The sequence below is a fragment of the Stegodyphus dumicola genome, chromosome 12 (genome assembly GCF_044657685.1).
Source record: "Stegodyphus dumicola isolate Sdum_Otavi_A_Nest chromosome 12, ASM4465768v1".
Classification (NCBI taxonomy): Eukaryota; Metazoa; Arthropoda; class Arachnida; order Araneae; family Eresidae; genus Stegodyphus; species Stegodyphus dumicola.
The window spans coordinates 70,507,702-70,568,649 of record NC_140779.1 but is presented as its reverse complement, the minus strand read 5'-3'; the positions used below and the strand labels follow the sequence as shown (position 1 = coordinate 70,568,649).

At 34.5% G+C, this 60,948-nt stretch overlaps 1 protein-coding gene and 1 non-coding gene across 2 annotated transcripts; both read right to left on the bottom strand.

The window, feature by feature from the left end:
• Positions 1 to 3,615: 3,615 nt before the first annotated feature.
• LOC146993687 (uncharacterized) lies at positions 3,616 to 35,260 on the bottom strand. Its single transcript, XM_085827429.1, has 4 exons — positions 34,858 to 35,260; positions 13,386 to 13,556; positions 5,740 to 5,940; positions 3,616 to 5,368 (listed from the first exon to the last, which is right to left on the bottom strand). Exons 1-4 carry the CDS (start codon positions 34,992 to 34,994, stop codon positions 5,143 to 5,145), a joined length of 735 nt encoding a protein of 244 aa, XP_085683555.1. The 5' UTR covers positions 34,995 to 35,260; the 3' UTR covers positions 3,616 to 5,142.
• Positions 17,891 to 17,962, bottom strand: TRNAA-UGC (transfer RNA alanine (anticodon UGC)). The gene has a single exon. It is a non-coding gene; the product is annotated as a tRNA-Ala (tRNA).
• Positions 35,261 to 60,948: the final 25,688 nt, after the last annotated feature.

The following is a 60,948-nucleotide window of genomic DNA, read 5'->3' as shown; positions in this document are numbered from 1 at the left end:
CGAATAGATTATAGATCTTATTATTAAAATCTCATTCAGAAAGTTTGCTTTTAATTAATGGATAGAGCACTATTTCAATGAAAATCACAAGTGTACGAACACTTTGGGGAGCCACTGTATGTTTTTATTTTCTTTTCTGGGTGTAACAAAGGTAACAAATAAAAATGATTTTAAAGATTTTTTGTGTCCAAAAATACTTCGTGGCCTTTACTGCATAGTAAATTTCTTTAAAAAAACTGCTGTTTTTGTTTATAGGAACTCCTAATTATCATCAAAGACCCTTTTTTTTTTCAAAGAAAAATATATTTTTATGTAAACATAGGATTGAGATTAAAACATATATTTAAAAGTCAAATTGTGATTTTTCAATAACTGAATACTAATCATTAGTAATACGATAAATGATTATTGTTACATTTATTTTCACATCATTAGTATTTCTGTAGCATTTTCTGCTATATTAGAATTAAGGAAAATTCTTCTTGTAAAACAATTTCAAAAATTTAAAAGGTTCTCCTTCTCTGTGGACATATCGCTAGTTTTATAGAAATCAAAATTTTAAAACACCTGATGAATTTCTAATCTATCCGGTCAACTCTGCCAAAATATACAAATGTGTGATATTAGCAATTCAACCATTGGCATTGTGTCTATCATATTTCTCAAAATTGGATAAGTACGCTAGGCTTCGATGAGTTTTTGGTTTTCTGAATTTATAAATGTGCGTTATGAAATTGCGCATAAATTGGTTTGATTGGTGAACTAAATATAGCAAAATACATGGAGATTATCTTCCTAAGGTATCAGTGTCTTCGTGGAATACTTTTCTAAATAAAAGTTCACGTTTGACATGGGAAAAATCACGAAAACCATGCAGCCTTCTCGTTCGCTTGGGTTGGGTTCGCTTGTGTTCCGGGACAAATTATCAGCAGTCTTGAAACGCTTGGTCGCTAGACGGACTGCTTAAATTAAAAGCTAAGTTATTAAATTTGTAAAGTGTCTTAAATTAATTAGCCAGTTATAATTTAAGCCTTCACTATAATTTCTCCTTTCCGCATTCATCACCAGAATACAAATTAGCTTTGTGTGAATTTAAGCTGAGGATTTTGAATCTTTAGATAAGCGAGTTTCTGGCAATTGTAGCTTGCTGTTAATAATTTTAGACAGCTGTGTTTAAAAATTATATTCTGGCTTTAGTATTCTCGCTAGACAATGCTTTAAATACGCGCTGGTAAAATAGTATATGAGCCAGTTTATTCTTTTTAATATGCAATCTTAGTCAATGTTATCGATGCTTGAATTTAAAATATTTACAACGTTGTGAAAATTTCGTTTGTAGTACAAGTTATAACTTTATGTTCAAACTGTGAGTAAAATAAAAAGATTAAACTTTCTCTTGTATGAATTGTTCAAGACTTAGCGATAATTGGATATCTGTCTAGCAGGATTTGCAGGATTTTAGCTCTAGTTTCCAGTTATGATAATAACCTTACAGATTCTAATTTACTATTTGATTTGCAAATTTTCAAGTTATTATTATATTCTCAGGCACGAACAGCAGAGTTTTGTTAACGCTATAATGTTTAGTATGCTTGGCTATCATAATTTGAGCTCGGCGTAAGAAATTCTTTAATGAATAATCACTAGATGTTTAAAATACCTAAAAGGTGTAAAATAATCCTTTATTAACTCAAATAAGGTTCACAAACGGCACCAAGTTGTGCTTACAAAAGCCATCTCTTTTAGCTTGAATAAATAACTTAAAGGAAGTTAAGTTTAGCTTAATGGCTTCACAGGTTAACTATGGTACAAGCTTGCTCTGATTTAAAGATGTGTCCGCTCTAACTACGATGAGTTTCGAAGTGACCACGAAATCGTATGTGTCCGCTCTAACCACGTCCGCTGTAGCCACACCGCCGATTTAAAATAGCTGAGAATTAAGCAGACGATTTTTGATTTTAAGTTATTCATTCGCAAAACCGTTGTATTGCACGCTAATCCATCTTCCCCATAGGTCAATAACCACTTGGTAGAACCGCTCTGTCCGGAAAACAAGTATCTGTACTTGATCGTCCCGTGTGTTCTCTTGCGATTATTTTCACTTCAAGTGTCCTTTCTTAGGAATGTTTTTTCTGTCATCGAAGAGATAAAAAGAATGCGACGTTTAACGCTTAGAGCCATGCCAAAAACAAATCTCAGCAAGCCTTCTCTTTTGCAATAATTGAAAGGAAATTGCATCAATGTAAATTCAGCAACGTTTCTAATTTTTTATCCCGAAGAGACATTAGCCCAGAAGGGCTATTAGTCTCGAAACGACATTTTGTGTTGAATCACTAAAAGCATTGTATCACTTTTCAAGCTGTTGCCACGAAATATTATCGTCCTGTATTATATTTAAAGGAATTAAATAATGAAGAATCTGCATGAGTATATGCATCTTTCATGTACTGTGGAAAAAAAAAACGGTACCTAAAGGCATCTTTTTTTGAATATTCTAACCACTCAAATATGAGCAACTGGAAGCCGAATTCAGAATTTGTTCTATTATCTACTTCATATTTTACAAACCTGTAACGAATTTTTGATTAAGAACTCAACGATTCTAAAGTGATCAATGGCAACATTGTACGAAAAAAAAAAATTTATCTCCGGCGCGGAGACTGTCTATTCGAAATTCTAAAGCTATGCTGTTTTAAGATATTTTTAGTCTAAAGGGACATTAGCTCAAATGCTCTTTAAACTAGTCTATGTGTGTAAATGAAAAAAACACCCCTTTGAACGTAATATAAAATCTGAAAACTTTCAGATTTTTATTTATTTTACATTCTGCTTACTTAATTGCCATACTGTGAACATATACTAAAATTCCCATTTTGCAACTTCATACTAAATATCATATATAGAATTATAAATGGAGAATTCAAATATGTCTCAGCCGAATGTATTGAAGAATCATAAATTTATCCAAAAACGTATATGGATATCAGTTACAAATATTTTCAATGTTGATGAAACTAGACTGCTCTTTTATCGCAAGTCTTTAAAATGCTTAGCCTCTAAAGACATTCAGTATTATGGATAAAATCGCTTCAAAATTTTACTCTGAAGAACTGCTGATGAAACGGAAGGAGATACCTTTATTCATAAGAATGTCGCAGAAAGCGAGCTGTTTCAAAAGTGAGTATGATATATTAGCGAATAAAAAAGGGCGGATTGATTGCGAATATACCTGCAGAATACCTAGGGAAAAACATTAAGGCATAAAAGTTGTCTTGACGCAATAAGCCATTAAGAAGAAATATTTAAGGCATTATGAAAATAAAATATTTATTTATTTTTTCATTCATTATTTTTATTTATTTATTTATTTGCATAAAATTTAGTCTTTTTTATGTTATGCTTTTGATTTTTGCGATTTAAAAATAGAAAATTTGAACTTATTCTGATAATATTTTAACAAACTAAATATAGGATGATAAAATTGTGTAAAGAAATGTGAATAAAACCGTGGAATATTGTTTTTATGCATATCATTATGAATTAAAATGAAGATAAAACGACTTTGCAGAATGTAGTTTATAAAGGAATCGTGCCCAATACTAGGTGACAAAATATTCTTTCGAAAGAAATACTATTGAAACAAATAAAATTAAATTTTAAAAAAGCATTTATATGAATAAATATGCTTAAATTACATAATACGAATTAATAAAATAAATTTTTAAAATAACTATTTCAATAACTATAATTCAACCACGTAATTCAAATAATCAAAATAAAATTCTTAAAAAAAATTCTAATAGTAGCAACAGTGATTAAATACAGTATGAAGTAAAACTGTATGCAAGAAAGAAAAAACAACACTTTTTTTTTTTCCGTCGTACAGAATGAAAAGGAGAGCGAAATTTTTTGCCGTTAAACTGAGAAGTTTGGAAAGTGAATTCTACTCTTCGAAAAGAAAAAAAATCCTTAAGGTATATTTCTGAATTAGTGATTAAATTTCACACCAAATTTCATAAAATTTGGTTTTTAGGCATAATTTGGGTAGTAGAATCGAAATATGGAAAAACCTTATAATGTCATTTCAGAAAAAGTCCAATTTTATGTGAAAATACGTATGTTAGAGAGACATTAAATAAAAGTCGAATACATATCCTAAGTCGCACTTTCCAGATAGGAAAAACGTATATTGAATTTCGTTAATGGGCCGAGTAGAACGAGAAGTATAAAACTCCTCCCCACCCCCTATTTTTTTGGACTAAGTGTACCCTTTCATAGCTGCTGCCTCTTAAGACCATAATCCATGAAAATGATCAATATTTCTGTGAACATGATAAAATTAGCTGTATTGAAGATTCTCTAAGGCAAACATCTCCACACAAGGTAGCAATTTCTGCTAAGATTTCTCTGCATAGTTCTCCTATTTTTTCAGTTTGCAGCGTTTGGATTCAAAATTTAAAAGGTCTGTGCCTTCGTCTTTAACGTGCCATTCACGCTTTTAATTTTGAAATTCAAATGAAAATAAAATCATTTCCAGTGAAGACCAGTTTACTCTTTTGAAATTCAATGAAGACCAAATATTTCTGAAGTTTCCTGAGTTCTTTTTAAACTTATTGGACTAATGTTATTTAACCGGAAGTTTCATAACTAACAAGTTTTTAAAACTGTTAGTAGTTTATATAGACTTTAGGTAATTTGGAAGCAAGAGAGATTGAAAAACGAGCAATTGGCTTCGCCGGGAATCGAACCACGGACCTCTGAAATACCGAATCAGTGTGCTCACCACTACGCCACGAAGGCACGCTAGGAAGGCGGGAGAAATACCTTATAAGTTACAAAAAAATTCTTGGAACATCAGTAAGGAAGTTAAAACTAAAATCAATATTACAAAAATTTTAAATCATATTATAGCGATTATTGATATACATTACCAAGCACAAAATTATTTACAAAATTTACACAACACTGACGATTATCTTATTAATAAATACAATAAAAGTCATTATCAGGAATTAAAATTTGATATAAATCACATATAATAAAATTTCTACTTTTACGAGCAGGGAAAAGATGAATAGGCAATAAAACAATTTCTTTTGAGCTGATTGGAAGTACGTTGATGAAATATTTAAGGTCATTCAATCACCAATCTTTCTGCAAATCTAAATAATCTTTAAGATCTGGTGACACAGGAAGATGTTCTATTCCTTGTGGGAGCTGCCACACATCATAAAGACATTTTCGAATTCGATAGCGACATAAATGCTTCAGTTCTGGTAAACCGCAACATCTGGACATCAGCTTTTCCATTCGTTCTGATTTGGTCTCAAGCACACGAAAGCAGTCTTCCAGTTGTCTGCAAACAAACCTTAAACAACAAACATGTGGCTGAAGAAAATAGCTCTAAGATTAAAAAATATCATATGCACTAAACGTAAACAAAGAAGATTGCAAATACAGTAATATTCGGAAGTTACATAAAGAATTAGTTTTTAACAAAGTACAGAAGTCGAAAACAAGTGTTTTCGCAGACAAACTATTAAAATAAAAGCTATTTGTAGATAATTAATTTTTACCAATAAATAAATTAATTAATGAGTATTTAATATATGTAATAAATTTTTATTGTTAATAAAATTAGTATTAATGACAGTCACATGTGATACAAAGATTAATAATATTCACACATACATTTAATTTACATCATATTTATGAGAGGAAAAATTAGCTAATTCTCACCTGAAGTCTCTCAAGGCATCGAACTCTGGAGGCACACTTCGCAGCACAAGTCTAGCACATGAGAGTTTAGCAAGAAAGAAGGCAAATGAAGACTGGTTTGGACAAACGTCGCGTAAACGTACGTTTTCAGGCAATGAGAATATGGCAATATCTTGTACCATCCGGAAGAACAATTCTCCATATTCTACCAGTTTGGGTTTCCTGTTAGAATTAAAGGATAGTAATTGAGTTAACTATTAATTTTTCTATATTCTATAAATGTAGTTGGCAGTTATAAGTAGCTAGATTTTTTGCTGTTTATACAGTGTTTTTCCTTGCACACCTTCTAGCGGAAGATACAGAGAAGGAATAGGAAAAGGAAAAAATATGCTATAGGAAAGCTAGGAATATTCCGGCATTTTGGAATAAGTCAAAATATCTCTTCACCATAATACTCTCAAACAATCTACTGCATATGTGCCTAAAAGAATGGTAAGAGACATCGCAACATTTATAAGCAGTCTTTGATATCTAAAGGCATGCGAAAGAGACAATGTATAAACGTTCCTTCTAAGTCCTAAGAGACTATGTATCAATATACTTTCTAAGTCCTTTTGCTGAAAGAATCTGCTGAGCGGCTACAATTACTGGTCCATTGCACTCGAATCAGTTGTTGCACTAGCACTGCATTTGGAAAATGCAACACACCCGCATAGACACGCTCAAAAGAGCAATGCAGTTTTTTACTTTATACGTTTCCGTGTTGACTATCGTCCTTGAAGTCTGGTCTCATTCAGGATAGTGTACAGCTTTTGATCGCAGTAGACATACGCAAACTGTTTACGAGTTTGCAGAAACATTAGGGGAAACAAATCATATCTATAACATATTAAGTGCGTATTTATTCATCTTGGAAGGAACTTTTCAGTAACGTGATGAACTTCTCATATCAATCATCGTGAAGAAACATTTTCCTCTCTGAGGTTTTACTCCCGCCTCGATTGCATCGCCGCAGAGAATGAAGAATGATCTGTGTAAACGTGAAGCCCATGAGAATTCGGATGAAGAAGGACAAACTGCACAAATGTAAACAAGATATACGCATATGAAACTAGGATCTATCTGTGTAAAATCATGAGAGGATTTACGTGAGGTAATCCTAAATAGCGCGTTTCTGTGAGACATAACAGCTGGCTGACAAACTTAATGAAACATACCAGCGGCCTGGTACTTCCAGTTCTGATAAGATAGATTGCTCCGCATAAGTAACATTTCGTTTCGCCAAAACAGAGACCAAAAGCCGATCCACTGGGTCGTAAGCTTAGATGAAAGGATCCACTGTTGCAGCTATCTATGACACAGTGCTTAGAATGCACATGCCTGGAATAAGATCTTGGTCGAATACAAGTACATTACGAATGCAGCGACTAAATGAGGTTGTGACATATTACTAATAATGAATGGTTGAATAGGATAATTGTAAACAACAACAAAAAACAAAAGAAAAAAGGAAAAATTCACTTAATTACAACATTTTAAACCTCGCATATATTATACAGTAGAGACACTATATAAAAAATAAACATATATAAATAAATAGGAGCCTTATTGTTATTATGATAAACGTAAAATGGAGTGCTTTTAGGTATATACATAGCACAATTCGATTTCGAAAAATGACAATGCAAATTTACGGTAGTATGTAACTAACCGAAAATGCATAGTGAACCCACCGGCTCTGGCAGTGAATGAGATAATGTAAATAAGATGGCAAAGTACTGCACAAATAGACATACAGAACTTTGGAGAAATCTATGTTTTGAAAGAATTTCAACATGCCATCCCATCAGAAAAATCGAATGCGTCTTTAATATTCAGAGAAGCTATCACTGAATGCAGTTTCTCTTTATTCCGAGTCATGTTGCGCAAATGATTTCATGCAAGGAGAACGGATTTTTCTGCAATAAATTTGCATTGAAGGCTCTGTTCTTGTTACAGGGTACAGTAACTTCTGGGGTACAATTAATTCTTTCCAGCACTTTACCAAGGGCGAGTGGTAGACGGATCTGCCTGTACGATGATGCTTCGTTGAGATCCTGCTATTATTTTACAAATAATACTAAGTCTGTGAACTTTACGCTCGCAGAAAAATTACTTCCTTAAAGCATGCAGTGACATAAAGGAACGAAATAGCGGATGAGTACTGTATATTTGCTGGATAATATAATTACCCATACCATCTATAAATGGACATTCGTTGGTTCAGAACCTGTTACTACACTGCTAGCTTCGTGTGTGGCCGAAATGGTGACGAATCTAGTAATCTGAGCTGAAAATGGTGGGATAGCACTAAGCACTTATTTCTCTTTGTGCCAGGTTGTCATTTTCGTGGATATGTTTGGGGTAAAAACCGCAATTCTTCAGAAAATTTATCTCATCCATTTGACAGCTCAAGATCTTTCATTAAAGAGTGTAAATTTCCAGGTTTCTGAGCTGCGTCCTTGGGAATGAAGTTTTGTCAGTGTCCTTGGGAGGCAGAATGATCGAACGAATGATTCAAACGAACTCAGTTCTTTATGCAGATCATCTAAAATATGCCTTAAGATTTGAAAATATTCATCGATAAGAATGATGCCTAGTTTTCTTAATAAAATATGCGCTTCTTGAATTCTCCTAAGATGCCTATAATTCTCCAATCTAATATTTTGAAATGATTAAGGCTGTTCATTTGCTTCATTAATCTATAATTTTAAACTAAAAATTACCTCATTTTGTAATTGTCTCATTTCTTCGCATTAACAATTTCCTTAGTGCCTTGCCTTAGAGGTTTGTTTATTATCTGAGATTTAACCCTTTAATAACAGACTAATAATAATAATACTTTAATGAATTTTAACAATTTAATGAAGAACATGTATGCAGCGCAACTCCCATACAACTGGGGACGAAACTTTTAAATTATTTTAATGACGAGAAATATCAAAACATTCACTTTAAATTCGCATCATTCTGATACTTTTACTCTGCTACAACGACAAAAACTCTAGATAGCAGTATTCTTATATAAGGTTTAAATACAAAAACTCTAGATAGCAGTATTCTTATATAAGGTTTAAATACAAAAACTCTAGATAGCAGTATTCTTATATAAGGTTTAAATACAATTACTAAACCGGCATATATATAAGCTTATTAATGTTGAAAGAAAACAATTTGTTTTCAATTTACTGCAAAAAAGTACTGAGGATTATGTTTAATAAGATTTAATTATTTTTGTCCTAAATATAATACAGTCTCACATTAAAATAATTTGGTGCATATGATCACATGAATAAGGTTTCAGAATTTTGAAAATTGCAATGATTTTGGCCATATATTAAAAATCGTAAATTGCGGTCTGATTCCTTTTCCTTCCAGTAAGAACAGTAACTTGATTTCTTTGTTAATTTATTAAGCTTAAAATACATTTCTATCATAAGAACTGTAGCAGATCTTGTTTTTATATGTAATTAATAGGTATTGCGTATAAAATTTTCATGGAAATATAAAGTCTAGATAATATTGCATTGGAGGAACTGCATGTAAATGTAGAGAAAAAATTGTAAAAATTCATTAATAAATGACATGTCTGTAATGAACCAAGAGAGTGTGAAAAAGTAATAGAATTTGAATTTTGATCGATATACAGTGCATAACGTATATTTGTAAATGTAACATTTCAAGCTCAACTCTTCAAACAGATAATGTCTTTTCCATAAAATTGCAGTGATCTCTTCCATTAAAGAACTGTAAATTATTATTTGAATTTACAATTTTGAAAGTAAGTTTCTGGCACATTAGATGCAAGTATTACAAACACAAATATTTCACGTACTGTTGTCCCTCAGAGTCTGTACATATAGACGGCATTCAGAACGCTCTAGTTAGATGTAACTCAAAACGTTCTAGTTAAACGTTATTTAGAACGTTCTTGCATGTTATACAGAAGTGTTAACAGTACGTGACGTAATCTGTTTGACGTGCTATTGCTCGTTATAAATCTGTAATCTATAGACGACATTCAGAACGTCTGCCCAAACTTTAAGAGAGTACGTTATAGAAACTTACATAGAACTGCTAGTACGTTATAAAAACTTTCAAAGAACGTTCTAGGAATGTTATATAAAATCGTTACTAGTACCACATTTTGACGTTCTATTGGCCACTAATGAGCTATATCTTATAAAATATTTCTCCCACTTCCCTAACGTCCCTTCGTGGTGTAACGGTAGCACGCTGGGCCGGTATTCCAGAGGTCCGTGGTTCGATTCCCGGCGAAGGCAGTTGTTAATTTTTTATCTCTATGGCCTTCCAATTAACCTAATGACTCTACAAGCGGCGCTCGAACTAAAAGGGTTGTGGATGATAATTCTCCGCACCCAGGATTTGGCGACTAGGTCCCCTAAAACCCTAGTCGCACTTTAAGAAGGGGAATATATAAGGTATTTCTCCCACTTCCCTAGCTTGCCTTCGTGGTGTAACGGTAGCACGCTGGGCCGGTATTCCAGAGGTCCGTGGTTCGATTCCCAGCGAAGGCAGTTGTTAATTTTTCATCTCTCCGGCCACCTAAAAATTATCCTAAATGGCTCTACAATCTTACAGACGTAATTCACAACGTGTTGCCTAAACATTAAAGAAATGTTCTACTAGAACGTTGCAGGAACGTTCTGCTAGAAGGTTACTAGAACTTCCATAGAACGTTTAAGGAACATTTTACAAAATCGTTAGTAGTATCATTTTTTGACGTTCTACTTCCCGTTACTAAACTGTAACATAGTGGCGTGATTCATCACGTTCTGCCAGAACGTTAAAGGAACGTTCTGTTAGAACGTTAGAAAAATATTCATAGAACGTTATAGAAAAGTGATAGTAGTACCACTTTTGACGTACTACAGTCCGTTATTGAACTGCAATACGTAGATGTGGTTCAGAAAGTTCAAGTAAAAGCGTGCCAAAAACGTTGTACTAGAACGTTAATGACACGTTGCATGAAAGTGTTACAAACTCAAGTATTTGACGTTTTATTGTTCATTTTAGAACTGTAGCATATAGACTTGATTTTAAACGTTCTGCTTGAACGTCCCCGATACGTTTGTGAACGTTCAGTGCAAGTGCTTCTGTTCAGAGAACACTGAACGTTCCTGTGTTAGTTGGTTTGTTGTCACTTAACTCCCCTGGCGAGTTCATGATGTCATCGCTTCCTTTAAAAAGACGATACAGCACTTCTTTCTTTTTCTTTTTTTAAATTCTCTGAGAACTCCACAATCTGTTTTAAGAACATTTGACATCGAGAAAAGTGAAATACTAACTTTGAGGTAAAGCGTTGAGAGAAACAGAAAATAACTGTATGGTTCAGTTGACATATACAGCCTATCAAAAGATCTCTAGATACAGTGTGGGAATGTTTTAAAAAACTACGTTATTTACTATCTTGTGATAATGAAAGTCATGTTCTTTGTAAGGTTTAGTTTCTTTCTCTTTTTGATTTAGTATTTTTTATTTTTATTTAGTCTTTTTTATTTTCTCTTTTTTATTTATTAGACCAAATTTAGCTGCCTCTAGCTATTTATCTTCCAAACAGAAATTTAAGAAGGTTAAATCGAAAACTAAAACTTTTAAATGTAGATTCTCGCAACTCTGCTGACGATGATGAAAGGCTAATAACAAAACGCGAGCTTTTTTTTTCTCTACATAGAACGGATCTCGCCATTTTTAAGGAAATAAAAAAACCGTTTTAAATGCAAAATGTTTTACGACTTCGCTCGCTGTCTTATAATTACTTTGTTATCTTAAGCGACATTAAGGCCTTCTGAAGGTCGCGAATACAGTTTAAAACAGGTTGCTTACTGCGCAATGTTAGCCTTTATTTTTTTTTTTTTTTATCAGCATTATTCGATGGAAATATTACGCTCGCCGCATATGATCTGTAAATCCAAACAAAAGCACAATTGAAGTTCAAAATTCTATAATTAAATAGACTGTGAATTTACAAGGTACAAAGCAAAGGTTTGCTTCTTTAATCCAACCGCATTATTATTATTTAAATCAATTAAAATATTTATTAGATCTCTTACCCAAATTAAGAGCATTCGAAGGACACACGATACATCGAGTTCAACTTCAAACCAGATACATTTTGACCAAATGTTAAAACTTCAAATAGAATAGAATCGCATCAAGAAGAGCACGAACAAGTTCTGTATAAAGTCAAACACATGTCAATCGATACTCGTTCAAATGACGCAAGAAAATAATATTTCGATTATAAATTAAAAAATTTATATATAACTTGTACCTTTTTTAATTTACAAAGAAAACATAGAATAAAATATGCTAATTCGTAATATATCACTGACTAAATTTATACGAAACAAAATCAGCGTAAAAACCAAAACTCGATTAAAAAAAAAAAAAAAAAAAATTCTATCTATACGTACCTATTTCTTGGTGTGTTTTTGAATGATTCAAAGACCGCTCATGCTTTAGAGAGAAAAAAATGCATCGATACTATGTGGCTGAAACACAGGTATCCTCATGGGTAACACAGGTAACATGGGGTGGTTAATATAATAGCCATTGTGCTGATAACTTAAAAAGATGACCTTGTCCAGGATATTAGTTACGTGCCGCCCAACCGGTATAGTAATTAGCGTCACTGACGGCCTTGCCGAAGGACCCGTGTTCGAATCCCGGAGAAGGTATGGATGTTTGTAAATGTATAGTGTCCGTGCGGCATGGAGACACTCTAAATATGCGGCAAGCTGAAAGTCCTCTCGAGAGGTTGTTAGTAGGTGAAGAGGGGGACACTCTCGTACCCGGCCCCGGGGTGTTCTCTATCAAAATTGGGGGAGGAACTGAGCTAAATTTCACTGTCACCTGTAAGGTGCTCAAGGCTATTGGCAAGGTTAGGCGTAAACTTGCGCTCCTTACCACTAAGAATTTCGTGCGCTTGGACTGACTATAGGTCAAACAAGTGAGTATTAGCAACAACAACAAAATATTAGTTACGTCTTTCTCCTCCTTTTTCGCAACAAAGATAGCAGAGTGAAATGCTGCTCTCGATGTTCCGACAACTGGAATTTCCTATCTTTGTCAAAGAGCTTTGATTGAAGTAAAATCGCTATTTTTGCCTTTTCAAAGTTGTTGTTGGCAAATATTCCATATTACAGTCCATTTGTACGCAAAAAAAGTTCGTTGCAAATAGTAAAAATGGGAAATAATCTATTGAAAAAGTGGTATCAGAAAATATTAGAACCTAGTTTAATAATCTTAAAAATCTTAGAGTCACTGGTCAGGAGTATAAAGTTTAACTTCTCGCGGCAGAAATATTCGGTACGAAACGGTCGTCATTTTAAAATGTTTAAATTTCAGATGTATTGTGATGAAAAACATTTGTCTTTTTATGGGTTCCTATCCCAGTACACACATTTCAACTTCCATTAATCAAACGTGGGTAGCAGAACTGTATTGAGCAACATGGCTGCGTGTCAGTATCTTAAACTATGTTTTCTTAAATAGTTTGCTAATTATCTTCTTCTAAAGAAATGTAAGTTGAAAATGAGAAACAAAGAATAGTGTGAAATAAAGGAAAACCTGTAAATCCATATTTATAAAGTTTATACTTTTACTTTTTATTAGCGAATTCCAGCTTCCCATCATCCAGAAATACACCGTGTCTAAACAGGAGGAGCAATAATTTTGGACAAGTGAGATGATAGGCCACCTCATACAAAGGTATGCTTTTTACGTCCAGGGTATGTGATTCTGCCATGCGGCGTCCGTCGAATAGCACATGTCCCCTGAAAAGTACAAATATCAGTTTAAGAAGGAAAATAAGACCTAAACCTCTTCATTTTAGGCCTGAGCAGTGTATAGCTGTGAAGGTACTAAACCATTAGTTGACACACACCGACATATCACCAGCAATACATTCCATGATTTTGCTTTCCTGCAAGCACCTTCCTGCAAGATTATTACTTTTCTTTTTTTGTTAACATATTTTTTTTTTTTTCGGGTAAGGAATGGTAAGCATAGCTTTTTACGTGAATGATAACTTCAGATAAATTCGAGTAAATGCATATTTACCTTTATTTATTCTTCCTTTTTCTTCCTCCCTTTTTAAAATATTTCTCATAGGAAGTACTCAGAATAAGATTTGTTTACCACTTATATTACAATATTTTTGATTGCAATTGGTGTCCTGCGTTCACTGACTTTGCTAAGAAATGTTACAGAAATAATTTGTTGTTTCCATGCAAGTGGCAATTTCTGAAAAATTTCTGATTGTTCCATTTCTAACGTAAAAACTTGACGGAACTGAAATGAAAGTGTACTTGACGGACGACATATGATAGAAAAGTGATGTTAACAAAACTGCTGATGAAAGAACCGGACAAACACTCCGTCAATCCGTGTTCCGGTATGGTGTAAAAAAATCGCTTCGCGAAAAATTGCCGAGATAAAATGAGAAAAAAAAATCATAGTAAAGTTTCTAAATTAATTAGAAAATTCTCTGAAAAAATCTAAAATAACCATAAACAATTTAATTTTATGTACTAATGACCGCAAAACTTTCAAGATACTATTACTCCAATAATAAATAAATGCATTTGGCAACAAACCCTGGACCATTATAATGGCTAAAAAAGTACACAATATTCACAGTAGGTTAAAACTTAGGGAAGTATATAAAGAGAGAAAAATGAGTTAAATAATCTGACTTTGTTGTTTTTTTCTATTATTGTTCAGCCTATGATACCTTTAAATACACTGCTGACCACCGTAAATGCAATACCCTGAAGGAAGCATGCAAATAACATGAAATTTACAATATGCATTAGCGGAGGTGAGATATGCAAATGATTAGAATTTCAGCGCAGACGCACATCACGCACGCCTGTGGCGCCGCTTCAAAGCGCTATTTAAGGCTTGGAGTTTTCGACGATTTCAAGTTCAGCAATTATGTTTTTCTTGTGTTTTTTTTTAAACGATCAATTATGCCTCGTAGTAACCAGCGATCATCGTTTGATCAAGTATTCGATTTCGACAGAGGAAGGACAGTGGCCTACCGAGAGTGTGGATTATCTTTTAGGGAAATCGGTAGTCGTTTTGGACGAAACCAAACAACTGTAATGCGGATATGTGACCGTTGGATGCAGGAGGGTACGACGGACCGACGTGTTCGATCGCACCCGCCTCAGTGCACCACTTCACGTGATGACAGGAACATTGTGCGCATGGCAGTGACGGATCTCTCAGTCACATCACGAACCATAACACAGCACATTTAGTCTATAATGCATCATCCAGTGTCTGCGCGTACCATTCGAGGCCGTTTACAGCAGAGTGGTCTGTCCGCAAGACGTCCATTGCTTCGTCCCTTGACGCAGAACCACAGACGTCTCCGCCGCCAATGGTGCGATGAAAGAAGGATGTGGACGGCAGAATGGAATGAAATTGTCTTTACTGACGAGTCACACTTCTGTCTGCAACACCAGTATGGTCGGATTCGAGTCTGGAGACACCGTGGAGAAAGGATACTGAACAGCTGCGTTATGCACCGCCATACTGTTCCTGCACCGAGTATTATGGTATGGGGAGGTATTAGATATCACTCTTGCACACCTTTAGTACGCATTGCCGGTACTTTAAACAGCCAGCGCTACATCTCCGAGGTGTTGGAGCCTGTTGTACTTCCTTAACTTCAGGGCTTGCCCACAGCCATATTTCAACAGGAGAATGCGCGACCACACGTGGCACACATTGTCCAAGAGTTCTTCGTCAATCGCCAGATTGAATTGCTTCCCTGGCCGGCTCGCTGATAGAAAACATGTGGTCCGGATCTTTCGCCGATAAAAAACATGTGGTCCATGGTTGCTGAACGATTGACCCAGATTACATCCCAAGCTGCAACACCAGATCAACTTTGGCAACGTGTGGAAGCTGCTTGGTCTGGTAATGGTAAGCATAGATTTTTACGTGAATGATAACCTCATATAAATTCGAGTAAATGCATTTCTACCTTTATTTATTCTTCCTTTTTTTCTTCCTCCCTTTTTAAAATATTTCTCATAGGAAGTACTCAGAATAAGATTTGTTTACCACTTATATTATTTTTTATTGCAATTGGTGTCCTGCGTACTGTCCTGTACTCCAAGAACACATCCAAAGTCTCTTTGAATCAATGCCGAGGCGTGTGACAGCGGTGATCTCCAACAATGGCGGCTACTCTGGCTACTGATTCTGGAAGGAACCACACTACACAGAAGTCTATAAATTTAATCATCTGATACTCGGTCAACATGTTATCTACTGAATAAATTTTGTTGTGATATCTCTTGCCTTTCTTGGTGTTTCAATTTGGGTGGCTAGCAGTGTACATAAAAATATATTTATTGATAGTTTATGCTCATTTCCGCGATAGATTTGTTGATGTTTGGGTAAAATAACTATTTATTTTATTCTCTGGAATGCAAAAAGAAGGCGAAGAGAAAGAGGCTAAAGAAGTAGAAAATGCATCACACTTCCAGACGGAGATTCTTCCTTTGGTTTTGGTTTTGAGTTCTGATCCAGGACTATACTTTTTTTTTTTTTTCCTGAATGTATTTGGTCTGAATGTATTTCTGGTGCAAAAAGGATTCGTCCCCATCAGGATTTGGCGACTGGAACCCTTGATCCTCATTCGCCCTTTAAAAGGAGGATTATATAAGTATTTTCTCTCCTCTTTCCGTATGCCTTCGTGGTGTAATTGGAACTATACTCGGCGTCCATTGACATTGAGTTTGTCGGCGAAAAAGACAGTTTGATCATAAAAATCATTCAACCCCCCTGGTTTTTGAATGTTGTTAAATGTACATATGCAGAATAAGAACAATTACATTTTGATCTAATACAAAGTTTTGATAACACACTCCCTGATAGATAAAATTTAATGAATTAATTATCTGACGTTTGTATCACGGAAAGATAATGGCTGTTTACTACGTTTCCTATTTTTCAATTAAAATTTGTCACAACTATTTTAGTAGCATTAAATTGAAAAAAATAATCAATTTTAAATAATGAAAAATATGCTGCAGGGATTACTTCAACATCATCATCACTAAAAGTCACTGAAACATTTATTTGATGCATATTTTAATATACATATTTTTTTAAATAACCCTAATCAGAAAATATATATGAAACGAATCAACCAACGTTCAGTCAATTTTGAAATTAATGTTAAAACACTAAAGAAAAATGTGTTAAATGAAGTTATTCTTTAGGTGAAATTTTTTATTACGGTATAACAAAACGTTTTTAAAGTAACACACTTCATTTTCCATTTTCAGCAGTGAAACGCCATTTAAAAATCTGTGCTACATACGTATTATTGTGTTCAGTGCGATATGTCTTCGCGAGGTTTCTTTAGCTTCATTTTTTATTGCACTGGATGTACAAAAAAATTTCCAGATTGGTTTTGAAAATTTTTATATTTTCTTTGGTTTCTCTGCTCTGCCTTCCCCCAAATGAGTTACAAGTAAACGTTTTGCACCTTTCCTATCATGTAAAAATTGGTACAGACATGATATTCTAAAATAACGAAATATATTTCTGAAGTTAATTATTTCAATAAATAAATAGTTGAAATAGAACTGTGATAAGGTATAAGAACAACACACGTAAATTAAACATGGCCAATAGGCAGCAATATCGGCTAAGATGTGTTCAAAAGAAAGTTTTTGCCTTTATTCCTGCATCTCCACATAAAATCACAGGAATAAGAATGAAACGAGCACGATCTCGCTGGAAATTGCACAGGAAATTATTTCTAGCTTATCACCTTATAACGAAATAGGTGATAAGATAACGTTCTTATACCTTATCACCTTATAACGAAATAGACCCAAAATTTTATTTAAACCTGAACATGTGAAGCTCTTAGATTGAATTTTATTTATTTTTTTTCCTTGCTTTGTCTACCGTTTAAGACTTATAGGTGAAAAACAGTCAATATCTATCGAAACTGTAAAAAAGTTGTTCAATGGATTTAGTTTAAGCCAATCAAGCGTCAGAGTTTATGCAAGGAAAATATAATTGGCAATTTAATTTTTATGCTAAAAAAAATAAAAGGGAGGAAAATAAAATACAATGGAGGTGCGGGGGATCGAACCCCGGGCCTTTCACATGCAAAGCGAACGCTCTACCACTGAGCTACACCCCCGACATCCAGGTAAGCTTTATTATCAAAGTGTAGCCAGGCAACGAAAGTTGATTTTCCCTTTTCACATAGCGCTGATATTTACTCAGCCGTAAGCACAGATTAAACTTATTATCATGGGCACTGAGAATTGAAAAATGGTCATTGCGTAATAATTCAAGACGACGAAGCAGCAGTTTCTGATTATAACGCTAATCTGTGTACTGAGATTTCGGATATTACAAATAGAACTGGATATAGCCGCAAGTAAATAGTGCGCCTGCAAACAAAGCATTAATGTTTCAAGTGTCCAAAAATCTTTCCCGCAATTATTAATTCTGGGATTTGAATTAACCTGGTTAGCCGCTTAGAAGTTAAGGTTCGATTAAAATCGCGCAATTAGATCCCGACTAAATTGCACTAGTTATTCCGGCAAAAGTTTGTAGTAACAGAATCCTCCTTACTTAGATAATTGCAGATAGCTCTATATTTAGTTATAAAATAAGCAGTCGGAAGTTAGGGATATTGCATATAGAATAACTTAAATGATTTGGGATTATCTGACAATGTCATTAAAACTTGCGCTAATGAATCCGGAGGCCAAAAATTTCTAGTGACATTTAAAATAGCAACAAAAATAGTAATTTCTTTATGAGCTCGATGTCACATAAAATTGCTTTTTAATACAGGACTTAATTTCTAAATTTAGAAGTGCCGGAGCCCTATGTAAGACCGTCAGAAAAGATGAAAAGAGTACATAAATAAATAAAAATTACTATTAAAATCATTAATAGTTTAAAAATTAAACAGTTAATTATTATCAAATTAATAAATAATTATTTAATTAGTATTGAAAATCAATATTTATTAATTATTATGTAATCATTAATCAATTAATTAATGACTTTTTATTATTTATTAAAATAATTAAATAATTAAAGTAATTAAAATTGAAATGAAATAAAATGTAAAGAGGTAAATTAAAATTTAATAAGCGATTAGTAAAGTAATTTTATTGCTGTTAAAAATAAAATTTTGGGGATCAATTTTCTACTGAATTTGTTGTTCCGTAATTACGTAAAAGAAGTGCTGGAGTCTTCTTATTTAGGGCTCCAGTGCTCTCCGACTAGAATTATGATTTATCCCATAAACTGAGAAGTACCGGAGCCACCATGGGCTCCGGCGCAAATGTGAGGTCGCGAGGTTCAGAGGGGTTTTTTGTTGCGACATTTCGCAGAACGCCACGTTTTCCAAGGTTTCTAATATATGCATCAGTATAACCAATCCCTTAACTTTGAAAATACTTCATTGCTTACTGTTCTGTGTCGATGTAAATCTAAGATAGATAACGTGAGCGCAGTGTTTCTAAAATAAACGCCCTGAAAGTGGACAGAGTGGGTAGTCGTTCGAAATCTTATGTAAACAGTGACCTTCATCTTATTTTGAAAGTCAAGTGTGGAAAATTTCCTCAAGATCAGAAGAAAACTGTAAATTTGTATGAATTACAATCACAAAAACAAACGACCACTCTTTTTTTATTTGAATCCAGCTAGTGTCATTTCACGTGTTAATAATAATTGAAATTAATTAAAAGTAATTGAAATAAATCTGCCTTTATTGCTTTTAAATTACTCAGTTTTTAATAAACAAGAGAATACATTTGAAAGAAAAATTAAATAAATATCTTAAGCTTTGAACGGCAGAACATTGGCATGTGGAAAATAAAAATGTTTAATTCAGGCAGCCGTAACACATTTTTTAAACAGGTGAGTTTATTTATTAAATCGAAAGAAGAATTTCGAAGATTGGCAAAAAGAAAAATGTATTCCTTTTTGCCAAATCCTCTTCTACCTCCCCAAATGCATGAGAAAAACGGAAAAAAGCATTTAACATCTTTCTTTAAAACAAAACAAAACAAAAAAAAGTATTACTGGCGGTCGGGTTTACAGATACATTCATAAGATCTTCATTTTGTTGTGCGTTGTGACCGCACCATTACTGGCACTAAATCGTACAATTTTGCAAGAGTTTTTAATCTGTCGGAAATGGTCGAGGGAAAATACGAAAGTACCAAAAAATAGATAGGTACTCCCTGGTTGGAATAACAAAAAGGTACGATACTTTTCGATTAAAATAAGATTCCACTCGGCCCCAAACATAAATTTTGGCGAGAAATCAGACATGAATGTTATCATGAATGTTAACCCTAATGACGCATAAGAAACTTCATTAAAAGAGCGCTGTTTTATTATATTTAAAATAAATACAAAAAATTAATGTAAACAATTTTTGAAAGTTTTCAGATTTTAAATTACGTCCAAAGGGGCATTTTTTTAACGTTTTGCGTGTTAGCTTTGTTTATTAAATATCATGTTCTTTGCACCATAAAATTCAGTTCAATAAGAATGTCGGAATATAATTTTAAAATGAGCATATCTTTAGAATTTCCGAATTTCCGATACACAGTTCCGCGCGCTAGAGATAAAAAGGTTCCCCCCCCCCGTAGAGTGTTGCCATTGCTCCTTTTTAAATCGTTGAGTTTGTTACTCAAAAATTCGTTAAAGTTTTGCAAAGTATGAAATCGATAATAAAACAAATTCCAAATTTCAAATTTGGGCCTCCACTCGCCTATATTCGTAGGAGGATTACATCATTCAAAATTCGATGGCTCTATGTACCGTTCTTTTATCACAATGCGAGAAATACACATACATTTATGCAGATTTTTCATTATTTAATTTCTTCAAATATAATGCAGGATTCTAACATTTGGTGGCAACAATTTGAAAAGTGAATCTCCGTTTATAGTGATTCAACTCAAAATCGCAAAACGGAAACAATAGTCCTTCAGGGACAAAGCCTCTTTGGACTAAAAATAAAGATGAATTCAGTGATTCACAAATAAATGCACGTAATTGTTCCATTTAACAGTTGTACAGTATGAGCTGCAACTGGTAGAGTTCTACACATGCGAATGCTTGAAACGAAAAGTAAGTAAACCGAATATAGTTATTAGATAAAGAATACGTGAACCTTCGAACCAGCATCTAAGCTATATAAAAAAAATTTTCACTCCCAGGTTGACCCAGAATTGTTTAGCTACTTTATTACTCGGCTACTGGTGGGCGCTTTATCTTACAAGAATTTAATCGCCACTGTTCGTCATGTACCAATTGCAAAACTGCATAGTTTATAATGATTCTCTTGTATAATGCATCGCCATATTCATCCGTCAGCTGTAATTATGGATTTATTTCCGCACCTGCCTAATAGGCATTGCTGATACTCTCAACAGCTACCTTTGATTCTCTGAACTTTTGAAGCATATTGTCCTTCCTTTCGTCAAAAGCTTCCCTGTGGCCAAAATTCAGAGCTCCGTCCCACGCGACATTCAGTAGTCCTTTATTGCCCATTAAGTTGTATTGGTACCTTGGCCACCTGTCCTTCTAGCATTATCACCTATCAAGCACATCTATTAGATGACTGGCAAAAGAGTGGCCCAGCATATATCATCGTGGATAACGTCACTTGAAGGTTTGGTGAAAGGTGCTTTAACACACACCTTCGGCCCGACTTTTAAATCGCACAAAGGCTCACGTCAGACTAACCCACATACGTCGTATTAAGTAACAACAAGGGTGTTGGGATAAAGGTTATTTCCCCCCAAAGCCTTTTAATGTGTGGGAACACCATAGAATGACGTATCCAAAGCACACATGCAAAACCTCTTTCTTTTAAAATCCAGGCGTGCCCAACATTTATTGCCAGCTTTGTCGATTACGTAAACTACTGGTTTCTTAGCGATCTGCAAGTCGAATGGGATTGTAATTTTAATACCTGTGTCCTATCTATTAAGGGTTTGGTATCTGTGTTTCACAGAGCTGCATTTAGGGGGCCAGCAAAACATATTTGTACAGACATTTACTCTTAATACACATGTAATATGATTGTTTTAAAGTTTCTTAGCAGTCCGAACAGATTCTTCTTCTAGGTATTATAAAAATTTTTAAAACAGCCACACAGGTCAAGGCAATATTTGTAAAAATGGATACCGTCAACATTTGTAAAATACTGACAATATTCATTTTGTAAATTATCGTCATTTCGTAAAAGTCGTCAATATATGTGAAAATATTACAATATTTTAATATCTTACAAATGTTGACAATACCGTCAATATTTGTAAAAATTTCTAAATTTGTCAATATTCATAAAAATGAACAAAATATAGTTTTGATTTAACTTACGCGTGCATAATGTTTAGTAATTTCGGAAGATCAGCTAAATAACCAGGTCAGATGGCTGAAAAAAAGGTTAACAATTACTGCAACTCCAAGTGATTTAGAAAGATTTTCGAATGGGAGAAATATACAACTAAAAGTAGTTTAAGCAGAAGCACAGGAAGTGCTACACTCTGCTCAATATAAGACGGCCATCGTGAATTACAAAATCGCTGTTTCAGCAACCGATAGAATTGCTAACTACTTAAATTCCATATTTTAATATACCCATAACTTCTCGTAGTCTCCTATTTATGTCCACCAGTCGCCGAGTGGCTTTCACATCTGGTAGTTCGTCCTGGATTGGAACCTAGGCAAACGGAGTAGCTGCATAATTGATTTTCGGGCTTTCCTCGTATATAAGGTGAATTAAGCCAGTTTCTCACCCTAAGGTGCCCCTTCCCCTCAGGCAGATAGCCCTCGTAAGCTTCGCTATATTCCATTAACCATAACCCACTATTTACACCATTACGAAACGTATATAGAAAAATCGATTTCACGGTAAGTTTCTGAAAATGTCATGTCTATAAAAAACTTCAGTAGATCAAAAAGAGTTAAATGCAGGTGAATTTAAAATTCGAGTTTTTTACATAATCCAAGGGTGGTTAAAATGCGGTTTAGCCCACTGCTTGGCGATTGTTTCTCAATGGGCAATAAACGCGCCAACATGGCTAACCCGATGTATTGAAGCTGTGTTGTTATTCTGTTGCCACTAAATGTTATCGCCCTGTGTTATATTTAAAGAAATTAAATATTGAAAAATCTGCATAAATGTTTCTCGCATTGTGATAAAACAACGGTACCTAGAGCCATCAAATTTTGAATAACATACGTTTCCAACCTAATATGGGTATCTGGAAACCCAAACTTGGAATTTTTTTTATTATCTGATTGATATTTTGTAAAACTTGAACGAATTTTTGATTAGCAAACTCAAAGATTTCAAAGCGAGCAACGGCAACACAGTGCGAGAAAAAAACATTTTTACGTGCAGAGTGCAAAACTGTGTATCGGAAATTCTAAAGATGTGCTCATTTTAAAATTATATTGCGATATTGCTGTTGAACTGAATTTTATGGTTTAAGTGTAAAAAACATTATATTTGATAAAGAAAGGTAACACACAAAACGTTAAAAAAAACGTCCCTTTGGGCGTAATGTAAAATCTAAAATCTTTCATTTTTTAAAATTTATTTATTTATTTATTTTTATTTTTACTTGTTAATTCTGTTGCGGTTTGAATATTCTTATGCGGTGGTTCTTTTTTTAATCGAGTGTTTTCCTCCCCTGTGGGTTTTAGCCTTTTTTCTGCATATATTACGGAAACGGCGTATAAAACGTTAGTAAATTTATTTAAAGATGAGGAGGGATCCAAAAGGGTTTGCCCTGAGATAAATTCATATATAAAATCCCTCTAAAAGACTTTACATTTTTCTTGAAAAGGGTAAGTGAAAAATTTTGTCTTGTATGGTTCGTTTTAAAGTTGCTTATTTTTAATATTTTGTATTCCTTTTTGGCTCAATCCTAGAAGATTGGAAAAGCTTACGTTGTGCTATTCTCTGATGTTTTTTTTAATGAAAATAGATCGATATGTACATGGGCAAAGCCAATGCAGTGCGCAATGCCGACGTTGTGCGCGATGCCGAGTATGTGCAATTCTGGGATGTTTTTTTGAAGTGAAAATAGATCGATGTGCACATGGGCAAAGCCAATATAGTGCGCAATGCCGAGGTTTTGCGCTATGCCGAGTTTGTGCAATTCTGGGATGTTTTTTTAAGTGAAAATAGATCAATGTGCACATGGGCAAAGCCAATGTGGTACGCGATGCCGAGTTTGTGTAATTCTGGGATGTTTTTTTAAGTGAAAATAGATCGATGAGCACATGGGCAAAGCCAATGTAGTGTTCAATGCCGAGGTTGTACGCGATGCCGAGTTTGTGCAATTCTGGGATTTTTTTAAGTGAAAATAGATCAATGTGCACATGGGCAAAGCCAATGTGGTGCGCAATGCCGAGGTTGTGTGGGATGACGAGTTTGTGCAATTCTGGGATTTTTTTTAAGTGAAAATAGATCGATGTGCACATGGGCAAAGCCAATGTGGTGCGCAATGCCGAGGTTGTGCGCGATGCCGAGTTTGTGCAATTCTGGGATGTTTTTTAAGTGAAAATAGATCGATGTGCACATGGGCAAAGCCAATGTGGTGCGCAATGCCGAGTTTGTGCAATTCTGGGATTTTTTTGAAGTGAAAATAGATCGATGTGCACATGGGCAAAGCCAATGTAGTGCGCAATGCCGAGGTTTTGGGCGATGCCGAGTTTGTGCAATTCTGGGATGTTTTTTTAAGTGAAAATAGATCGATGTGTATATGGGAAAAGCCAATGTAGCGCGCAATGCCGAGTTTGTGCAATTCTCTAATGTTTTCTAAGTAAAAATAGATCGACTTGCACATGGACAAAGCCAAGGCAGTGCGCAATGCCAAGTTTGTGTAATTATCTGAATTTTTTAATCTTATTTAATTGACTTCAAATTGTATAGCAGGCTTTACTATACACTGTTTCTGGTATGCATAGTGACTGATATCTCTTTAAGAAAATATGTATGCACGCAAATAAATTTTAACATATGAATCCTTCGCATGAATCATGCATTTTGCGAGAAATAAACTTCCATGTTTGAATGAAAATGTTGTAAATTTCTACGAGGTTTAAACCTCTCGCATTTGTTGTGAATTACACGTAGCGTTTACGCGAAACTAATGGTATTTTGTGTTTTAAACTTAAATTTCAGATTTTATTTTGTTTTTTAATTTCATTATATTTGTTGTCTTTTTTTAATTTCCTATCGTTGACAATATTACTTATCGTAGCTTTAGATATCGAAAAGCCATGGCTTTCACAGCGTTTTTTAATAACTAGATACGAATAAATTTCTTCGGAGAGAGCAGAAATGTCCGAAGACAAATTGTCAAGTAGCAGACGATAATTTATGTTTTCAAAAATATATACTTGCAGTTAAAAAGAATTTCCAAGCAGACGATTTCTCTTGGAATTTTTACTTCGTAATTTGGGCAGTTAATTCAGTTGCCGTTGGAATGTTATTTGGTAATTATCAATCGAGTGGTTTTATCTGTGTGTTTTTAACATTTTTCTGCATATATTTCGTTAAATAACAGTCGCTATGGATTTATCTGTGATGCTGAGAGAGGTAAGTGATTGTACATGTAAATTTATTACTTTATTGGAAGTGCAAGGGAAACGTGCCGTCATTGAATGGTGTATGGAAGTTGGTTTGATTGCTACTTTTTTTGTTTGTTCGAAATGTGGTGAAAATATGCGTTTTTGTGAGAGAAAGGGAAGTATAGATGGATTTGAATGGCGATGTAGAAAGCAAGGAAAATTGAATTCGCATGATGTTTGTAGGAGTATAAGGAAAGGTTCATGGTTTAGTCATAGCCATTTGAGTATATGTGATATTTTGAGAATTACGAAGTGTTGGTTTTTGAAAATGGGAAATGAATCTGTGATTCAAGAAGTGAAAGTGCATGAACATGCTGTTGTTGATTGGTTTATGTTTTGCAGAGAAGTGTGTATGACGACTGTGATAAATGATAGTGTTCCAATTGGTGGTGAAGGAGTAATAGTTGAAGTGGATGAGAGCAAATTCGGGAAAATGAAGTATGGAAGAGGAAAGCCTGCGGACGGTCATTGGGTAATTGGTGGTATAGAGAGAGAAACGAACAGATGTTTTTTTAGAGAGGTTGAGAATAGATCAAAGGAGAGTTTGGAGAGAGTAATAGTTGAATGGGTGTTGCCGGGATCAACTGTGGTTTCAGACTGCTGGAAGGCATATGGTGGACTAAAAAATTTAGGTTATAGCCATCTGACTGTCAACCACAGTCTGTACTTCCGTGATCACGAGTCGGGTGCCATAGAAGGTACCTGGTCTGGAATCAAACGTCATTTACGTCGAAATACAAACCACGTAGATGGCGAATTTGATTCATATTTAGCGGAATATATGTGGCGAAAATGGCACAACCACTCACTAAGTGATGAACATTATCGTGCCTTTTTAGCGGCAATCATAAAGATTTATCCGCCGGAAACGGCCGATAAAACTGAGTAAATTTTCTTAAAGACGGGGTTTAGGGAGGTTTTCCCCCGACATAAATAAAAAAAAAAAAAAAAAAAAAAAAAAAACCCTCAAAAAGACTTTTTATTTTCCTGAAAAGGCTAAGTGAAAATATTTTTTCTTTTTAAAATTGCTTATTTTTAATATTTTCTTATTTTCTTTCACTGTGAGAAATTAGATTTTTTAAATGTATTAATGTGTAGAATTCTAATACGAGAGTATAGAACGTGGTTTAGGAACTTAAGAAACAGGGAAATGAAAGCTGTGTATGATGTTGATATTCAATCATAAGTATTTTTCTTTTTTATTAATGTAAAGCTTAAAAATTTTTAGAAAATAATGAAGGTTGTTTACTTACTAGTATGTAAGAGATGGTGTCGTTACGTAGCAATAAGGTAATTTTGTAAAGATGATAAGTTAAAATGTTCCGCAATATGAAATTAAGGTGCTACTTTGGTAGACGGTTGCACGGAATTTTGGCGATTTACGTTGGCACAATTGTTGGCGCGATTTCTACAAACGTCAGCCATCTTGAAAAACGCTGTTTTTACGCATAGTAAAGTATTCGAAACTTTAAAAAAAAAAAAAAAAAAATCGTTACAAATAATGGATTAATTTTTTTGTTGAAAATGTCGTTTTTTAAGATGGCAGGCTAGTGTAAATAAATACATTTACTATGAGTATAAAATACTAAAGTAAGGTTATTGTTACTTTCATATAGCAAAGAAGAGAATAAAAACACCGCTATAAAAACATTGTGCCAATGTTTAATTAGATTAAAATATTACTGAAATTGAATATCGAAATAAAAAACATCATCCAACATTTAAAAGAATTAGAATGTTATTAAATTTAAATACTTTAAAATACGTTATATATAATATAATATATATATTATATAGAATAAATACAATTACTACGAGTATAAAATACTAAAGAAAGGTTAAATTATTACTTTCATATAGCATAGAAATAGAATAAAAATACCACTATAAAAACATTGCGCCAACGTTTAATTGGATTAAAATATTACGTAAATTGAATATCGAATTAAAAACCATCATACCAACGTTTAAAAGAATTAAAATATTAGTTAAATTAAATACTTTAAAATAAGTAAATAAGAACGCTTCGTACGCTAGAGCTAAAATGACAGCACTTAGTTTATTGTCGGTAAAAAAGGAGGAATGTCTAATAATTTTCTTACTGTTACAGCGGTTATTTCTTCCAACATGACCACAATATCATATACGGCCGTCTCAGAATCGGCTCTTCTAACGGTCTTCATCTGTGATCTACATTTTCGCACTTCATTGAAGAAACAATTAGCGACGTTTCCTTCAAAAATTTAAAATAAATTTCCTCTGACCCTTGTAAGAATTTATAAATAAATCTTTGATTAGGAAAGCCAGGCTGGCGAAAATAAGGTCTCAAAGGACAATTTTTTGATTCCGAAACCAAAAATTCTTGGTACTTATTGTTGCATAATCGAGAAAATATTGTTAAGAATTTTATTATTACTATTTTTATTATTATTGTCTATTTTTCAAAAGTGTGTTTTTGTTTTATTATTGTGTGAAGTTGTAACTATATGTCTTTTCTTGTGTGGCAACAACGCTTCTGTAATTCTTCAATTTGAACTTTTGGATTTGTGCCAGGTTTGATGGCGTAATGCTCTGGTGAAAGCGTCGATTGATTGTGTAGATGAAACATGTTGTTTCAGAACGTTATTTCTTTAAAATATGTAAAATAAATATTTTGTTTTCTGAACTCGGATTATGCATACGTTATTTAGTTTCAACATAAAAGTTTGGCGTCCGTTTGACAGGACGTTTGTGTGATTTCGAGTAGTTTTGATTTAGGCGTTTTGTTAAAATGGAGTTGTTAAAGGCAAAACGTAAAAGTGAACGTACTTCGTTTACGTTAACTACGAAGATTGTGGAAGAAGAATTGAGATTGCAAGTGTTGTTGGGGCAACTAATTGACAAATACGCTTGGACAGTACTCAAAGCAGTGTTTTAGAACAAACCAAGGAAGCTGATTTTGAAAATGAATTTAATACGGCTGAAGGATACAGAGATTCCTTTATAGCTTTAAAGGTGAAACTTCAGAATAAAATTGGACAATTGAATTCGATGAATGTTACTACAGATATGGCTTCAGTTTCGATTTCGGATCCTAAAGAAAATAAAAACAGGAAGTTCAAACTTCCTAAACTTGAACTGAAAAAATTTTCTGGAGATGCAAGAGAATTTTTAGGCTTTTGGAGCCAATTCTCCAAAATTCATGAAGATGCGGATATTGTGCCGGAAGATAAATTTTTGTACTTAGTGCAAAGTGCAGTACCTGGCTCAAAGGCAGCTCAACTTTTGAACAGTTTTCCTGTTACCGCCGCGAATTATCCTGAAGCTATCGAGCAGCTGAAAGAAAGATTTGGTAGAGAAGACCTTCTGGTGCAGATCTATGTAAGAGATTTGCTTGGGCTTGTTACAAAGAATGCTACAACAGGCAGAACGGCGTCGGACTTAGGAGTACTTTATGATAGTATAGAAAGTAAATTACGAGCGCTGGAAAGCTTAGGACGCAGCAAGGAAAAGTTTGCTGATTTCTTAGGACCTTTAGTGGAGTCGTACCTACCTGAGAATATTGTACGTGCCTGGGAGCGGAGTCGAACTTCTGAACAGGGACAGGAAAAGAGTTCTGAAAGAACGCTTGAAAAACTAATGTGTTTTTTAAGGCATGAAGTAGAATCGGAAGAAATGATTAGATTAGCACAATCAGGATTTACTCATTCTGTTAAGCGTCTTAATAAAAATGTTATTTCAGGTAATTCAGATTTAGCAACAGCTGCCGCGCTGGTAAGTACAAATGAAACCAGTAAAGGTAAGCAAAATGTTTGTATATTTTGTGGTAAGCCTCATATGAGTGCTAAGTGGTTTAAAGCTGAAAATATGAGCTTAAATGAAAAGAGGCAACTTGTACAAAAGAAAGGTGTTTGTTTTTCATGTTTAAGAATTGGCCATTTAAAAAACCAATGTAAAGCCAATATTAAATGCCCCATTTGCAGTTGTGATCATATAAAATTTATGTGTCCTCAGAATGTTAGTTCTGTAAAACAAAATGACTCTAAGTTGGATGTTTCTCTTTCTAATAATAGTAAGAGCGAGAAAGTTTATTTGCAAACTTTATGTGTTCTAATTAAAGTTAAAGATCGAGAGAGAAAAATTAGGATTCTCTTGGATTCGGGATCCCAACGATCATACGTTGGGGAGAAAATTATGAAGCGAATGAAGGCTGATCCTATTCGACAGGAGAAAGTAATTCATGGTTTGTTCGGGGGGAGGGAAACTGCGCCTGTAACCCATTCTGTTTTTGCTATTGACATAAGCAGTTTAGATAACACTTTTAAGTGTTGTTTTGAAGCTTTTTCTGAAAAAAAGATATGTGGATTTGTTCTAACAATCAAGAATGCTCAGATTATAGAGGAATTGAAAAGCAGGAAAATTGAGGTCAGTGACACATTTTGCGAGGAAAGTGAAATTGATTTATTGATAGGTGCAGATGTCATTGGTAAACTGTTAACTGACGAATACCTAGAATTACCCTCTGGTTTAACTGCAGTCAAAACAAAACTGGGTTGGACGGTTATGGATAAAGAAAATGATACTGTCAGGGATAATGCCCTAATAAGTCTTTCCTTGCATGTAAATAATGCTTCTTTGAAATCTTTATGGGAGCTTGAAGTTTTGGGTATTTCCGACCCGACGGAAAATAGTAAAACGAAAAATCTTCATTGCGACTACGAGATTGATTTTCAGAATAAATTATCTATTCGGCCCGATGGTAGATATGAATTAGAATTACCCTGGAAATGCGAATCTACCAATTTATCAGATAATAAAAGCATTGCTTTGACACGTCATCAAAAAATGATAAAGAGGGCAAAAGAAAATAATTCTTTGAAGGAATATCAAGAAGTGTTTAGAGAGTGAGAAAATTTAAATATTATAGAAAAGGTTCCGGAAAAGGAATTAAACAATAAATGCCACTTTTTACCACACAGACCGGTTATTAAGATGAATAGTGAAAGCACTAAGGTAAGACCCGTTTTTGATGCTTCATCTTGTGAAAAGGGAAAACCATCTTTGAATCAGTGTTTATTGAAAGGACCTAATTTAATAGAATTAGTCCCTGATATTTTAGACAGAATGAGATTTTTTCCTATTGGTCTGAGTGCAGACATAGAGAAAGCATTCTTGCAGTTAGGAATTTCTCCGAAGGATAGAGATTACTTGCGATTTTTCTATCCAAGTGATGAGGGAGAAATAGTGTATAGGCACTGCAGAGTAGTTTTTGGGGTTTCCTGCAGCCCTTATCTACTAGGTGCGTCTATTAAATATCTCTTGAATAATTGTCCATCTGACTTTTTAGATGTGGCTGACAAATTAAAAAATTCGTTCTATGTAGATAATTGTATTACGGGTGTTGACAATATTGAGGAACAAGAGGATTTAATTCAAAAGGCCAAAAGTCTTATGTCGAGAGGCAGATTTAATTTAAGGGGATGGGAGAGCAATGTTGCTTCCAAATATACTACAAAACATTCTGGGGACACACCTCTTTTAGGAATATTGTGGAATTTAGACAATGATACTTTAAGGTGTAATATAAATGTAAATATGATAACTTGTGATACTAAGGTAACTAAGAGACTGATTCTGTCTATTGTACAATCAATTTTTGATCCAATTGGAATACTTGCACCAATAACTTTGCTTCCAAAACTTTTGTTACAAGAAACATGGAAGTTGAAATTTTCTTGGGACGAGGTATTGCCTCATGATTTTGTAAGTAAATTTTTTGTGTGGTTATCTGATATACTTTTGTTGAAAAATGTGGCAATACCCCGATTCATTGGAACCTTTGCAACAGTTGAATTGCATGTATTTGTCGATGCCTGCAAATATGCTTATGCAGGATGTATTTTCGCGAGAAGTGTTGATTCATGCAGTGTAAAAATTACTCTCTTAAGAGCAAAATCTAGAGTAGCTCCTATTAAGAATTTGACGATTCCTAGATTAGAATTAATGTCCTGTTGCATTGGATCACGATTATTATATTCTGTTTGTAAAGCTCTTAATGATTTTGATATTAATGTAACTTTGTGGTGTGATTCCACAGTCGCATTATGGTGGATCAGAAATCCTGGTAATTGGTCAAACTTTGTAAGCAATCGTGTTAAAGAAATTACTAAGTTGACAAAACCTGAATCATGGAGGCATGTGCCTGGTAATATGAACCCAGCAGATGTGTTATCTCGAGGTTGTTCTGCTAAACAAATGATTAACTCTGAGTGGTTTAAGGGACCTCTCTGGCTAAGAGAAAGCCCTGAATTTTGGCCTTCCAATATTGTTTGTCAGCCGAGCGAAGCTGACTTGGAAAAGAGGAAGGTAAAACTTATTAATGTTAACTTTTCAGAGGATACCACTCCTTGGTATGCAGAAAGAGTTTCTGATTATGAAAAAATGATTCGTGTAACCGGTTGGGTGTTACGTTTTATTTCTAACTGTAGGAAGAAGTCAAATTTGTGTAAAGAATCTAAACTAACTGTTGCTGAAATCATAAATTCCGAAAACGTTTTGATTCGGTTGGTTCAAAGCTCAAATTTCCCTGACATTGGAGCTCTTAATCCACTTGATGTATTCATTGATAATGAAAATATTATAAGAGTTAAAACTAGAATATTGGAACGTAAAGACAATTCTGAATTTTTAACACCAATTTTGTTACCGAGTAAATGTATCTTTACTACATTGTTAATTGAGTCAGTTCATAAGAAACATTGTCATGCTGGAACTCAAATGCTTCAATCTATTTTAAGAGAAAGATTCTGGATACTAAAACAACGTAAAACTGTGCGTAATGTGTTAAAAGGGTGTGTAATATGTCAACAATATAAAGCGAAACCGATGTCTTGCGAAGTGACTCCTCTTCCTGAAGATCGCGTAGGAAATTATGGGGCTTTTGAAATTTTGGGAGTAGATTTAGCTGGCCCATTGCTTTTGAAAGACGGTAAGAAGGTTTGGATGGCACTCTTCACATGCGCTGTGTACAGGGCAATCCATCTAGAACTGATGACTTCGTTATCAACAGAATCTTTTCTTTTGGCTTTAAGACGATTCATAGCCAGACGTGGCAGACCACGAACCATTTATTCTGACAATGGGACTAACTTCCGAGGAACGTATAACGAAATGTCTAAACTTAACTGGGACATAATAGAGAATGAGGCAAAAATAAAGAGAATAGTATGGAAATTCAATCCACCAACAGCCTCCTGGTGGGGAGGTTGGTGGGAACGGCTAGTTCGCATGGTTAAAGAACTTTTAAGACGTTCTTTGGGAAAATCGGTTTTATCTTATGAAGAACTGGAAACCTTAATTTGCGACTGTGAGTCGGTAATTAATTCTCGACCTTTAACATATATTTCGGAGAACTCTGAAGATGCTATCCCTTTAACTCCGTCAATGTTTTTAATTGAAAATTGTACTTCGAATGTAGCAGATATAGATAAAATTGACTCTCAGCATTTTTTGAGAAGAATTAAATACCGCACAAAACTTCTTAAAGATTTAAGGAACCGTTTCCGAAAAGAATATTTGGGGCAATTAATAATGAAACAACCACAAAATAAAGTAACCCGGTTGCCTAAAATTGGGGAGATAGTCTTAATAGGCGATGATTTCAAGAAACGCTTGTATTGGCCTTTGGGTAAAATTATAGAGAAAATTCCTGGTCGGGATGGCAAAGTTCGAACAGTTAAACTAAAAACTCAGAATGGGATTTTCATAAGGCCCGTTCAGCGTATTTATCCACTAGAGATACAACTAAGTGAAAATTATTTAGTTGAAGAACCTAACGTTAACGACGATAAGAAAAACGATCAGACTGACGTACAACATATAAAACAGAAATTTACGTCGTCAGGACGGCTTGTTAAGAAGCCTAATATACTAGACCTTTTTAATAGGATAACATATGTTTTTGAGTCGTTTGCCACTGACTCAAAAAGGGGGGAGGATGTTGCATAATCGAGAAAATATTGTTAAGAATTTTATTATTACTATTTTTATTATTATTGTCTATTTTTCAAAAGTGTGTTTTTGTTTTATTATTGTGTGAAGTTGTAACTATATGTCTTTTCTTGTGTGGCAACAACGCTTCTGTAATTCTTCAATTTGAACTTTTGGATTTGTGCCAGGTTTGATGGCGTAATGCTCTGGTGAAAGCGTCGATTGATTGTGTAGATGAAACATGTTGTTTCAGAACGTTATTTCTTTAAAATATGTAAAATAAATATTTTGTTTTCTGAACTCGGATTATGCATACGTTCATTTTTGAAGGAATTCGAAGATATGAATTAAATTTTAAAATGGCGCGGTAATGCACAAATTTTCAGCAACCTATCAGGGAGCTGATTACAGCTCATTAATGCACAAATATTCTAAAACCAATCAGAGAGCTGATTACATCACGCCTAGAATTAAAATTATTTAAATAATCATACATAATAAAATCATTTTAAAAAAGAAATGCAAAATTAAATTGTATTTTAATATTTAACAGCCATAAATAATGTTTAAAACATTAGATTAAATTTATAGATATTAAAACCAATTACTTTTAAAGTAAGGTGACGTCACTGATTACATCATCCACAGCATAAAATTTCATAAAATATGATAAAGAATAAAATTTTTATTTCAAATAAAAATGCAAAATTAAATTGATTTTTAATATTTAGAAGCCATAAATAATATTTAAAACACGGAATTTATGCATAATAACACGCATTATTTTTTAAATAAAATGTCAACAAAGTATCGGTTACCATAAATAACTTATCCAGCAATGGGTTTACCGTAAGTCGTATTACTCGCCAAAAGAAAAATTGCCAAAAACTCGCCAAAATCCGTGCAACCGTCTACCAAAGTAGCACCGAAATTAAAATTTAAAAAAATCAGTTTTTATTTGTATAAATACTAAAGCTTAAAAATATTCACCCTGTATGAGAGACTGCGACGTTGTTTACAGTTTTAATTATTGTTACAATTCACTTACCGTATTATAGTAGTTTGAAATACAAAAAATTTAGTATACTTATTTCTACATCTGTAGAGAATACATTGTGACGTCACAATCTTAGTCCCACCCATTTATGAACGTCACATAGCTCCGCCTTCGCAACTTTGTTTATGCAACGTATTCTGATATTTTACTGGCGATTTTCAAAAAATCGCCGCTGCTGAAAATCGCCAAGCAGGGGCCTAAAGCACATTTTCACCCCAAGGGTTTTGAAATTACGAATTCCATATGTATAACAATACAAGCAAGCACACATATTTTTATGAAGTTAGTGAGAATTCGTAATAGTAAACGTTGTGGAGAAACTGTCCCTTTCGCGACAATATAGTTTTTAAAACTTAATGGTTTGGTATTTGATATCTTACCTGTAGGAGTGGCTTAAGAAGTATATTAAAGGGCATATTATAATTTGACTAAGGTTTCGGCTGGTCCACGTCGTCTTTAATGGTTGTTTGCTCAGGTATCTCTCTGGCAAGATTATTTTCAAGAGATTGCCATCCATTTTATAAAGGCTTGCCAGAAGTTGTGCAACAAAGTCGCTGTCTTCGCAATTTTCCCAAAAACATCTCTCTATCAAGTAATAAATTACTCTTTTCTGAAATTTTTTGTCACTTCTGGAATTTCTTGAACTTGAAGACAGATTTGCAAAGATTTCCCAACTCAAAAATTTGTTGAATATATTTTGTACAGTTCCCGGCGTTAAAATCCATTCAGTATGTTTCTTTATGAAATTGTTGATTTGATAATAAAGCGATTTCTGTGATAATGGAATTCGCCGAGATTGACGGATCATTATTGGTAAAGACGGTACTATGTTTATTTACAATACAAAATGATTCAGTTATCAGTTTGAGAAATACGCAGAAATGAAAAACATGCAATTCATTTTATCATAGTCAGTCACGTGATTTAATGTAAACGTTGCCACTTAAAACAGTTAGCATAGTAGGAATTTGTATAATTTAAATATTTTTTGTTTTGTGATTTATTTTTAACATAAGAAGTGCTATTAGTCTCGACCCTCACTTTTTAGTCCATATATTTTTTCAAAGAAAAAGATGTTGCCAGTGTTAACGCCATGTACATTTTTAAAAAAATAATATAGCGAATATAAAAAAAATATATATATATGACATTACAGTAAGAATGTGTGCCACCAGTTATTATTGCCACATATTATTTTTAATTAAATAACAGGGCAAATTAAAAAGTGTATAACACAAAAAAGACAAACATACATTTAACATAAAATATAAAAAGAAAATCTCGAAAGTTTCTGATTTTAAATTATTTCCAAATGGGCGTTCTTTTAACATTTTATGTGTTACCTTTATTTATTAAATATCATGTTCTTCGCACTTAAACCTTAAAATTCAGTTCAAGAGCAATATCGCAAAAGAATTTTAAATTGAGCATATCTTTAGAACTCTGAATATATATATATATATATATTTCTCTGTACAACGTTGTCATTGCTCGCTTTGAAATCCTTGAGTTAGTTAATCAAAAATTCGTTATATTCGCAGCAGGATTACGTCATTAAAAATTTAATGGCTCTAAGTGCCGTTGTTTTATCACATTGCGACAATCATATATACATTCTTCATTATTTAATTTCTTCAAATATAATGAATGCAGGGCGATAATATTTAGTGGCAACAATTTGAAAAGTGAAACGGACATTCAGAGGGATTCGACGCAAAATCGCAAAGCGAAAACAATAGTCCGTTAGGGACAAAGCCCGTTTGGACTAATAACAGAACGTTGCCACCCAATGTTATAGTCCTGCATTATTTTTAAGAAATAATGATGATGTCGTGTCTATGACAAAGTGCAATTATATAGCTTCGAAGCTGTCAAAGACAGCTTTTGCAACCTCGGCAGCTCTATCAGTATAAAGTAGGTCCACTGGGTCTTCAATGCCGATGTTAAACAGTCTGGCCTGGATTGCTGGGCAGCTGAAGATGTGATGGCGAGACAGTGGGATGTCATCTGGGCAATGAGGACAAATGTTGGTGTAACTACGCTGGCCGTCTGCAGAAATCCTCATCCCTTTTAAGTGATTTGTCCTAAGTCTGGTTATGATAGTCGATATGGCTCTGTCACAGTTCAATTCCGGGATGGAGTTTCCTTTAACTTGACCGATTAGTCTTTGGCTGGCAACTGCATTGGCATCAACGAGGGTTAGGCAGTTGGATGGCTGAGGAGAATCACGGGATGCCTTTGCAAGCTTATCGGCCTTCTCATTACCAAAAATATTTACATGAGCCGGTATCCATTGTAAGATGCAGGTTCTTTGGGCAGCAATGATTTTGTTTGTGAGCTCAATGATCTGATGACTGAGTTGACATTTGCCCTTCTGGATCGCTTGCAATGCTGATCTGCAGTCAGAGAAGATGATGATGCCTTGGAACTCTGGTCTTATTTAGAGAGATAAATCTCCAGAGCACTTTTGATGGCGACGATCTCGCATGTATAGTTGGAGGCGATTTTCCCAACAGGAATACTGTGGCATTTCTGCACTCCGTCTGCTCCGATGAAAAAGACTCCCGCTCCTCCTCGATTCAGATTGGAGTCGGAAGAGCGGTCTGTGTAGGCGATCGTCAGATCTTGAGTTGAGGTCGTGAGTTCCTCAATGGTATGGTCACCCTTTTCTTTGATTATTGCGGTGGGATCTTTCTTGGTACAAGGCTGTAAGAGATTTAAATAAATTTTTGTTTGGGGCAGAGGGCGCAGAATGTTGTAAGGCTCTTTGGAAATCCTGAGAATCTCATATTTGAGGTTGATGTCATTTCTGATATCTTGGTCATGTTGGAGGGTTGAGGATCTCTTAAGCCTGCAATTGTCACTCCATGCCCTGAAGGTTCTACTTGAGATATGATGTTCAGCAAGGGTTTGTATTTTGTTGGTAAATTTAATTTTTATTAATTTTCTTCTGCTCTCCAAGGGGGCGAGGCCGCATTCCTTTTTAATTTTGATGTTATTCGTTAATGAAACAGCTCCAGTGGTGATTTTAGAGGCCTTATATTGAACAGGCAGATCACCAAACTGCTCTTGGACTCACTTTTGCTAACACTATTTTTAAGAACTGTTTATTGCTTTTAAATCCTTTAGTTTGTTACTCAATAATTTTCCAGAACTAACTTGAATAGCCTTGCTGAATGGCAACATGCTGGCATACGGACGATAAAAGTACATTATTTCCAGTGGGAGCGCATTACTTTCAAATATCCGAGTTTATTAATTAAAATTGTAAGATCTTATATTTTTCCGAATGACAACAGATTGGAGGCCTGGAGATAAAAATTTTTTGTTTTGAACAGTTTTACCACTTCTCATTTTTATGTTAAAAATTCGTTAAATTTCTACGGAATATAAAAACAAATCCGAAATTCAAAAGTAGGATATTGAGGTTCCAATGTTCGGATGGAGTACACTACGCGTATTAAAATTTGGTGGCTCTAGATGCTGTCCTTTTCCCTCAGTGCGAGAAACATACATACATGTTTTTCATTAATCAGTTTCTTAAAATAGTACATCGTAATAACATTTCGAGGCAACAACTTGAAAAGTTAATTTAAGCACAAAAGCGATATGAACAAAAGGTGAGTTTCAAGAAAAATAGCACCTCTGGTGCAAAAACATTTAATAACAAAAACACAAATATTCTTGTGTAGATCAGTAGTCTCAAAGCTCAGTAGTAGCATGCAATCTAAAAACGGCAGATGAACCACTATCATTTTTAACCAAAAAGAAATTTTTTAATGAAACAAAACTTTTTAACTATATTTTACGTAACAAATAATTACTAGTAAATTTTAAATTTTATTTACTAAATATTTATCAAAACATAGAAAAGCAGAATAATAAGGTAGCAAAAGAAACAATTTCCAATTTATATTATCTAGATGGCGACACCTGATACGTAACTTCTGTAAATCCAAACGTTCAGCTCACAATAAATTGCGCTATATCGGGTTACTTTGACTAAGCTACGTATATTATGGTCAATTCCTTTGACTAAATGATTTTTCTTTGCCAATAACTAAGCAGAAGAGTTGTGCATATTTGAAACCTTATAAAAGCAACATCGAATTCAGTCTTATGATTAACATCATTTTGTAAGTTTTATGTAAGCTATTTATCTTTCTTCTTTCTTTTACAGTTGTCGATTTTAGAAAACATTTTCTTCCTTTTTTCATTATTGTCCGCCGTTAGAAATACATGCGAAAAATAAAGTGCACATTCTTTACAAATAGAATAAGTATTCAAAAAATATTTTTACTTCTATCTGTATTCATGTACAAAATAAAAAAAAAAAATAAATAAATAAAATAAAATAAAATAAAAAAAGAAGAAATTTTAACCTACATACCTCAAACATAATAGAATATCAATATTTTAATGAAAAGTATATAAATCAGAGAAGAGCCTATTGACATCCCAAACACTGCCGCTGTGAGTCGTAGCAAATTTAACTCCTATCATTTTACGAACAGACATTCATCGAGCATTCAGTTAAAGTTGGCCCAAAGTACGAGAAAAAAAAGGGGGGGACAGTTCCTATATCTCCTGTTCTACTGAGCCGATAGACGAAATTCAAATTGCGTTTTCCATGTCTCGAGAGCGCGACTTGGGATATATATTAGATTTATATATAGCATTGTTCTAATATAGGTATTTTGACACAACAGGGAGCCTTTCCAGAAAAGACATGCTAATTTGTTCCATTTCGATTCTACAATTCAAATTATGCCTAAATATTAAATTTTGTAAAATTTGGCGCGAAATTTACGTAGAAATTCAAAAATTTATCTTGGCGCATTTTTTTCAGTTTAGGGCAAGAATAATTCACTTGGCTAACTTCGTAATTTACACCAACCTATTTTCCTTTCCTGTTATTTGATTTTAAACGAGCGGGAAAAAGTCATCGTTCATACTTTCAAATAATTTTAACAAATTGCGTAAACCACATTTGGAATTATTATCACGTAAAACAAATATGCCAAATTTCAAAACGCGCCAGTATGTAAATTCACATATATCTTAGGAAATGTTGAATAAAAATTCCAATTTTTTGCAGCTGTGCCTAGAAATACAACTTCTTTAAGATGCTGTTAAAAATTTTATAGGTTACAATACAAAAAATTTTGTATTGTAACCTATAAAATTTAACTTAAAAGACAAACTTAATAAACTTAATAAACTTATAAAGACAAACTTAATAAAAAATACCCAAAAATATAAATTTTAAAAATAAATGATAAAAATGTGCGAATTATATTTGGATTAGGTCTAAATTTTGAATGATGGAAGAAGGAGTCAAGTAAGTTTAATAAAAATATTTGGGCTAATCTTTGGAATATAGTAACAGGTAGTTTGGCGACATTTTGGTAAGGCGATAAAGGTTACTAGGTAGGACTTTAGCAATAATTTAAGAAGTACACAGTTCGAATCACAGATTATTTTGTCTCAGAGAAATAAATGAGAGATCAGGAGACATGTAATGTGACACTTTCCGGAAAATTCCGATCGTGATTTTAGCTAATAAGCACTTAGAAACAATTTCGCTGCTAAAGTGCAGAATCGTCCACTTATTTGTTTGTCGCTTTTTACAAGAGTAAAAAGAATTGGATTTTTGTCAATTTTCTTTGACTTTTTAAGTGAAAATAGGTCGATGTGTACATGGATAAAGTCAAGCGTGTGCGCAATGCCATTTTTGTGCAATTCTGGGATTTTTTTTAAGTGAAAATAGGTCGACGTGTACATGGATACCACGTATGTGCAATTCTTAAAAACGCGCTAAGCAGTGGGCGATTCTGCACTTTCTCCCAATTTTGGACCTAATCTACGTCATGATTAAGCACTTTTGTTCCATAAAAGTTCTAGCATGAGCGTAATTCGGCTAGCGGATTGTTGGAAAAAATGTTGAGTTAAAAAAAAAAAAAAAAAAAAAAAAAAAAAAAAAAAAAGCCATTACTTCGTGAAAACAAAATGGCGTCCAAAAAAAAAAAAAACTAGTAGGTTGCTGTAGCAGAGTTGGTCGCCAAATTTTCGCCAAAAAATCGCCAAGTTACCATAATCTGAAGATTCAACCCAAAATCTGATGTGTACACCACATGACTTCCTTGTACAGAATATATAATTATATGCATTTTTTATTGCATTTTAATTAACCTTATTTTATTCAATTAAATCTGCTTCGTCGATAGCGCATGAACCACAATAGAATAAATGCACTCTTTAAAATTCACTATATTTATTTACCATAGCGATACTTTGGTCGCTCAATGCTCAATGATTAATAAAATTTTTATTTTATGTTCACTAAGTACTTACATAAGACAAATTGTATTTAAAAAGTACTTACATATGACAATTATTTACAATGAATTTAAAATATTTAGGTGTGGTATCGCGAGTGCCCTGGCGCTCCTGATTTTGACCGGCCGCGTACTTTTACGCGCTGCATCACCGCTAAGAACGGCCCTGCTTCTCCTTCTTCCGTATCTGAAAGTCCTTCGCGTTCCAGTTGCGTTTGCAATTTATACGATTTCTTTGGCTTCATTTTCAATGGATGGAAATCCGTTAAAATTTTTCATGAATTCTGGGCAGCTGATGACAGCAAGCCTTCGTTGTTGATGAATAAACATTGAACTACGTATGAATTAAATTTTAGCGTAGGACAAATTGAACAGAAACAATTAGGATTTTGCGTATTTGCAAAATCGCATTGCTGAAATCTGCAATCTGCATTCAGTAAAGTTTTACCATATAAAAAGGTAAGAATAGTGGATCAAAATCCGTGGCCTTTTTGTACGTGCTTGTCATATTAATAATTTAATACTCTCTAATGACGCAAAATCATCAGTAAAATTAATTACTTTATTTGGATTCCTGGTTAAAGACTTATAATTTAAACCAAGTGAGGGAAGCTGTTTGAGAAACAAAAACTGATATCTTAGGCAAGTTCTAAGGTAACAGTAATTTGGGGCATTTATGATGCATTACTTGCTATAGTAGCCCATCAGTGGCCAAGCAGTAATGTCGCTCAACACTGGCAGTTCGACCTCGGTACGATTCCAAGCGAACGGGCTGGCTGAATGGGCATTTTTGTGTCTTCCCCATGTGTAACGTGGATACCAGTCACTTTCCCTTAGAAATTCCTTTACGAAAACATTCTTCAAGCAGATAACCTTTGCGTCTTTTGATATCAAATAAACCAAGTAAACCTACTTACTCTATTTAAAGAGCCTGAGAAAAATGACAACCTCGCACGGAGCAATAAGTGTCCGAGAATATGTAAAAGGTTTTAATTTTATTATGTCTTTAAAAACTTGGTACGATATTCTCTTTCAAATGAATGTTGTAAATAAATCTAGTTCATTAGTAACCACTGAATTAGTTAAATTTAGCCAAATCAGAAAAATTATAAGAAAAAAATCTGTTACAGCAGCAACAGATGTAACAAGAGACTTATTCAATGCTTCTATCATAAGGAATTTTGAATTTATACATTTATCTTTAATTAAATCTGATACTTCTTTACACCAATATATATTTATATATTTAATTACAAAACAATTTTTTTTAAAAACATAATGCCTAGTATTTTCGCGTATTAAACTGATGGAAAATTATCATATAGTAAATCTGCCTTTTATGCTACTGTATAGGAACAATTCAGTCTTTTTATTAAAAAAACGCAGAGGTACTAGAGGGAACAGAAAGAAAGGTAAGACTTTTCTTCATACTAATATTGTACAGTCAAAATTTCAAGATTTATTTAAAGAGCCAAATTTCAAGAAAAATATCTTTAACTACCTTCATTCACTACCTCACAGACATCTTATTATCATTCACAATTTTGTCAAAGAGAAATTCAAAGGCAATAATCTCATCAAAGATTGTTTTGGTTTTAACATTTATTAAATTCTTTTTTGTATTTATAGGAATATTTGAAATTTATTACTTATGAATTTCAATTTTTGGGATTTGTGAAAAATTGGTTCTAAATTTCTTACTATACATACATAAATTTTGGTCTTTGTAAAATTGGTCCTAAATTTCTTACTTTATGTTTTTGCCGATATTTTTCAGCAGCTTAATGCACGAAAGTGCTAGATATGATTACATTACATTTTAAAAATTGTATTGTAATTAAATATAATTAAATCTGATAATTCTTTATAACAATATATATATTAATAGCTAGGTAACTGAATGACATGCAGATATATAAATCACCTATATCTTTGGTCAAAAAGCTAAGAGTGACAGCTAATCTTTTTCCTGGTGGAATTGCTTCTCTAAATCTGGTTTTTTTTTTTTTTTTTTTTTTTTTTTTTTTTTTTTTTCAATTTGGCTAGATGTGCTATTGTGTAAAATCTCAAATGCACAGATATCCATGCTAATCTACCGTCGATATTCCTCTGAAACCTAAAAATATATGCAACTTTTTAGATAGCAAAATAAGATATCAAGAAAATTATTTATAATAAATTACTGGATTAATTTAATTTTGTTGGTATTAAATGCAGATGGACATCATGTAGATGGAGTGCAAGCTTTGCTTAAATTTTTAAATCATAAACAACCAGAATATTGATTGAAAACATTAAGATTTCATTTAAACATATGTAACATTTAAGTATTTTTATGTCACTATATAGCCTTGGGATAGTTAACTATATATAAACTTAATTTTCAGCTATAAACAAATTGATAAAATAACATACTTACAGTTGAAACTTAACACTCACACGCGCATACACATATTTATACACACACCAAGTATTTAAAATTAAATAAGTTCACATCAAAAACAAATATATGCACAGAATTACGTGTTTCTCAAACTTAAAATTTCAGATTTAATTCTGCTTAATAGTAACATTATTATTAAAAATAAATGTTAATTACATAAGCAATATATAATTAGAATTTATTATAAGCTTGAAACATGATCGCTTAGTACGAATATTTTTGAATCAGATTACATAAAAGAAAGTTTATAATATTGAAATTTATTAAACACGTTTAACAAATAGTAAATTGAAATAGAAGTTTATAAAAGTGTTGAAAAATATAAATAAAATATTCTTACCTCCACTGCTAACTCTCTTAAGCAAACACTGCTTCACGTCTTTGCTGCACGTTTCTTCTCTTTAGCTTTCAGAATCGCCACTGCCGAGATCAAAGTGATCAACTTAATAGCCACCATCTTTATATTATCTTAAATAATAACAAACAAGTTTAAAATGTCAAAAAGAAAATACTGAAATGGTTCCATAACAGCGATACAGGATGGAATTTGAAAACAAACGTCTATTTCGACAATCTGAGCGATAATCGGTTAGTTTGGCGTTCAGGGTCTGTTTAGTAAGTGAAAATGGTAACCTAGTTACGTAGGCTTTTCCGGGAATGCGGGTTCCAAGAAATGTCTCGTTCGACGTTCAGTCCCGCCTAGCCGAAACATAATGTGATACGGACATTACTCGTCTGGTAGTAACATCAGGCCATATCCACGAATTTTATTGTGGCTAGAAGTGCAGGATTATGTTTGTTGTTGACATAGGCCTTGGGTATCTTATAGATGCGATTTGCATAGTTCCGTCCAAATGTTTATAGAAAATGCCTTAGGGGATAGGTCTAAGTGTCTTCCTCTTCTTCCCCTACCATAAAGCCACTCGAAAGGATTTCAAGTTCATCATATGTGTATAGCGCCCCCATGCCGCTAGGACATTACACACTTACAAGCATCGAAGGCTTCTGTAGGATTCTTACCGAGGCCCAGAAATACGGCAGCAAAAAACACTAACCACTATACCGATTAGAACGACATAGCCAATATGGCGATCTGAGGAAGAAACTATTGATAAAAGGATAGAAAAGGAAACGGAAAAAAATACTTCGCAGCATATGTTTTTAAATATCCTAATGGACACTACGTCAATGTCTTGAAATAGGTTGTTTTTTTTTTTTTTTTTTTTTTTTTCCCTCTCTTCCCTTTATACGGAATTTTCTATACGATCCAAAACACATACGCCAAAAAGAGAAATATATTAAACATTGTGTCGCTTTACTGCTAAAATTAGAAGCTAGAACAAATCAGATATTAGCAGAATTTTTTAGTTTAAATTTGTTTCCAGATAAAGGCAGTGTCACACCTGTACAAACAGTAAACTTTTATGTAGTATAGTGTTCAGGAATTGCAGCTGTATAGCTATGAATAGTAACGCACATATCGTTAATTATCAGTAAGCAGGGCCGCCAAGAGAATGTGTGGGCACTGTTTGGTAAAGTCGTGGTATCGTTAAGTATGGCCTAAGAAATTTAAATTCATGAGAAATTGTCCAATCAGACTGTAGTGCATATTTGCTTAAAATTACAAAAGAACTTTTTCAACAAGTAAAATTTAAATACAGCAACGAAAACAAAAATTGCTGAAAAACAAGAACACTTACAGAGACAAAATAAATAAATAAATAAATAAATCTGATGCGGACAAAGCATGACTTCCTTGTATGCCCTATTAAATTATGCACATTTCTTGCTGCATTTTATTTTAACTTATTTCCTCAAATTTCATTAGAGATATATTTCTCATTCATTAATTCAGTTTTTGCTTCGCGACAAGGCAAATATACATAAAAATTCCAAACATCTTTCATTAAAATTGTAAAATACAGATAATATAAAGCATCAATTATAGTTAAAAGCAGTTTAAAAAAAGTTTACAATTAAAATTAGAGTTTCTGCGAAAAAACAAGCAATTTGGCCAGCGGGAGGGAAGACTGTTTTTTCGGTGCACGAAACTGAAAGTTCACTTTTGGTCCCACTCGCAAAAAGACACTGAAGTTCGTGCGGAAACTGATTTAATTCATTATTCTAATAAGATTCAAATGTAGACAAATACGTCTTCATTAGGCTTAATAGCACTTAAATAACTTTTAAATTGTTGATAATTCTACAGCTATTGCACGCAGATTAACTAAAGGCATAAAAACCTTAACCCGAACATAAGAACAATATAATTCGATCACTTTTAAAGAGAAAAATACACAATTTATCAACATAAGAAAAAAAAACAAAACTGAGCTCACCGAACCTACTAACAGAGTGGGTGTATACATATATTTCTGGTGCGACTGATTGCAACCAAAAAGGAAGGGCACAATTGCATGTTATAGCAGCCCCATATACAAAATTTAAACGTTCTGAGTATTTATGATTTTGAATTATGCGAGATACGTACATACATACCTACGCACAGACGCTAGGAAAATGTCTCTTTTGAATCCATTTTACAATGCACTTTGGGAAAAACATTCCTTTATTCTATCCGTAAGTAGAGATGTCATGCAAAAATGGATATTTTTGTTGAAATATGCACTTGATACAAGGAAGTAATTAATAGCCCAAAATCCCACAGCCAGGTTTATTTCACAGTATATTTTTTTTAATTTTTTGCTCTTAAATGGAAACAATAAAATGTTTAGAAAGAAAGGATTGGGAGATATATGTTCCTGTAGTGAAATTTTCTAGTTATAGATTCTTGCTCCGAAACTCACTTCTTTCGAAAAATATATAAAATCGCATAATTAACTGTCTTACATATACAGGGTGTCCCATCAAGACCTCACAAAGTGTGGCCTGAGCATTCTATATCCAGCCAATCAACTGCGAAAGCGCTGAAACGCGCCGGAGCTCCATCATGCTGCGACAACTGCCGATGTGACGTATATGACATCATTCTTTTCTTTCGCATTTATCTCGGAAACTGTGGGTCGTACAGTTTCACTTCTATGGGCATTTTTTTATGTATTCTAAGGGAGGAATCTGAATGCCAGTGTTATCTTATTGGGACACCCTGTATAACACATATTTCCTCAAGAGCAAAATATACCTTCTTAATAATTTTTCTACAGAAGCTTTTCTAACCTTACAATTAGCAAATAAATTTATAACTTAAACAATTGCCTGTCTGATTACTGTATTCTAAATTTTAAATATAACGAAGTTCATCACACGTTCGTCAGTCATAGGCAGAGTATAAAATATTTTTAATTCTTCACACGCTGCTAAGTGATCATTCGGTTTGAGTCAATGTTACTGGGCAAAGTACAAAATTTCCATACTATTATGAGAGGGGTCCTTTTGGATGGGGGCATAAAGGAGTCCTTTACAGTGTAACAATAATTTATTAAGTAAGTAAGATATTTGGTTTCCCAGCCCCGTGAACTCAGCACACTACAGGTCCACTCTCCCTTTGGGCACTTCGTGGAGGTTCAACCTCCACTATTACCCTTCCAGGGGAGCAGCGCACTACCTGGATAAGACACTAGGCAGCACTGGTCGTCAATTACTCTTGCCAGTCGCATGGGCGAGCCCGTCACAGAAGGCCGTTACCCAGAAAACCGGAGAAATAACTCCCGGCTACGGATCCAACCACTCAGGACATGCTAGTCTCCGAGGCCGGCCAATGAGTGATCTTTCCCAGAGCCTTCAGAACCACCAAGTTCATAAATTTTATACCCCCGTGGCCGAGACTGCCTAGGTACAGATCCTAGCCAGTAGCTTTGCAGAATTCTCTACGTCGACCCCCGGGGGAGACAATAATTTATTAACAGGTTTAAGTTACACACGGAGATCACATTTAACTTTAAGAAAATTACAGAGGAAGAGTCTGATACAGCCTATCATGTTCATCACTTGACTCAAGTATCTCGTTGCTACAATTACTTAAGTATTTCATTGCTACAGTTAGTCCAACAGTTTATATTAGCAGCACCGAGTTTATATTAAAGGATTGGTTACAAACTCCCCCTCTGGCTCCGCCCACGTCCCAGCAAGGAGATAGAACTCGAAGATGTGGGAGCTCTTGTAATATTGTCTCTAGTCTCAGGTTTCTTGGTTTCCTGTGCAAAGGGCACTGCCCGGAACCACAATTTGTTAATTAGCTCGGGAATGCAAAGTAACTTTTCGCGGTCGCCCTCTCTCCCTGAGCGGAAAAATGGGAGAAGTGCGCATGCCTTTGAAAGGTGTTAGTGCGGACGTATGGTACGTCCCTAAGGCTTTTGATGGTTTATGAAAGCTTGAAATTACATAAGAAGTAGGTGATTTCTGTGTCTTTACCAAGTATGGACCGTCATGTCTTTGGTATGAACTTTGAAGTCTGTTTGTTTTTTGTATTACTAACGGGATGTAAATTGAACCACACTCTTTATCACCTGGTGAATAAAACATTTGTCGTCTTCCTTTGTCATACTGCTTTTTACGTTGATCTTGCTTCATTTCGATACATTCTCGTATGCTCTTTATAATAGTTGCGAATCGGAACTTATCGCAATTATCTTCTTGAAAGGCATCGTGAAATAATTATTTTCATGTTAAATGTAAAAAAAAATTAACTCACAAGTGTGCAAACATGTAGATCAAAGAAGACAGAGATTTGACGAGGGTATTCCCCGAGTCGAACCGGATTGGGAAACGCACCATGCATACTAACAGTCTGGTTCATTGCTTGTTACTTGAGTCAATGCCCATTTATAGAGATTTCCTAGTATCTCGAATTTCTCATATATAGAGTTGCTCTTATCTTAAGGTTCCACTGTACTCCTAGCTTAGGGTACATTGGAGACATACCATTAGCTTGGAGTACATTTGATTTTTGACGCAAAAATCAATTTTCTATTTCTTTAAATAGACTTTTATATAATGGCCAGTAGCTAACACATGGCCTTCATTGTAATGATGAAGAGGATAATGATTAATGAAAGAAACCAAATTTTTATGTAATGGATATATAAATAAACAGAATCAATTAGAGTTCCTGGAAGAAAGATGCAATTACAGACATTGCCTTCTTTTTCTATAGTGTGCTGTGCAATAACTTTTCTAATGAAGTTTTCTTCAGGTTTTATCTCCAAGTGCACAAAGGAATGCCACTTGGACCAGATTTAAAATAAAATTTCTCGTCTGTGATGAGTTTCTGCATAATTCTTATAGAATCAGTTCCTTATTAAGGCTTTTTTTTTTCTTTTCTTTTTTTTTTTTGCTTATTTCTCCCTGATTTTGGAGGGTTTTTGTTTAATTAAATATAAAACTTTTAACCCAAATCCTCTTGAATTCAGTAAAGAGTTTACTTTGATGGCTTCAGTTTTTAAGCTGCTGAACAGGTAGAGGTGTCCAGTTCCTTGATGAACTTAACCATTTTCTTAACTTATTTGCTCTTTTTTAGGCCCTTTTTCCTTAATTTCAATTTATATGAAATTGTCGTTGCTCTTCATACTGTTTGAAACTTGATAAATCATTGCTTTTGATACTGGCAGTTTTTATACTAAAGTTAAAACAGAGCAATTTATCCATTTTGGCATCTCAGTTATAAGAGCGTACTATTTTTATCTTAATAAATTTAGTTAAACTAGATGCTTTTTTGTAAGCAGTTCTAGCATTTAATTTAAACTATTATTGTTTTGAAGGAAATGAGTTATTGTAGCAATTTTAAAATTGCTCTTAATTTGCAAACAATTAATCAATGTAGCTCTCTCATACTTTTCCAGGACAATTTAATAATCGACTTGATGTACAACTATTTTAAAATTAGCATCTCATTGAATTTCTACAGAATTTAATAAATATTATATTTGATGGCTGAAAGTAATACAGTTCTGTTCTTGAAGCAAGCAATCCAGATTTGTTATGTATTCTACAAATTTTCATAAATTTGATACTTGGTGATTGAAGTTCTGTTTCTAAAGCAAGCAGTCATCTCCTTTTGTCCTTATGAAATTTCAGTAAATAGCTTTTAAATTTAGTTCCTTACCTCTAATTAAAAGCTGTGAAGGGTTCGTTTTAGATAGGGTCATAGAAGAGTCCTGTATAGTGTTACAAGTATTTATTAACAGGTTTAAGTTACACACGGACATTACATAGAAGAAACTTTAGACATATTAAACGAAAAGGCAAAAACTCTGAGTGATTTAAACACTCAAATAGAACAGGATTTGAAGGTCCCAGAGGATGAATTTGAACTTGAAGTTTCATCCGCTCTAGAATATGAAGAAAAAAAATCCAACTGTGGCAATTTAGAGCAAGAAAAAAATTAAGGGAATTACACAAACTAGAAAATTCGGATCCTAATGAAACCGCTATAGATTCCAAACTTGAAAATAATAAAATTATTCGCCTTCCAAAATTGACAATCGCTAAATGTTTTGGTGATTCTTTCAATTGGCAGGAATTTTGGAGTCAATTCGAGGCAGCTATCCATAACAATGACTCATTATCGAAAGTAAATAAGTTCAGTTACTTAAAGTCATTACTAGGTGGGTTAGCTTATAATGCCGTTTCCGGTCTCTCGCTTACAAATGAGAACTACGATTCAGCTATAGAACTGTTAACTAACAGGTTTGGGAGAAAAGATTTGGTAATAAATGCTCACATGAATAAACTGTTAAATCTTTCCCCTGTTAGAAATGTAAGGGACATAGAAAATCTTAGGAATTTATATGATCAGTGTGAAACTCAAATTAGATGCTTAAAGTCAATGAACGTGGTATCAGAAACTTACGGTAGTTTACTTTGCCCAATATTGTTAAAATTAATTCCATCAGAGATAAGAGTAGAATACAGTCACAGTAGAAACAGTGACCAAACATGGAACGTTAACGAATTAATGGAATTTATTCGTAAAGCAATAGAAAGCCGCGAAAGAGCTACGCAGTTAAATGAGAGTAGAAAAACAAAACCAAAACACCGAGCGGGAATGATTCATAACTGGAGGCATAAATCAAACGATCGTCTCCACTCCGCTCACGATAATGTAAACAACAAGCGCAGTAAACAGGTTGAAAGAAGTTCGCCTAAAACGTATGAATATGTTGCTCCAGTCTCTAGCAGTAGATGCATATATTGTGACGAACTACACGATTCGGAGCGCTGCGAAATTAAAACCGTGGAGGAGAAAAGAAATAGTTTAAAATCTCAAGCCCGATGTTTTTTGTGTTTAAAATCTCAGCATAAAATTAAGCAGTGTAAGGAAAGAAAAATATGCGAAATATGTAATAAAAAACACAATAGGTCTATTTGTTTCCAACTCGAAACCAAATCGGAGAAAAACAAGGTCGTGTCGACAATTCCATCCAGTAAAGAAGATGTTCAGATTAGTCAATTAAAAACCGAAACTTTCCGCAGTGCATTGCTACAAACGTGTACTGTGATGATACGTCCATTTTCTGAGAAGGATAATTTAGAACCAGTTCGTATTCTACTAGACAATGGATCGATGAGAAGTTTTATAATTCGGGACATTTCAGAGAAGTGTAAATTACCTGTTATTCGAAAGGAGACTTTGTCCGTATTTGCCTTTGGGGTTAACCAGGCAACAGAACAAACTTACAATGTTGTTAAAGTCAAACTAGAAAACAGAAGTGAACCATCCCTAAATATAGAAATTGAAGCTTTAGAAACTAACCAAATATGTGCAACTAATTTGCCTTTCCCTGATATCACAGTTTCCAAAATTAACAAAGAGATAATAGGACTACAATTAGCTGATTCTTGTGAATTCAGTGACAAAAATATTGCTGTTTTGATCGGAGCAGATTAATATCATGCATTAATAACTGGTAGACTTAAACGTTTTAAAAATAAACTTATAGCTTCCGAAACAATATTTGGATGGAGCCTTCAAAGCCTTCAAGGACTGATTCTAACGGTGAATTGTTAAACATGACATTATTGTTGATGACAAATTGGTCTCAACACAGTTAAAGCAGTTTTGGGAATTAGAAACATTGGGAATAGAACAAGGGAAGGAAATTAGTAAAATAGATAATGACATTTTAGAGAATTTTAACAGAACTATCAAATTTAAAGAAAAGCGATATGAGGTTAAACTCCCTTGGAATGAACATTCGTCTGAATTAAAAACGAATTACGTAAATGCAGAAGTTCGCTTTAATAAACTGGTTAAAAGGTTGAGAAATGATCCACTGCTTCATCAGCAGTATCACTCAGTTATAGAACAGCATTTAAAAATGGGTATAGCTGAGGAAATTGATCGAAGTTCTGAAGAAACAGGAAGAATTTATGACATGCCTCACCTGACAAGCCCGTGAGAGTTGTATTTGATGCATCCAGCCATTCGAAAAATGAATACTCTTTAAACGATTGTCTCTATTCCGGTCCTAATTTAAATCCACCATTGTTAGAGATATTAATAGAATTTCGTACACATAGCATAGCATTTACTGCCGGCATTGAACAAGCCTTTCTCCAGATTTCTCTGTCACCTGAAGATAGGGATGCTGTAAAATTTTTGTGGGCAAATAACCTTACAGATAAGGATGGGAAACCTAACACGAAAATACTTAGGATGACTCGCGTTTTGTTTGGAGCTACATCCAGCCCATTTTTGCTTGCCGCTACTATCAAACATCACATAAAAACCTTTAAAGAAACAAATCAGAAAGCAGTTAAACTATTGAACGAATGTTTGTACGTAGACGATTTAATAAGTGGGGATGAAGACGAAAATGAAGCTAAACTCATATATGAATATATTAGATATATATTGAAGGCTGCTGGTTTTAACATGCGAAAATGGAAAACAAATTGTGGGAATCTGCAGGAAGGTTTTGACGAATACGAAAATGGTGAAATCCAGAAAGTTCTGGAACAGAAGGTATTGGGATATAAATGGAATTACAAGGAAGACATTCTGAAGATAGAATCACAAAATCTAACTAATCAAGGGAAAACAAAGTTAATGACAAAAAGAGAAGTTCTTATAACCATTGGAAAGCTTTACGATCCCATTGGATTTATAAATCCATTCACTATTAGGGCAAAAATACTAATGCAGGAAATTTGGCAACTTGGAATAGATTGGGATGATCCGTTACCATTGGATTTTGAAAACAGAATGAAAAAATGGATTAATGAACTGTCAGCGATTCAGGATGTAAATATTCCGCGACATTACTTCCGAAAAACTCAGAAATTGTCTGAGTTTATGTATTTTTATCTGAATTGAGAGATATTCAAATGCATTGCTTTACCGACGCAAGTCAGAAGGCATATGCAGCTGTGATATACCTGCGATACGTCACGACGGACAGTGAAATAGGAAGTAGTTTTGTCATTTCCAAAACCAGAGTAGCTCCACTGAAGAAGCTGTCCCTTCCAAGATAAGAGCTGATGGGGGCGCTCATCGGAGCAAGATTAGTCTCGAATGTGAAAGAACAGTTAGAGAAAAGACTCCAGATGAATGTATATTTTTGGTCAGACTCTTAACTCCAGAGGAACAAAGACAAATTCCACGAAAGTAATAACGTTATCTGAACTACGAAATAGTGACATGTGGTAGTATGGACCTAAGTGGCTATTACAGAGCATCGATTGCAGAATCAGTAAGAGATTTCAAGGATCATGAAGAGCTTGAACTTCGAAGGGGAGCTGTAGTGAACTCAACAGTCACAGGTGAAAATTCCATTGAGAACGAATTCATTAAAAGATATTCGTCATTCAGCAAACTGATTAGAACTACTGCGTGATGTTTAAGGTTTGCGAACAAATGTAGAACCAATCCACCATTAAGAAAAGAAAGTTTTTTGAGTGCTTCTGAACTACAGAATGCAACAAAGGTGCTAGTCAAATGTGTACAACATTCTGAATTTCAACCTGAAATTAAGTGCCTGCAGTCGAAACGATCAGTTCCAAGTAATAGTAAGGTTTTATCCTTAAATGTATTTCTGGATGAAGATGAACTTTTACGAGTTGGTGGGAGACTACGTTACTCTAATCTTTCAGGAGACCAGAAACATCAACTTCTTTTACCCAAAAGACATCATTTCAGTGAATTACTCATAGATTATTATCACAAAAAATCTCTTCATTCAGGGTTCAAACAACACTTTCTCTTATTAGACAATTATACTGGATACCTTGTAGAGTTGCACGCCTCCAACCTGCACGCAACCAAGAGGTGACTGATGAAACTGGAAAATAGACAGAGTCATGCTAAGAGTTTAAGTCCCTTTTTATTCAACTTAAGAAATTACAATTGCGTGCTCTTGACGCTCACAAACTACGCCGACCCGGCGGTAAAATAAAAATAAGAACCTGAAAAGAAATAATAACAAGACTCTAACTACGAGGCTCTCTAAAAGTAACTAACCTCACCGCGTTTTACAATACCGCTGCTAATTCAGCAAACTTTGAATATCACGTTGAACGATTAACCATTCTCCGAGGCTAGCACACAGGCCGAAACGCGGGTTTCTTCAATTTCTGGCTAACTACCTCCGCGCTCGTGAAGTAAGAACAGCACACCTCGAACTCGTTTCCTTTCTGTTTAACTCAGAATACTTCCGTACTAAAATTTACATACTCTGGCATTGGCAGTTCCAGGGGAAAGTAAGGCTTGACATGAAAGATAGTTTAAACTTAAAATAAATGTTAGTTAAAATAAATATAAACCCTACATTTGCCGCTGCCAGAATTTGGAAAACTTGGAAGCAGGTCCTACAAACGACCTGTTGTAAAGTTTCTTATAATTCTGAACTAACTCTCATAAGCCTCGTTTACACAAAAAAAAATCTTATGTAACAAAATGTATACTAAATTTCTGTCGAAACTTATATAAATCTCTCTTCTTACAGCAACTTTTCCTGGACTTCATCAATCAATCTTGTTCTTTTCCTTCCAGCATCTGGAAGGAATAAGTATCAGTATCTTTCTAAATGCATTATAATTTACACTTTCTTGACACTGAATAAATTTTTGTTTTTAAACGATTCGTTTTCCTTAGTTATTGCTTAATTCACATTCATTCAATTTTTCAAGCATTAATTTAACTTTACCCTGGCTCTCCACCATGTGTGGTGTCAAACGGGAATATTCGTGTTTTAGTCTTACAACACTTCCCCTAACCACCATGATTTGTTAGAATTCAACGACCAAATAGACACACCTTACTCGACATTCTACAACTCGATGAGCTACTTTAACATTCTTAAAAATTCAAGTGTAGGTGGAGAACCCTACAAAACACATTCATTCTAACTTCCCCCTCATTCATCTTTAGACATGCAGGCTTTCGCTCTAAAGCATGATTTTATCTACAGTTTCATACTTAAATTCGAATTCATTGCTTTTAAGCATTTACTTTTAGAATCTAAAATTTTATGCTTCTAGACTAAATTCTACTTTTACATAACTATCAAGTATTTACGTATATTTACAAAATTTTAATACATATGATTTATACAATTTACCATAAAATGAATAAGAGAAAATAAATTTTTACTTTACTCATTCTTCGCCAAGCTGGCGGCACTGAAACTAAAATTCTTATTAATACAAGAATACGAAGTTATTTTTATCTTCGGCCAAATTTTGGCTTTAACATAACAGAATTAGTCTTTCGACCAACAGAAAATGCTTGTTCTTAGATTTGTACTTAAAGTTATTTTTATCTTCGGCCAAATTTTGGCTTTAACATAACAGAATTAGTCTTTCGACCAACAGAAAATGCTTGTTCTTAGATTTGTACTTAAAGAAAATAATACTTTTGCCTTAGCTAAATAAAGTAAAACAAAACTAAGTCTCAACCGAGACATATTGACTTTCGTCAAAACATAGAACTTCGTACTTACGCATAACATTTCGGCACAAAAGAAAACATTTTATAGAAGATTTTAACTTATCTTTGAGTTTTCGCTGATTGAAACTCCGTCATTCTTTTCTGGAAAAATTGTTCCCACGTTATAGGTTTGATGGACGTCAATCTTCTCCTTACTGACCTCCGAGTGTCGTCCACATTAGTTTTTCTCTTGCGTCCTCTGCATGCTAGCCTCTTGGCGGAGTAATCGTCGGGTTGCTGTCTTTTTCGTTTTTCTCTTGGACGGCTGGTCTTGACGTCCTCCGCTCTGGAGTCCTTCTTGAATTTCTTCTGTTGTTCCTGGTATTTTCGTTCCTCCTGCTGTCTTTTCAGTTTCCGGAACGGCAGCCTTGCTTGCACCTGACTCTCTGGCCCTGGGAGCGTTCTCCTTGATGTATAATTTCTACTGCGATACGTTGTAGGTGGTGTTTTCCTCTTTACCAAGGTTTCTTTACGCGGTGGCTTTGCATTCTTGTTCTTCTTAAATGCTGGAGTTTGAAAGTTTTCATTTTTTCTTTTTGGTACCGTCGTCTGGGTTGTAGAAGGGCTAGGTCTCTCTTCAGTTTCTGCTTCTTGGGTGGTGGAACAGTTGTCGTTATTTCTGGACCTTCTACTTCTTTTAGACTTGAGGCCTGCAAGAAACTTTTAAGGATTTCAAAATCATTTGGATTATAGTATTTTTTCACCTGCTCGGGACTTTCTTTACAGATTTCCCCTCTCTCGTTCTTAAGGTACAATACGACTCCTTTGATTTCCTGAATTACATAGGGGCCTTCAAATTTTGGAGCTAACTTTGCAGTAAAATTGTCTGGGGCACTTGATAAAGAAAATTTCCGCTTCAATACTTTATCCCCAACTTTAAAATCTGCTTCACGGCGTTTTCTATCGTAATACACTGTTTGCTTATTTCTTGCCGTATCCGAGCTTTTAAGCGCCCGATCAATAAGTTTATGCACATCTTTCTGTTTAAACTCTTGCTCTCTTTGTTGCACAAACAATAATTTATCTAAAGGCGTAATTAACTTTCTGCCTAAAAATAATTCTGCTGGGGTTTTTCCCGTAGTATCGTGATTTGCCGTTCTTAAAGCATACGCTAATTCATTTATGTAGCAATCCCAGCGCTTGTGATGTGTGCTAACGTAACTGCGAATTATTTTTACGATGTTTTTTTCACTCTTTCTGCTATGTTTGCCTGTGGTCTATACGGAACCATTTTGATATGGCGTATGCTAAGTCCAGTCCATATGCTTTCAAATATTTGACTAATGAATTGTTTTCCGTTATCGCTAATGACTTTTATCGGTGCACCGTATTTTAAAATGTATCTGTGTAAGAAGGCATCTGCGACTGTTTTGGCTGACGCGTGTTTAAGTGGAACAATTTCTGTCCATTTTGAAAAATGATCTACTATTACTAAAAGAAAACGATTTTTATTTAACTCGCTCTGGGGGAAGGGACCAAGAAGACCTATGCCTAAAATTTCATTCGGAAATGTAGCGCGAATGCTATTTAAGTACCCGGCCGGGCTGTAATTAATATCATTTATTAACTGACATTGATTGCAGGACCTGACATACGCAGTTACTATTTTGTATAATTGCGGGAAATATACCGCCTCGCGTACCCTTTTTAAAGTCTTTCTGACCCCTAAATGACCCGCTGTTTTCGCGTCGTGTAATTCCTTCAAAATGCTTAATCGAAGCGAGGCTGGGATGACTGGTTTGTACTCGAGATTTTCGTTTGTTGTTTTCGTATAAAATAATAAATTATCTATTATTTCATAGTTTTCTTCTCTATTTCTTATCGCATCGATATCTGTGTGCTCAAAGCTTTCGGGGTCTTCCAAATATGCATAGATATTTCCAAATTCAGGATCAGCTTTCAGTTCAGTGATAATCGTATCTCTAGAATCTAAAATTTTTGAAGTCAACACAGCGCATTTAAGTTCATTTCCTCCATCGTCCAGTTTTATACGAGAAAGTGCGTCAGCTACATTGTTTTCCTTACCCGGTTTATATTTTATTATTAGATTATATTCTTGGAGTTTTAAAGCCCATCTTATTAACCTGGGCGTTAGGTTTTTCCCCGAGTAAAGTCTACCAACAGCCGCATGATCCGAAAAGCCTTTTACTGGCGCTTTGCCGAATAAAACTCGAAATTTGTGTACAGCCATTAATACGGCTAATGTTTCTCTCTCTGTAGCTGTATAATTCCTTTGTGTCTGATTCAACGTTTTACTAAAAAATGCCAGAGGATGGCTATTTTGCATAAGAACCGCACCCACCGCATAGTCCGACGCATCTGCTGCAATTTCCAGGTTTTCGTTCCCCTCCGAGAATTTCAAGACAGGGGCATTCATGAGCGCTTCTTTTAATCTTTCAAATGCTGTATTTGCTTCCGCTGTCCACGTAAATTTACTTTTCTTTCTTTTAATTACTAAGAGTGGTTCGACAATATTAGCGAAATCTTTTATGAAAGACCGATAGTAAGAACATAACCCAAGGAAAGAAGAAAGTTTCTTGGCGGGGTTGGGCGGTGGGAAATTCTTGATTGCTTTCATTTTTGAATCTTGCGTTTCTATACCTTTTTGCGAAATTTTATTACCGAGATATTTAAGTTCTTTAGTTGCGAACTTGCATTTTGAGGCGTTAATTGTAAGACCGGCCTCTTTTAATAATTTAAAAACTTCTTCTAGATCTTTAATGTGTTGTTCCAACGTACTACTCGTTATAATTATATCATCTAGATAGATTAAAGTCGATTTTCTTAGGAAAGGCTTTAGAACAATGTCCATAGCTCTCTGGAATGTTGATGGGGCCCCACACAACCCAATGCATAAGTGCCCGATTTTGTTATAAACGCGGTTTTATGTATGTCTTCGGGTCTTATAGCTATTTCATAGTAGCCAGACGTTAAGTCCAAAGTAGACATGTATCTTATAGATTTGATCTTTCTAATAATTTCCTCTATAACCGGCAAAGGGTAAACTGGGAATTTAGTAATACTATTTAGTTTTCTGTAATCGATAGCAAACCTCCAAGCCCTTTTATCCGAAGGAGGAAACTCGCTCTTTTTCCTACATAGTACGACTGGACTCGCGTACTCACTATTTATGGCCGTTATTATTTTATTCTTTAACATCTCCTGAATATGTTCTTCGATGATTACGTCTTTTTGTTTGTCATAACGATATGGTTTAGTCCTACAAGGTTTTCCGGCAGTTAATTGTATCTGATGCGTAACTATTTGACAACTACCAGGCTTTTCTGAAAACAAGTTAGAAAAATTACTCACCACTTGCTGGATGGCTTGACTTTCATGGTCATTCAGATGGCTAAGGTCCACTTGCGGTTGTTCCACAGGTTCCACCACCCTCTGGTCCATCTCCAGCACAACGGAACTGTCTCGAAAATTCAATTTGGCCCTCGCGGCCCTTAAAAACTCCATACCTAAAATAAGAGGATTTTGCAGATTTTTCACTACAAAAATTAATGTTTTGAGGCTTTCCTCTTTTACCTGTATGTTTAATGATAATTTCCCGATGCAGTGACAGGTTTTTCCTTGCGCCGCTATAATTTCGGTATTTTGGGTTTTAAATAATCGTACCCTATAAAAATTCATTTTGAAGAATGTTTCGCTCATAAAATTTCCTTCTCCTGTATCGATGAGGGCTTCTACTGGTACATCGCCAACCAGGACTTGTATAATTGGTAGATGTGAGTTCTTTACGATGACCGTATTTAAATGTCTTTTTGAGGGTTTTTTAGAAACTTCCGGGGTCTGGACCCTCGTTTTCACAGGCCCCTCTACTCGTTTAAAGCTTTCCTTTCAAGTTCTGCCTTCTGGGTACGCGGATGTTTGTTTTCGAATTTTCTTTTTGGGCCTTGACCTTCGAGGTTCGATGAGTTAGCTTGATAGCTCTTTCCCCCATAAGAGCGGTTTGCATTTCTGGTTTGCTCATTTGAAGATTTCCTTCGGGTGCTTTGAGAATACGATGCCCCTCTAGCTTCTTCCGCTATTCTGCGATTTTGAAACTTCACCGCCAATTCTCCTGCAATGTGCTTGGGTTTCTAATTTCGAAGTAGTCTTGAACAGCAGGTAACAATCTTGGTAAGATTATTTCAATAATCTCCGCGTCGGGTTTCTTCCCATACAGCATATCCGTCAGCTTAATTTTTCGCAAAATAAAGTCCGTCAGCTCTTCTATATCCCCTTGATAGAAACTATATAGTTCGGCTTCCAGCCTTGCTCGATCTTTCACTATGTGGAAGGCCTTTACTAACGATTTTTTGAAATTTTCAAATGTATATGTCTGGCTTCCAAATTCCCCTAATAAAAATTTGCCTATATTCTTCCACCATAGCGCGGCCTGTCCTCTTAGTGCAGATGTGGCGATGGCAACTTTTTGTCTTTCAGGCACAGGGTAGAGCTGAAAGTGATTTTCTAGGCCTTCTAGAAATATCGCCACCGAATTTTTTCCGTCGAAATTGACGTTTGGCTTGACTGACGCTCTCAAAGTCTGGACCATGTATCCAAATCCTTCCAATTGGCTTGCCATTTTTTGGTGTTGTCCCGCGGCTTCCATCCGATTTTCGGCCATTTCAGTTCGATAAGTGTTCGGGCGCCATTGTAGAGTTGCGCGCCTCCAACCTGCACGCAACCAAGAGGTGGCTGTTGAAACTGGAAAATAGACAGAGTCTTGCTAAGGATTTAAGTCCCTTTTTATTCAACTTAAGAAATTACAATTGCGTGCTCTTGACGCTCACAAACTACGCCGACCCGGCGGTAAAATAAAAATAAGAACCTGAAAAGAAATAATAACAAGACTCTAACTACGAGGCTCTCTAAAAGTAACTAACCTCACCGCGTTTTACAATACCGCTGCTAATTCAGCAAACTTTGAATATCACGTTGAACGATTAACCATTCTCCGAGGCAAGCACACAGGCCGAAACGCGGGTTTCTTCAATTTCTGGCTAACTACCTCCGCGCTCGTGAACTAATAACAGCACACCTCGAACTCGTTTCCTTTCTATTTAACTCAGAATACTTCCGCTGATAATTTGAATCCTTGCGCGTTCTACTAAAATTTACATACTCTGGCATTGGCAGTTCCAGGGAAAGTAAGGCTTGACAGGAAAGATAGTTTAAACTTAAAATAAATGTTAGTTAAAATAAATATAAACCCTACAACCTTCCGGACAAGATAGAGTTAGACGCGTTATAAGTAAATGCATAACGAGCTTTCGAACAAGGAACCAAAACATAAACCAAATGATGGGAGACTTACCTAGCGTTAGAGTTGTAATAACTAGACCATTCGAAAAAATAGGACTGGACTTTGCAGGTCCAGTTATCACCAAGCCTAATTTGAAAAGATCTAGAGTTACCTTAAAATCATATATCGCGATATTTATTTGCTTGAGTACCAAGGCTATTCATCTAGAAGTAGTATCGGATTTGTCTACTGAAGCCTTTCTAGCATGTCTTAGAAGGTTTATTGCCAGACGATCTAAACTATCCATTGTTTGGAGTGATAACGCTACGAACTTCAAGGGAACGAAGAATGTTCTTGATAAACTCTTTAGAATTTGTAGATCGGATCCTATTCAGCGTTTTAGTTCCGAAGAAGGTATAACATGGAGATTTATTCCTCCTTCTTCCCCGCATTTTGGCGGGTTGTGAGAGGCTAATATAAAATCAATGAAGAGAATTTTGACAAAGGTCGCGAAAACGACAATTTAAAACTTTGAAGAGCTGTATACATTAATTACGCAAATAGAAGCCT

Coding starts and splice junctions, on each gene's coding strand:
- LOC146993687 (XM_085827429.1), bottom strand. CDS start 34,994: ATGGATGGCAATCTCTTGAAAATAATCTTGCCAGAGAGATACCTGAGC. Junction 5,941..13,385: donor CTGGAATTCGCTAATAAAAA/GTAAAAGTATAA, acceptor TAATTCTAACAG/GAAACCCAAACTGGTAGAAT. Junction 5,369..5,739: donor GATGCCTTGAGAGACTTCAG/GTGAGAATTAGC, acceptor TTGTTGTTTAAG/GTTTGTTTGCAGACAACTGG.